General features: G+C 37.7%; 4 protein-coding genes and 2 pseudogenes across 4 annotated transcripts in view; 3 read left to right on the forward strand and 3 right to left on the reverse strand.

The window, feature by feature from the left end:
- Positions 1–192: 192 nt before the first annotated feature.
- LOC139731215 (L-rhamnose-binding lectin ELEL-1-like) lies at positions 193–579 on the reverse strand. Its single transcript, XM_071642102.1, has one exon. It carries the CDS (start codon positions 577–579, stop codon positions 193–195), a length of 387 nt encoding a protein of 128 aa, XP_071498203.1.
- An 8,111-nt stretch (positions 580–8,690) lies between these two features.
- LOC139731225 (uncharacterized) lies at positions 8,691–11,678 on the forward strand. Its single transcript, XM_071642114.1, has 3 exons — positions 8,691–9,911; positions 10,253–11,164; positions 11,634–11,678. The coding sequence occupies exons 1-3, from the start codon at positions 8,691–8,693 to the stop codon at positions 11,676–11,678; spliced, it is 2,178 nt and encodes a 725-aa protein (XP_071498215.1).
- An 8,290-nt stretch (positions 11,679–19,968) lies between these two features.
- On the reverse strand, positions 19,969–45,107 carry LOC139731235 (L-rhamnose-binding lectin CSL3-like; annotated as a pseudogene).
- Positions 45,108–54,513: 9,406 nt separating this feature from the next.
- On the forward strand, positions 54,514–58,475 carry LOC139730560 (transcription initiation factor TFIID subunit 13-like). The gene is made up of 4 exons (XM_071641413.1): positions 54,514–54,552; positions 55,935–56,034; positions 58,000–58,097; positions 58,311–58,475. Exons 1-4 carry the CDS (start codon positions 54,514–54,516, stop codon positions 58,473–58,475), a joined length of 402 nt encoding a protein of 133 aa, XP_071497514.1.
- A 130-nt stretch (positions 58,476–58,605) lies between these two features.
- On the forward strand, positions 58,606–59,871 carry LOC139730569 (ribonuclease P protein subunit p21 pseudogene; annotated as a pseudogene).
- A 9,440-nt stretch (positions 59,872–69,311) lies between these two features.
- LOC139730577 (uncharacterized protein C6orf118-like) overlaps positions 69,312–72,089 on the reverse strand; it is a 7,619-nt gene continuing 4,841 nt past the window's right edge. The window contains exons 5-7 of the mRNA XM_071641434.1: positions 71,561–71,873; positions 70,007–70,068; positions 69,312–69,477 (exon numbers count right to left, since the gene is read on the reverse strand). Coding sequence (XP_071497535.1) covers positions 69,420–69,477; positions 70,007–70,068; positions 71,561–71,873 — 433 coding nt within the window. The 3' untranslated portion in view covers positions 69,312–69,419. The remainder of the gene's footprint in view (positions 69,478–70,006; positions 70,069–71,560; positions 71,874–72,089) is intronic.

Here is a 72,089-nt window from a genome sequence, read left to right on the forward strand (position 1 = left end):
TTTTACAGTGTATCAATGGAGTTAACTTACCGAATGCTATTACACGCAGTCGAACTGCACTTCCAGGTACTTGTAAGTACCTACGCACGGGTCGCCAAACACGTCGTTTGTTGCAGGCACTGAGCAGGAGTTTCGCCCTTCGCACCTGCTCCTCACTGTGGACAATGATGAGGATGCTCTGCAGTTTTGCTCTTACACGTACCTGCTCGAGGCAGGACAGACGCTTGCTCCTGTAGTCCTGCCGTAGAGGGTATCCCCGATGATGATCGTCTGCCCAGTTGGGCAGGACAGCTTGAGAGTGGAGCGCTCGCAAACACGCCTCTGCGCCCATGATGCGCAGACGTACACGACCTGCAAATACTTGAAGGTATGAACGCAGGGGTCGCCAAAGACCGAGTTGGATGCAGCAACACTGCACGATGACTGCCGATCGCAGGCACTCGAGACCCTAGACAGGGAACTCCCGCTGTGGCAGTTGGTGGTGTATATCGATCCAGTTGTACACAAGCGGTTGCTACGACGACCGTAACTTGCACTCATGATGTTAACCTGTTTTCCGGCGCCGCAGCTAAGAGACATAGTGCGATGTTCACAGACCACTTCATCTGAAATGGCAAGCATTAGAGATTAATCGTCAATCGGTCTCATCGTAGGAACAGTGAGAATTTAAATAAACAATATTCAGAGAACAAACACTCTCTTGGTGGGTGTAAGTCTGGATTCCCTGGTCGAAATTCCGATAGGCTATTGGCATGATTGGACCATCGAACCCAACAGACCTGTTGGTTTCAACTGGGAAAGTGAAATATTAGTCAAATAGAATACCAACAGAAAATTTCTTGTTGGTCCAATAGAAATCCAATAGAAATCCAACAAACACCAAAAGGATATCAACAGAAAATTTCTTGTTGGTCCAACATAATGTTTCCTGCTGGTCCAATAGAAAACCAGTAATCATCAACTGAATGTTCTGTTGAATACTATGGAACCAATATTTAATTCAGCGTGCTGTGACATCAGCTAACTTCGTCCACCTCCTTGCTTCCTCTAAAAGCTACAACTTATTCCTAGGGAATAATCACTATTATTACCTACACGAGGTAGTTTTGCGAGGCAATTGCAGTTGGTATTTTGCAGGGTCGGTAGTTCAGCAGGCGACATTAGAGCATATAACGAGGATCGGGGGTTTTGCATATACAGTGGACTCCCGTTTTAACGAAGTCCTCGGGACCGGCAGTTTTCTTTCGATATATCAGAATTTCGTTATAACCGAACAAATAAACAATAGAAATACATAGAGTGGAAGACATTGCAGCCTAAATTTTTACTTCGTTGTAACCGGAATTTCGTTATAACCTACGTGTTTGTTATAACGGGAGTGCACAGTAAACATTCCGTCTCGCCAATCACTTTACATGAAAACGTTTCGGTCAACCGCAAAGCGAAGACATTCAAAGGACGTCCCTGCGTGTTGGTTACACGCACCGCAGAAGAACGCCGATATCAACTCATACCAGGTCGACCACTTCCAGCAGAACTACACGTCAAACAATGACTAGTCCATTTTTGCTCAATAACTGTAGAGTGACAATCAGTTATTACATCTCTCTCAATTGAAACAGAAACAAAAATAAAGAGTAAAAACGTTCAGATGTTTGAAGTTCGCCTGTTACAACTACATAATATTGGAAGTTGGAGTTGAATGGTATACATTGATGAACAATTTTCAATTATTTGACATGTTGGTGATGATCTACAGGTTGTCAAATGTGGCTTTATCTGTATCATAGTGTATCCCCGTATTCACATATTTTCCTAGGGGATAGGCAATAATTATGACATTGACTGGCCTTGAGGAATATACCAGATAAATATTGCCCACACCGAAAGAATATTTTCTGGTATCTCCCTCGAGGCCAGTCAATATCATATAAACATCTAGTTCTTTATACATAGTCGAATACCAGTAGTTGCATACCCTTTAGGAGTGGTTACTAAATAGGTTACTACTTCATTATCAATATAATGAAAATGATACTTATTAATATAAGTTCAAATTATGTACATCAAAACTATAATGTCTAATACAATTTCTAATAAAGTTCACATTTTGATTTTACCATAAATATCTAAGATGTTAATGCTTTTCTGTAATTACACTGCTATTCAAATTTTAGATGAATATTCATGACCAATATAAAAAACAATATATGTATAGAGACCAACAGAAGCCAATGAAAACCAACAGAACCAGTAGAAACCAATAAAAACTAATAGAAATCAAAACCCAACTATCTAGAATCTATTGGTTTCAAGGGGTCCGATAGAAACCAATACTAGGACCAACAGGATCTTATGTCTGTTTCTGTTGGACTTGTTGGATGCAATTTGTTCTCATGGAATTCTATTCGGGTTTCTGTTGGTCCCAACAATACCAACAGAAATCAATATATTAGGAATAGAAACCTATAAAACCATTAGGAACCAACAGAAATGCTTTGTTGGTTTTCTATTGGTTCTATGGGATTTTCGACCTGGGCATATGAGTGCCCCGTTCTAAATATCAGAAAAGTTATCGGAAAAAATTCATAAAATCACAATTTTTGTCCAACTTCCCCCATAATCCACTAATAATGATGATAATGATAGTACTAATAATGATAATAAACGCATACGCACGCACACCCACACGCACATAATCCTACGAACACACTTACACTCACACACCCACCCACCCACACACACACACACACACACACACACACGCACACACAAAATATGATTGAAGGAGGCACTACAGACCAGACGGACAGACAGACAGAGGATCTGCCGAGGTCACACTGGTAAAAGATAGAGATCTTAAAGATCGCGATATCAAAGATCGCGATCTAAAAAGACTTATCTTTTTAGTAGATAGTTCTTTGGAATAGTCCAGTTGTGGGTCGGTCAATGGAGGTGCACACTGGTTTTGATTTTCATTATTTATCGTAATTATACTCTGTATCTATTTTTATTTTCTTTTTGGTATGTTTGTACTTGTATTTTGGTATTTTTGTATTATTCTGGTATAGATATTAATTTTCCGGTAAACTGTGCGCTTAGAAACATCGGTATTAAGCGCCTTATAAATATATTGTATTATTATTATTATTATTATTATTATCTTAAACTTCGCAATCTTTTGCCAGTGTGACCGTGGCTTATACTGTCTCTCTTGGCAATAATGGAAACTTTCACCTACATTGCAGTTCTGCGTTGGCACACACAGCGACGGTGGCTGCCACAAAGCAGAGCAGATAAATTCCTGCCAGACCGGACATGCTGAGATGATGCTTCACTCTGGAACAAGAGAGAGCGTTTTGAAAATACGTGAACACTATACATTATACTAAGGTGTTGTGAGGCATTGTGCTACAGTGGGCTTCTGCACATTGTGACAAGAAGTAATAGAATTAATTACTCCAAAAATTAAAACTCCGTGAGTGATCTTAATCATACTCTGTTAGACAGTATAGAATTACCCACTTGCTAAACGGTTTATGCTGTTCACAGAGCGCTGTAGAACACTTTAGATTAGTGACAGCATATTTTTTTAAATGCAAATCTAAACAGTATCATACCTCTAATCTGCAAATTTCGTCAAGTTCCAAACTGAATCACCTCAATTTTCAACGATTTCTTTATGTCTCACAATTGACAATGTCCTAGATTCAGGAAAAGTGAATTATTATTATTGAGTGAATATCACTGTGAATCAGTTTGTTTCCCGCATTGTGAGATCATCATCAACGTTTAGATATAACTATCTTAAAATGGGGTTTTATCCCTGAGAATATACCTTAAATGTTTTGGGGTTGTTGTTTTTTGTTTGACTACGGGCGTCTTGATCATCATATTTTCAATTCCAGAAATAATTCAGCTGTATACTTTGTACTTATTTAGTAACTTTAAGATATATTCTTTCGATAAACATTATTGTTTCAATATTTGCCAAACAGTATTCACGTGACGCACACAAACACACACACACACACACACAAACATATATGTCATAAGTGCTATGGTCGTTAATAACTATAATTATAGGTGAACTGAAATAGATGAGCGGCCAAACTGACAGAAATTAGCGATTGCCGAGTGTTTCACGCAGGAATATACTCTCTCCCCTATATACACCTTAAAAAGCCTGAACGTTTAAATGCAATTTTACAGAATAAATGTCGACATTTATGGGACTTTGTAAATCTGGGTTTTTTTTTCCTGAAGTTTTCTATGAACACATAAAAGAAACAAATAAATCAGAGTAATTACTCACATGATTATACAGAGCAGCAAAAAAAAAAACCATACATAGCAAGGAACAAAAAAAAAATGAGTTCAAGATGATATCACAGCAGTTGGTAATATATATCAAAGCTCCATCTTATTTAAATGCAAAGGCAATTTACCATTTTTCTTTGATATTATATAAAATTCTGTGCCTTTAATACTCTTCAAACGTGCTCTGAATTGTGTATTTTCTTCCAATCTACATCCATATTGCCAGGAGGTTGACAAGAATCATTTCAAAACGAAATACTTTTGTCGGGATTACATTCTTCAAAAAGTATAGAATATGCACATCTGGTAACTTTCTTACACTCTTATAATTTCTTGATTATCTCAGCATGAATGTCTAAATCCACGGTACCTGAAGTTACCCATCCAGCCATATGGCAGGAATATTCTGTGACAAAAATTTTTATTTCCTTCTTCGTAAAGGTGAAATATCATAGTCAAGAACTAACTCCTCAAATAATTTGCAATCAGGATGGGGTGGATTAAGACCAATCTTCGTAAGAAAAGTATTGCTTAGACTTTGATCGAATGTTTTTGTTGAACCAGATGCATTGCATCGAACCCAAATATAAACAATCATAAACAAACTCGTTTATGCATGCCCTATCCCTAAAAAAAAATACCATGTTCAAATTAAATCTAAAACCCGAGTACATCTTAGCTGGTTAAACACAGTTTCTGGTGCATAAGATTTCCGTAAAATATCTCTAAGGGCATTAACATTATCTAAGAAGGGCATTTCTATCGATTTCCACACACTATCATAGTTTTCATCTGATATTGATTTTACCTATGTTAATTTCTGCGCCAAAAAGATTACAGAAGGGTCAATCATTTTGAGACCACCCTTGTAAAATCGTAACATAAATAAATCTTCTTAACCCTGTCTGTGCCTCCATTCCAAATGAATTTATGAAATAAGGCAGTTATGGAATAGCATATAATATCCCATGTTTCACAAGTGTGTCTTATTATACTCAAGTTGACAAAGATGATATATGTAACCACTCATAATAAAGTGTCGCATTGAACTGTCGTATCGACTTTAGATGTCACTAGTATCCTGTTAAAACAAATCGAATTAAGATATTAGCATTTTTCTGGACTGTATCTTAATATATATATATATATGTTCGGACAGGAGCTACTTCCACCTTAATTTTCATTGATACTATTTGTATTCTGCACAACGCACCTGAGTGACCCTAATATTTTTAATCATCTTTTCTCACTTTCGGAGAATATATGCACCTGCACCTTCTAAATCTCTCTTCTTTCAATCACCTTGGAAGAGGCAAGGATGTCCAAATTTAACAAGTTTATACATCATTTTAGTGCTTAGGGCTTACTCTTTTAAACTATGTAGAAACGTAGAAATTTGCTTTGGCTTTCTTTTTGTAAATTTTGAACCGTGCGGTCGCATATTCAAGTTTGTGTAAAATGATTAAAGAACAGCTTCCTGAACTTACCAACCTATCTCGCGGTAAAGAAAGTATGGTGATCGAGGGCTGGATCAACAGTCTGACAGTCGAGGCCTTTCCAAAGCACTACTGAGGAGTACTATGGGTATATAGATGTGTAGACAACGGTCTGATTTTATTAGCATGATCTATGATCTATCAAACCCTTGTACGACGAATGTTTTTCTTTTATTTCTTTTCAATTTCGATACTTTTTAAGAGCATCAAGTTTCCATCATCATTTTCACCACCGATCTTTCACCTCATTTTCAAGTAGCCCTTTTCAATTCTATGCAGGCAGTTTGTTATTCTGAGATTAATGTGCATTATAAAGAAACATGATCAACTGACGCGTCGAAGTACTTTGTCTACGAGTTTTATACGAGCAAAAAGAGTAAAAAAAAAGAGAGACATTAAACCTAAAAATAATGCTGGTGCATGTAGCCCGATCGTCGACTACATCCCCCTCCCCAGAAAAAAAAAATGACTATTACTAACTCTATAGATACGGCGACATTGACTATAGCATGCTGTATTTCATGCTTGACGAATGATGATGAAGGTCAATCAAATTGATCACAATTTTGATAACTTGATACTATTTGTATTCTGTACAGCACGCCTTAGTGACCCTAGTGTTTAAATCATCTTTTCTCCCTTTCGGAGTATATGAACCTGCACCTTCTAAATCTCTCTTCCCTCAATCACCTTTGAATAGGCAAGGATGTCCAATTCTAAAAAGTACATCATTTTAATGCTTAGAGCTTACTCTTTTAAACTATGTAGAAACGTAGAAATTTGCTTTGGCTTTCTTTTTGCAAATTTTGAACCGTGCGGTCGCATGTTCAAGTTTGTGTAAAATGATTAAAGAACAGCTTCCTGAACTTACCAACCTATCTCGCGGTAAGGAAAGTATGGTGATCGAGGGCTGGATCAACAGTCTAACAGTCGGGACCGTTCCAAAGTACTACTGAGCAGCAGAATGGGTAGATGTGTAGACAACGGTCTGATTTTATTATCATGATCTATGATCTATCAAACCCTTGTATGACGGATCTTTTTTTTTTCTTTCTTTTCAATTTCGATACTTTTTAAGAGCAACAAGTTTCCATCATCATTTTCACCGGCCATCTTCGTCTCATTTTCAAGTAGCCCCTGTCACTTCTATGCAGGCAGTTTGTTATTCTGGGAATAATATGCATTATAAAGAAACATGATTAGCTGGCGCGTCGAAGTACTTTCATAGAAAGTTTCCATTGAGGGAAAAACATGGTATTGATGTACATGAGGGAGCAAAAAAAAAAGAGTAAAAGGAAGAGAGACATTGAACATTGACCTTGAGAATAATGCTGGTGCATGTTGCCCTAACGTCGACTCCTCCCCTACAGAAAAAAATACCCCCCCCCCAAAAAAAAAACAAAACAAAACACCTGACTAATATTACCTGTATAGATACGGCGACATTGACTATAGCATGGTGTATTTCATGCTTGATGAATGATGGCGAAGGTTAATCAAATTGATCACAATTTTAATAACTTAAACAAAAGGAAACAGAACATGTATGATTAAGTTTGACAGACATTTTTCCAAACGCCTTCTCGACAATACTCACGAGCTTTAGATCTGTGACGCGAACGCTAAGACGACGCAGCTTTCCGGGTTGAGCAATGAAAACAGCTGTCTGGAACAGAACAGAAGCAGAACACCATTTTTAGCCTAAAGCTTTAGACCTAAACTCGCTCTTACCAAAGCCAAGACGCACAGCACGCAATTACGCACACATGTACACGTACACACTTAATTTGAACTTGAAAGTGAAGAGCTTTCTGACTAGACAAAAAAATGAGTAGAAGTCTGACTATTCTGTGAGGGTCTCAGGGCATCCGTTTTGATTTTTCTTAACATGTTACTTGGAACTTCTATCCAAAGACTGAACATTTGAAGAAATTTTAATTCGCATGAAAAATATCTGCTGCCTCCCTCTCACTCTTTCTCATCGACAATATTTGACAGCCTAATGTTCTTGATCCCATCCAGATCTACACACATCATGTTAAACTGTTTCTGCACAAAAAAGAGTCACAGGGAGCTGCACAGTAAATAACGTCGACTAGAATCAAGCACTATCACAATCAAGTGAACGCGATTTCTTTCAAGGATTTTTGTTGATTCAACCCCCCCCCACCCACAATTAGGGTACCATACCCTATTACAAATCCCTTGCATTCAAGAAGATCTTGACAATTCAAGATAATAAAAGATAGAGGAACGATTCTACTGCGCAATTAAAACAGTTTCTCACGTTTATTTTGATCATATTTTTCAAATGACATTTATGAAAAGTATGTTATTATCAGGCATTGTGAGGGGTTTATATGGAATACTGAGAAAAAAGAATGTATTTACTGAGGTGCCTTAACATAACACATTGACACATTGTTTAATGATTCATATTTTGCCTGAGGGTAATATTGGGGCAATAAAACTGGATGGGTTCGTTGGAGGATCCGCATTAACCCGAAAGTGTTTCACCTATAGTTAACGACGGGGTAATTGGCTATGCAAGCCTGCATTATTTGTGTTGTTATAGTATTGATATAATTACTATTATCATTGCATTGTTACATTATCATCGTCATCATTGAAAATGATCACATTAGGTCAAAAGTAAAGACAATATGGTACAGGTCGCTTTCATGCGTACATACGTACGTGATGGCGCTATCACATAGACGCCTACACACCTCGTTTGCCTTAATATTTGTTTCAATTTGCATGTTTGTGTTGGAGTGACTGCTCTTATAACCTGTCTCGTGTCTATAGGGAACCACCAAGATCAATCTGGATGCAGTATTGTGAGGTAGGACATTTGTGAATTACAGAGCAATCATGTTGATTCTTCACTGGACTCTCACTGTTGTCTCAGTATATCTATTGCGGACCATCAACGATAGCCAGACCGCTAGTCCTGGCAGCCTACTCTGGCGTCCCACCGTGCATACCGCCAGGCGAGGTAGCCCGCTCGATAAAATGGATGCCAAACTTGAACTTCCCGTGCACAGGTCACATCAAAGACGTCGACTGTCATACCCACTAGACTCTTTGTTCAGGTTACGTAATCACGCCCCTGTGTCTTTATCACACTCAACGTTGGACACCATTCGACAACTTGGAATCGACCGTCAATCTCAGAGGCAAAAACGCAACCAAAGAGGTAAAAGAGGGGGCAGACGACTTCGACGGAAGATACCAACGGTAATCGGACATCGGATGACATCGACCGACTCAGGAAGCGAACTGCCACAAAGAAATAGAACCAATCTGATATGTGTCCCGCTCGTGTCAGCTCAATCGGTAAGAACACTACCCGAGTTTCCTACATTTCTTTTGGCGAACTCGCGGTCGCTCAACAACAAATTTGATGAGTTCTCCGCCTATGTTAGAACTTATGATATTGACGTCACAGCAGTCACCGAAACCTGGTTTCGTTCCGATCTACCCGACATCACGTTGGAGAATTACGATGTGTTTGTGAAATCGAGATCGCACCGCCGGGGAGGGGGAGAAGCTTTGTATGCAAAGCAATCACTGAACTCTCAACCGGTCTCGGACATCATCGTTCCTGATGAATTAGAAGTCGTATGGTTGAAAGTTTGCCCAGAACGACTCCCACGATCCGTTTCCATCATTGTTGTAGCGGCCATTTATCACCCACCCAATGCGCCTACAGCCGACAGCCTGATCGATCATCTTCTTGAATCGATGGACCTCATTTCGTCTAAGCACCCCAATGCTGGCTTTATCCTTTTGGGGGATTTCAATGAACTCGACATCACTCCACTGACTGCCAGTAATGGATTTGCTCAAGTTGTTGACAAACCGACCAGGGGTCATCAAACACTGGACAAAATTGTGAGTAATATAAACCAATTTTATGTGACACCATCCATACTACCCCCACTTGGAGCCAGCGACCATGCCACGGTCATGTGGTCTCCACGGGAATTCACACCTAAGCCGAATCGAGTTCACATACGAACAACTCGACCTATGCCGGTCAGTGCCATGCGTGAATTCGGTCAGAAGCTGAGTGATTGTGACTGGTTTCATGTACATGATGCTACTGATGTTGACGCTAAATGTGAGACATTTTATTCAACCCTTCTGCCGCTGATCGACACATACTTCCCCACACGTACCACAAGAACGCATGACAATGACAAACCTTGGATCACGCCTAAAATCAAATCTCTAATCAAGCAACGTCAGAGGGCATTTGCCGCTGGTAAAACAGCACGCTGGAAGCAGATAAAAAACAAGTTAATCAGATGTATAGCCTCTGCAGAGTCTTCATTTTATGTGGAACGTGTACAAAAAATGAAGAAGATAAACCCCTCCCAGTGGCATAGAAATATAAAATCTATGACTGTTATGGAACAACGACTAATCAGACTCCTGCAGTGATTGAGGGATTACGTCAGGGTGACTTTGCAGGGAAAGCTGGGCAGATCAACGAGTCTTTCATCGATGTCGCCAAGGACATCGACAAACTCGACCTCACTTCCCTCCCCTCGTTCCTACCGACTGCCCAGCCTATCCCACTCGTTCAACCATGGGAGGTACACAGGGAGCTTCGTTCTATCAACCCGCGGAAAGCCTCTGGCCCAGACGGCATTCCTGCCAAAATCATCACCGAGTTCGCATATGAACTGAGCAACCCGCTTACCCACCTCATCAATGCATCTTTCAATGAAACTACCGTGCCCAAACAATGGAAGCGCGCGATCATTGTGCCAATCCCGAAAAAACCTAAGCCGTCCATTGAAGATCTGAGACCAGTCTCGCTAACGGACCACTTCTCAAAAATAGCTGAAAAGTTCATAACCCGCTGGCTTACGAGCAGCATTAGCTCCTCTATTGACCCTTCTCAGTTTGGAAATAGGAAAGGTCATGCAACGGCGCATTATCTCATCGACATCCTGAACACCATCTTTCGCAATGCTGACAAACTCAAAACCGTGTCAACACTGGTAGCCGTGGATTTCAGCAAAGCGTTTGATCGCATTAACCACAACATCGCGATATCCAAGATGCTCGAGATGAATGCCCCGCCCCCAGTAGTCGCGTGGATATGTAGCTTCCTCTCCAGCCGCGAGCAGTGTGTTAGATACATGTCCACGTACTCTGATTGGCTGGAAGTTTCCGCGGGCGCGCCTCAAGGGACTTTGCTTGGTCCGGTCATATTTTTGTGTATGATCAACGACGCGTGTCGTGATAGCGCCCACCCCAGTTGGAAATATGTCGACGATCTGTCATTACTGGAATGCAGGAAAGTGAACGAGACGTCAACTCTTCAGAACACTGTACATGAACTAGATATTTGGTCAGCAAGTAACAATATGAAATTGAACCCCAAGAAATGTGTTGCAATGAATGTCAGTTTTGTACGTACAGAATTGATTTCGCCAAAAATAACCATTGGAAATCAAGAGGTAAAGGAAGTAACAGTTGTAAAACTACTGGGAGTTTTGATCCAGAATGACCTCAAATGGAATTGTCTTGTTAATGATATTGTCAAGCGGGCAAGCATGAGGCTACACATGCTTCGAATCTTCAAGGGATTCAATCTTCCCCTGCGTGACCTGTTGACAGTCTATTGCTCGTATATACGGCCCGTAGTAGAGTATTGTGCACCAGTTTGGCACTCGGGTATAACCGAAAGTCAGAAGGCTCAAATTGAGCGAATCCAACGAAGGGCTTGCCGCCTCATGCTTGGGCCGCTCTATGGTCACTACAGACATGCTCTGGACACTCTGTGTCTCCCAACTCTAGATAGCAGACGTGATAAGCTGGCTCTCAAATTGGGTAAAGGCTTGACCAAAACACAGTCACCCTTCCACCATTGGCTCCCTCCTACACGAGCCGCCATAACTTCTAGATCTTTACGTAAAGGTCAAGCTTACTCAGAAGTCCGCTGTAAAACGGAACGATACAGGAAAAGTGCTCTTCCATACATCATAAGGATACTCAATACTAACGGTGTGTGAAGCTATCAGGCAAGATATAGAAGGTTGAATTACATCCTTTTGTTTTTCACTGTTTCTAAGAGTGCCCATAATTATATGATCTAATTTATTGATGGTGTTGCTTTTTATATGAATGTTTGTAATGGTGCAATATTAAGAAATTTCACAGTAATTCATTGGTGTGATAATAATTACATTTTAAGTTGAATTCATTTTTACTCCATACAAGTCAAAACTTTTTGTCATACAGTATAAGGCAGTTTCAATACACGTAGTAGCAAGTGATTATTTGCAAATCGATTGTTATCCCGGGGAACTCGTATACTTTTCACTGGTATAATTTTATGGTGCAAATGTCAATCGTTTGTCTCGTTATTGAGCCTATACTGTCTCAGCTCTTAGGCAGCAATTTCATTCATACATAAACACAACACACACACACACACACATACACACACAACGCATGCATGCACACACATACACACACACACTCACGCACACACAGACACACAGACACACAATCATACGTGTACAAGTATCCCATGCTTTTGCACGCACTTCAACAGAGCGTTTGTAACAACACCGAGAGGTAATTTCCTCGTGGTAAGAAATAGATTAATTTTCTGGCAATTCCATTTTATACTTTCAAAGAATTGTTGTTGTTGTTGGTGTGGTTGTTGAACATTTTCGTTTTTACTGTTTCCAATCACACCCACATCACATGATTTAATCTAGTGATCATGTTGTTGTTTTTTATATGAATATTTGTAGGTGCAATATTAAGATATTTCACAGTGATTATTTGTTGTGGCAATAATACATATATATTGAAAGTTGAATTTACTAATTTATCTTTTACACTATGTATTTTTAAAGCAACGAGTGATTATGTATTATTAGTGAATCGATTGCTATCCCGGGAACTCGTACATTTTCACTGATATAATTTCATGGAGTATGATTATAGAGGTCAATTTTTTGTCTCGTTATTCAAACCTTCTGTATCAGCTCTCATAGCAGCAATTTTATTCATATAAGAACACAACACACACAACACACACACACAACTTACGCACACACAAACATACTCACACACATACACACACACATACACACGCCCACAAGCACATGATCATTGTATACGTGTATAAGTATTCTACGCCTTTGCAAGCACATTAACAGAACGCTCGTAATACACCTACATGTAACTTTTTCGTCGTAAGAATTTGAATTTTGTATATTTTCTGACAATTTCGTTTTATATGTGCAATGAACTGTTGCTGTTTTCAGGTGATATATTCGTGGTGGAATAATGGACGATTTTGTTATGTTTTTATGACTGCATGTCCGTCATGTATAATTAGAAAAGTTGCAGCGATTTTATCACTGTTAAACATGTAATACCATACATTTGAATACACACACACTTATGCACATTACACATAATTATATAGAGTACATTATACACATACACATTATACACACACGCGCATCAATACACATCATACACACACATGTTTACAGACACTCCCCTCAAGCGCATGTTTTGACATACAGCAAGAGGTTATTTCCTTGTGGTAATAAGAATCTGAATTTTATATATGTAAGGTTGTGTTTTTTGTGATAGCATTTGTTGTATAGTAAAAGACGGTTTTGTTAGGTTCTGTGTAGGTCTATGCATGTTCGTCGAGTACAAATGGGAGCAATTCAGTACTGAACAAACAAATCATAATACACTGTACGCTTGAATACACGCACGCTAAATGCACACACGTTAAATGCACACACACATAACCGTATACACTTTAGTATTATGTGATGTTTAAAGACACATCCTTTAGGCACCTCAGCAGCTGTTCGAAATGCACCAAGAGGCATTTTACTCGTAGCAAATTATCGGAATTACATTTTATGCATTTTACCGTGTATGTATATAAAGAATTGCAATTCCATGTTTATATATGTAGTACAAATAGGTTTGTTATATTCATATGTATACATCATGTCTTTTATGTACAATTGTGAGCAATTCAGCAATCCATATTGCTGCGAGTCACGATTTCAATAAACCATGAATAATAATAATACACACACAACACACGCACATGTGTGTTTATATATATATATATATATATATATAAACACTCAGCCCCCCCCCAAAAAAAAAAAATAGTAATAAATAAATAAACACTTTTTCGAGTTCAAAATTTTCATAGAAGATTTGGATGAAAGTCAATGTATCATAATATACCATATTAAAGGTAATTTAATCGGGTATCAACATAGTAAGTCAATATAAAGGGAAACTTTACGCAATAGCGAACACATTTGTTTTTTGAATTGAATTGAATAACTGAAACTGCACTGGTCTTGCACTCGAGACACAGTGAACAGTTCCAGCACGTTTATTTTCATATTTCACTTGACATCAAAATACATCCAAAAAAAGAATACAAACCAAGTAAGATACAAAATATGTCATACGTCGGGACATGAACAGAAAAAGTGTGTCAGCATACATAATGTACATAAGACTATTCTCTATAACTTGTGAAATATGATGGAACCGCAAAAGCAAAGCTTGTAAACGCAGGTTCCATGAAAAAAACTTAATCTGATAATCCCTTCATTGTTGTTACTCCAGTGGTTTACATCCTGCTTTTTGTCCCATTCATGACACAGCGAGCACGGTTTGGTTAAGATTAAACGCTTGAACAGATAGATAGACTCTGCACTTTAAAGCCTCTTTTCTTGGTTCACACTTTTCCAGAGTGTGTGTTTTCTTTCCAATATTTAGAAAGGTTAGGAGAGTCCATTTCAATTGAGCTATATATCATTTTAAAGCTTAGAGGCTGTTCTTTCAGAATCTGCCCTTAACTAAAAATCCATGTGTGGCGACTTTTTGTTGGTTTTGTGATTCAGGGTCACATATGTATCATGTCCAAAGATGACAGATCTAATGTATCATTGTGATTTTTCGACCGTGACGTCACTATGACGTCATTATATGAAATCACATTTTAATTCATATCTCATTAATCTTCTCTTAAAGATAGTACTATCCCAATCTCTCAGTCCGTCAGAGATCTCTGAGATATTGTAGATAAGCAGTTGAACTGTCAACAACACATTAAGAATTCATATCGTTTTGCTGCTTGGGGTATAATTTGTAAAATTGGTAAAATAAAGTTATTGGATCAGTCTTCCACGTCCACTGAACGTCTAATTCACGCGTTTGTTTCTTCTCATCTTGATTACTGCAATTCCCTTCTCGTTGGTCTCTCTGCTTCGAGTATTGCACCACTTCAAAGAATTCAAAATGCAGCTGCTAGGCTTGTGACCCTTACCAAAAGTTCTGACAACATTACTCTAGTTTTCCAATCCCTCCACTGGTTCCGCTTACATCAACATTTCACCTTTAAACTCCTTATTATTGTTTACAAGATATGCAATAATCTTGCCCCATCTTATCTTACAGATTTGATTTCCTTCCGCATCTCCACTTCAACCCGTTCTCTCCGTTCTTCCTCCACTCTCCAATATTAGCATATAGTCCCCGCAACTGTACCCATTATGGTGATAGGGCTTTTTTCTGTCATTTTACCCATCTCTTTGGAATAAACTCCCTCTCTATATTCGTAATGCTGAAAGTGTTGATAAGTTGAAACTTTGTCACGATTGTTATAAACAAATCTGTTTACTATATCATAATTTTGTTAATGTTGTTGTTGTTGTTGTTGTTGTTGTTATATTATATGTACATAATGCTGTTACCTCAATATTTCTTTTCCCGGAGTAATGCGTTTAGAAACATCAAGCGCTATATAAGTATTATTCATAATCATTACCATGATCATTTTGTTTCCTAGCTCGGAATCTCTTCGATGAGTGGTGACTGGATTATCTTTGATTTTGCAGTGCACTCCCGTTATAAAGAACACGGTTCTAATTCCGGTGAAAACGAAGTAAAAATTCAGGCCGGGAAATCTCCCGCTCTTTGTTTTTTATTGTTTATTTGTTCGGTTATAACGAAATTTCAACATAATGAAAGAAAACTGCCTGTACCGAGGACTTCATTCGAACGGAAGTCCACTGTATTGCATTACGTGTAAGGCTATTGTCCATATCAAACATGTGCTTCCGATAATGGTTTCCTCTTTAATTTGTCTTCTGAAAAGCAGGTAGGTGTAATCTTATTTTCATTTAGTGCGTAAAACACACCTATTCGTAATTATTTAGCATTATTAAAGAAAAGCAATGTTGTTTATTGATGCTTACCATGAACATGTATCCATTAATTCACTGTTAAAATATTACTCAATAACTATGTTTAATTGATTTTCTGTTATATTTTAGGTGAAAAAATGCAAAAATAAGATCAAATCAACCAAATGAAAAATTACAAAGATGGAAAATTTTCGTCAAGATCCTACACCACAATCTGACAATGTCGTTTATACTCTTCGTCTATAATCTCGTTTTATGACATGAAATGAAAAATAGTACAATGTAATAATAGTACCTACCGTTGACATCATATCACTTCAAGTCCGAAGTGAAATTCTAAAGATCATCTACAGGGGAACACACGGGAAGGTGTTTTGATGTACTAACCACTGTACTCACATAACCTAAAACATTGAAAGAACGAATTCACTCATACATAAACAATCGGAGCCGTTTTTAGTATGTGTTGACAGACTTGAAAGTTTTATTTTCATGCATGTTATATGGAAGAGAAATCGCAGACAGCGCACACAATCATGATGATTTCTTCTTTTTTCAGAAACGAAGTACAATAATTGAAGTAAAACCAGGATGTCAAACCCTTCGATATTTTTAGCTTTTTATCGGAATCTATGCTGGACAACTGCTTTCATCATTCAATACCATTTCATACGGTAATCAGTCAAAGTTTGAATAACATGGATAAAAATCATCTGGTCTCGTTTGTCAGAGTCTTGATAATCCTGTGTTCTGGTCTATGTTGCTCAAACGATTTCGTGTAAAAAAAAATAATGAAAAAATAATGATACGCATCTGTACTACAAGCACTTGCGTTTGAATTTTCAGATCTACATGTAGTTGTTATGTCGACGGAAGTACGGATACTTTTGTCAAAATGTCCGTTGAGTTCTTGTATGAAATGACGTCAGAGCAAGAGCCGGGAATAACTGTAAATTAATTGTGGTCCCAAACTCTACAAAGTTCACCAATTTCCCAGGATGTAGAAGTAAAGAATGGCATTACACAATATCTGACTAGAACCAGAAAAATGGCGGGAAGTAACATTCCTCCATAAAGTTCAAGATTATTTTGTTGTTCAAGTCCTCTATCATTTGGTATAGACATCAACTGGAAGCCTGCAGAAAGACAAAGGAGAAAATTTGAATAGTGTTGGTATGGTCATGGTTTCAAGGGATCGTGCAGTCTTGTTCGAGAAATAACTTTCTCTTTTCATATTCGGTGAAATAATGAAAAACTTCTTATGAGATATGAGAGAGCAAGCAATTCCAAAAGGAATTCATTGTTTATTTGATGAAAGTTGATTTTGAAATGGCTGAGATATCCAAAAATGAGCGATTCTGATAAAAGGTGGGGAGCTTTGTTTTATTTTGTATTTTGGATGTCTCGCCATTCCAAAAACAAATTTCATCAAAAAAACTTTGAATTCCTCTAGAATTGTATGCCCTTTAACATTTCGTACAGTAGTTAATGGGTATCTCGCAAAATGTTAAAAACTATACATCCTCACCTTTTACTGTCCCATTGGGCTTTTTGGTAAGATTTTGATTGAAAGGCACACGCCAGGGAAAGAAATTGATTACTATCTGGCAAATACGTCTCTCATGAACACGGTCTCAACTATCTTCATGGAATATCTACCAACTCCTCTAAGGACGACACTTGTGCGATGTCTTGCCGATTTTGGCGCCATACTTCACACAGCTAGACATACCTCACTCGGTGCAATCGAAGTAATAAACAGTGACACATAATAGCCGGCCTCTGGATGCTCATGGTCGCAATCATCGCGCGATGGTCTGGCACATATAAGAGTATTGTAGATATTGGTTTATATTGACACCCCATCAGAGTTATTTGCCCCGCTCGCAACTAAAAGAAGAATTTACCCGCAAAACGGGTAAAGCGTTATTTTTCAACATTTTAAAGTACGTCCGTCATCAGTTAGAACAAAATCAAACCTTTCTATTGGGAGATCACTTGCTACATAACAATAAATGAGGAATACCCTTGACGTTGATTTTATGATATACAAATGTATATCATCATTTTCTTTGTTTTTGTTTTGTTTTGTTTTCCTTTCTTTCTTTTTTTTTTTTTTTGGGGGGGGGGTGGGGGGCCTTTAATCGCAAATATCTCAGATGAAACATGATGCCAGGTAACTCGTTTTAAAATCAAACCGCTCAAATATTGTCTCTAGGGGAAAATACTATTAAAAATGGATCCTGTATACGTTTCTAAATTAATAATTGTCCATGCAGCATATTTTTTTTTGTACACACTTGCAGACACAACAATTGAGTATGTCAAGACGTAAGGCAGTTGTATGACACTCACCAGTGCTCGCAATGTCACAATACCAAGTTTATAGGCCTACTCTAGAATGTCTGTTTTCATCCCTACTGCATAATTTGACAATTGACACTCAGCAAAAAAAAAGTAAATACTTTCATCACGTTCATCTTTCTCATAGACTATTTGGCTAATAGTGGTGTTTTATATACCATGTTAAAGGTAATTCAGGCGGATATAAAGTCAGTAGGTCAATGAAAAGGAAAACTTTATGCATGAGTGAACACATTCGTTTTACTCTTCCAAGGCACAAAAGTAAAAATTGCAAAAATTGACAAGTTGTTATTCAGGCGTGTATGCTCTTACATATGATAATGAGAACAAAAGACAAATTCAACACAATAGAAATGCAAATAAATTTGCAAAAATCAACCTATGATCTCTATGTCTTTGTAACATTCAAAATATTAAGAAAGACGAAAAATAATGGAAGAAATTGAAGAATCATATGTCAAATCTATAGTCAAAAGACATAAGAAAAAAAGTTATGGTAACAAAGAAGGTTTGATATGAAGCGTTATTCCAAATTAAGATAATTTGAAATAATATTTGGTTCCTAAATTTGTCTCATGCATGATTAAATTCCCTAATTAAAAGGTGAATAATGAAGAAATTCCGTCGATTTTATCACCTTTTCGGCTTTGTAATACTCCCCAAGTCATTTAAAGTTAGAATTGACAGAAATTTTCATGTTCCACCTTTAGTATTCCAACTATGACTTTGTTTTAGAATATGAAGAAAAACAAGGGGACGAAAACTTATTTCTCCTATTTCATGCATGTCTCTCATTGGGTTGAGTTGGTATTTTGTTATCATTTCTATCTTGGAGGGCATTTGCGAATGACTTTCAATATGTCAATTTTTGCAATTTTTACTTTTCTGCCTTGGAGGACAAAAAATGAATGTGTTCACTCATGCGTAAACTTTCCCTTTGTATAAAACTACCAGGTTAATAGGCAATGAAATGATAATATTTTATATGATATATGACACAATGATTTTCATCCAAATCTTCTATGAAAAATATTAACTGGAAAAAGTGTTTACTTCCTTTTTTGGCCGAGTGTACATTACCAGGCACAGCAAGAAAATATCGACACTCCCTATATACCTCGTTATAAAGGGGTTTTAGTAGTCCCGACCAACAACACCGGTCTAATTCCTTGATAAGATTTTCTCAATGATGATTCATGCATTCTTTTTTTTTTGGGGGGGGGGGGGGGCTGCGAGTCTTTTGAACTTGATCCATTATGTTTGTTAACAAGCGTACATACTGCAGATGCGTTGCTCGAAATCAGTGTCGGATCTTCTTCTTTCTTAAAGCGCAGGGAGAGAGTGAATAACCCTCTGCAGTGCTTTCAAGAATCAAAATAACAAGATTTGTAATCGACTTCAACTGACGCTCTCCCTTTTCTCAGTAGGCAAATACACACACTTTACTACCGAAATTGATGCTGACGTGTTACAAGTTCAAATAGGATGAACAGTATAGATGCCCAGGTAAATTTTACAGTGTATCAATGAAGTTAACTTACCGAATGCTATTACACGCAGTCGAAGTGCACTTCCAGGTACTTGTAAGTACCTACGCACGGGTCGCCAAACACGTCGTTTGTTGCAGGCACTGAGCAGGAGTTTCGCCCTTCGCACCTGCTCCTCACTGTGGACAATGATGAGGATGCTCTGCAGTTTTGCTCTTACACGTACCTGCTCGAGGCAGGACAGACGCTTGCTCCTGTAGTCCTGCCGTAGAGGGTATCCCCGATGATGATCGTCTGCCCAGTTGGGCAGGACAGGTTGAGAGTGGAGCGCTCGCAAACACGCCTCTGCGCCCATGATGCGCAGACGTACACGACCTGCAAATACTTGAAGGTATGAACGCAGGGGTCGCCAAAGACCGAGTTGGATGCAGCAACACTGCACGATGACTGCCGATCGCAGGCACTCGAGACCCTAGACAGGGAACTCCCGCTGTGGCAGTTGGGGTGTTTATCGATCCAGTTGTACACAAGCGGTTGCTACGACGACCGTAACTTGCACTCATGATGTTAACCTGTTTTCCGGCGCCGCAGCTAAGAGACATAGTGCGATGTTCACAGACCACTTCATCTGAAATGGCAAGCATTAGAGATTAATCGTCAATCGGTCTCATCGTAGGAACAGTGAGAATTTAAAATAAACAATATTCAGAGAACAAACACTCTCTTGGTGGGTGTAAGTCTGGATTCCCTGGTCGAAATTCCGATAGGGCTATTGGCATGATTGGACCATCGAACCCAACAGACCTGTTGGTTTCAACTGGGAAAGTGAAATATTAGTCAAATAGAATACCAACAGAAAATTTCTTGTTGGTCCAATAGAAATCCAATAAAAATCCAACAAACACCAAAAGGATATCAATAGAAAATTTCTTGTTGGTCCAACATAATGTTTCCTGCTGGTCCAATAGAAAACCAGTAATCATCAACTGAATGTTCTGTTGAATACTATGGAACCAATATTTAATTCAGCGTGCTGTGACATCAGCTAACTTCGTCCACCTCCTTGCTTCCTCTAAAAGCTACAACTTATTCCTAGGGAATAATCACTATTATTACCTACACGAGGTAGTTTTGCGAGGCAATTGCAGTTGGTATTTTGCAGGGTCGGTAGTTCAGCAGGCGACATTAGAGCATATAACGAGGATCGGGGGTTTTGCATATACAGTGGACTCCCGTTTTAACGAAGTCCTCGGGACCGGCAGTTTTCTTTCGATATATCAGAATTTCATTATAACCGAACAAATAAACAATAGAAATACATAGAGTGGAAGACATTGCAGCCTAAATTTTTACTTCGTTGTAACCGGAATTTCGTTATAACCTACGTGTTTGTTATAACGGGAGTGCACAGTAAACATTCCGTCTCGCCAATCACTTTACATGAAAACGTTTCGGTCAACCGCAAAGCGAAGACATTCAAAGGACGTCCCTGCGTGTCGGTTACACGCACCGCAGAAGAACGCCGATATCAACTCATACAAGGTCGACCACTTCCAGCAGAACTACACGTCAAACAATGACTAGTCCATTTGTGCTCAATAACTGTAGAGTGACAATCAGTTATTACATCTCTCTCAATTGAAACAGAAACAAAAATAAAGAGTAAAAACGTTCAGATGTTTGAAGTTCGCCTGTTACAACTACATATATATTGGAAGTTGGAGTTGAATGGTATACATTGATGAACAATTTTCAATTATTTGACATGTTGGTGATGATCTACAGGTTGTCAAATGTGGCTTTATCTGTATCATAGTGTATCCCCGTATTCACATATTTTCCTAGGGGATAGGCAATAATTATTATGACATTGACTGGCCTTGAGGAATATACCAGATAAATATTGCGCACACCGAAAGAATATTTTCTGGTATCTCCCTCGAGGCCAGTCAATATCATATAAACATCTAGTTCTTTATACATAGTCGAATACCAGTAGTTGCATACCCTTTAGGAGTGGTTACTAAATAGGTTACTACTTCATTATCAATATAATGAAAATGATACTTAGTAATATAAGTTCAAATTATGTACATCAAAACTATAATGTCTAATACAATTTCTAATAAAGTTCACATTTTGATTTTACCATAAATATCTAAGATGTTAATGCTTTTCTGTAATTACACTGCTATTCAAATTTTAGATGAATATTCATGACCAATATAAAAAACAATATATGTATAGAGACCAACAGAAGCCAATGAAAACCAACAGAACCAGTAGAAACCAATAAAAACTAATAGAAATCAAAACCCAACTATCTAGAATCTATTGGTTTCAAGGGGTCCGATAGAAACCAATACTAGGACCAACAGGATCTTATGTCTGTTTCTGTTGGACTTGTTGGATGCAATTTGTTCTAATGGAATTCTATTCGGGTTTCTGTTGGTCCCAACAATACCAACAGAAATCAATATATTAGGAATAGAAACCTATAAAACCATTAGGAACCAACAGAAATGCTTTGCTGGTTTTTTATTGGTTCTATGGGATTTTCGACCTGGGCATATGAGTGCCCTGTTCTAAATATCAGAAAAGTTATCGGAAAAAATTCATAAAATCACAATTTTTGTCCAACTTCCCCCATAATCCACTAATAATGATGATAATGATAGTACTAATAATGATAATAAACGCATACGCACGCACACCCACACGCACATAATCCTACGAACACACTTACACTCACACACCCACCCACCCACACACACACACACACACACACACACACGCACACACAAAATATGATTGAAGGAGGCACTACAGACCAGACGGACAGACAGACAGAGGATCTGCCGAGGTCACACTGGTAAAAGATAGAGATCTTAAAGATCGCGATATCAAAGATCGCGATCTTAAACTTCGCAATCTTTTGCCAGTGTGACCGTGGCTTATACTGTCTCTCTTGGCAATAATGGAAACTTTCACCTACATTGCAGTTCTGCGTTGGCACACACAGCGACGGTGGCTGCCACAAAGCAGAGCAGATAAATTCCTGCCAGACCGGACATGCTGAGATGATGCTTCACTCTGGAACAAGAGAGAGCGTTTTGAAAATACGTGAACACTATACATTATACTAAGGTGTTGTGAGGCATTGTGCTACAGTGGGCTTCTGCACATTGTGACAACAAGTAATATAATTAATTACTCCAAAAATTAAAACTCCGTGAGTGATCTTAATCATACTCTGTTAGACAGTATAGAATTACCCACTTGCTAAACGGTTTATGCTGTTCACAGAGCGCTGTAGAACACTTTAGATTAGTGACAGCATATTTTTTTAAATGCAAATCTAAACAGTATCATACCTCTAATCTGCAAATTTCGTCAAGTTCCAAACTGAATCACTTCAATTTTCAACGATTTCTTTATGTCTTACAATTGACAATGTCCAAGATTCAGGAAAAGTGAATTATTATTATTGAGTGAATATCACTGTGAATCAGTTTGTTTCCCGCATTGTGAGATCATCATCAACGTTTAGATATAACTATCTTAAAATGGGGTTTTATCCCTGAGAATATACCTTAAATGTTTTGGGGTTGTTGTTTTTTGTTTGACTACGGGCGTCTTGATCATTATATTTTCAATTCCAGAAATAATTCAGCTGTATACTTTGTACTTATTTAGTAACTTTAAGATATATTCTTTCGATAAACATTGTTGTTTCAATATTTGCCAAACAGTATTCACGTGACGCACACAAACACACACACACACACACAAACATATATGTCATAAGTGCTATGGTCGTTAATAACTATAATTATAGGTGAACTGAAATAGATGAGCGGCCAAACTGACAGAAATTAGCGATTGCCGAGTGTTTCACGCAGGAATATACTCTCTCCCCTATATACACCTTAAAAAGCCTGAACGTTTAAATGCAATTTTACAGAATAAATGTCGACATTTATGGGACTTTGTAAATCTGTTTTTTTTTTCCTGAAGTTTTCTATGAACACATAAAAGAAACAAATAAATCAGAGTAATTACTCACATGATTATACAGAGCAGCAAAAAAAAAACAAACATACATAGCAAGGAACAAAAAAAAATGAGTTCAAGATGATATCACAGCAGTTGGTAATATATATCAAAGCTCCATCTTATTTAAATGCAAAGGCAATTTACCATTTTTCTTTGATATTATATAAAATTCTATGCCTTTAATACTCTTCAAACGTGCTCTGAATTGTGTATTTTCTTCCAATCTACATCCATATTGCCAGGAGGTTGACAAGAATCATTTCAAAACGAAATACTTTTGTCGGGATTACATTCTTCAAAAAGTATAGAATATGCATATCTGGTAACTTTCTTACACTCTTATAATTTCTTGATTATCTCAGCATGAATGTCTAAATCCACGGTACCTGAAGTTACCCATCCAGCCATATGGCAGGAATATTCTGTGACAAAAATTTTTATTTCCTTCTTCGTAAAGGTGAAATATCATAGTCAAGAACTAACTCCTCAAATAATTTGCAATCAGGATGGGGTGGATTAAGACCAATCTTCGTAAGAAAAGTATTGCTTAGACTTTGATCGAATGTTTTTGTTGAACCAGATGCATTGCATCGAACCCAAATATAAACAATCATAAACAAACTCGTTTATGCATGCCCTATCCCTAAAAAAAAAATACCATGTTCAAATTGAATCTAAAACCCGAGTACATCTTAGCTGGTTAAACACAGTTTCTGGTGCATAAGATTTCCGTAAAATATCTCTAAGGGCATTAACATTATCTAAGAAGGGCATTTCTATCGATTTCCACACACTATCATAGTTTTCATCTGATATTGATTTTACCTATGTTAATTTCTGCGCCAAAAAGATTACAGAAGGGTCAATCATTTTGAGACCACCCTTGTAAAATCGTAACATAAATAAATCTTCTTAACCCTGTCTGTCCCTCCATTCCAAATGAATTTATGAAATAAGGCAGTTATGGAATAGCATATAATATCCCATGTTTCACAAGTGTGTCTTATTATACTCAAGTTGACAAAGATGATATATGTAACCACTCATAATAAAGTGTCGCATTGAACTGTCGTATCGACTTTAGATGTCACTAGTATCCTGTTAAAACAAATCGAATTAAGATATTAGCATTTTTCTGGACTGTATCTTAATATATATATATATGTTCGGACAGGAGCTACTTCCACCTTAATTTTCATTGATACTATTTGTATTCTGCACAACGCACCTGAGTGACCCTAATATTTTTAATCATCTTTTCTCACTTTCGGAGAATATATGCACCTGCACCTTCTAAATCTCTCTTCTTTCAATCACCTTGGAATAGGCAAGGATGTCCAATTTTAACAAGTTTATACATCATTTTAGTGCTTAGGGCTTACTCTTTTAAACTATGTAGAAACGTAGAAATTTGCTTTGGCTTTCTTTTTGTAAATTTTGAACCGTGCGGTCGCATATTCAAGTTTGTGTAAAATGATGAAAGAACAGCTTCCTGAACTTACCAACCTATCTCGTGGTAAAGAAAGTATGGTGATCGAGGGCTGGATCAACAGTCTGACAGTCGAGGCCTTTCCAAAGCACTACTGAGGAGCACTATGGGTATATAGATGTGTAGACAACGGTCTGATTTTATTAGCATGATCTATGATCTATCAAACCCTTGTACGACGAATGTTTTTCTTTTATTTCTTTTCAATTTCGATACTTTTTAAGAGCATCAAGTTTCCATCATCATTTTCACCACCGATCTTCACCTCATTTTCAAGTAGCCCTTTTCAATTCTATGCAGGCAGTTTGTTATTCTGAGATTAATGTGCATTATAAAGAAACATGATCAACTGACGCGTCGAAGTACTTTGTCTACGAGTTTTATACGAGCAAAAAGAGTAAAAAGAAGAGAGACATTAAACCTAAAAATAATGCTGGTGCATGTAGCCCGATCGTCGACTACATCCCCCTCCCCAGAAAAAAAAAAATGACTATTACTAACTCTATAGATACGGCGACATTGACTATAGCATGCTGTATTTCATGCTTGACGAATGATGATGAAGGTCAATCAAATTGATCACAATTTTGATAACTTGATACTATTTGTATTCTGTACAGCACGCCTTAGTGACCCTAGTGTTTAAATCATCTTTTCTCCCTTTCGGAGTATATGAACCTGCACCTTCTAAATCTCTCTTCCCTCAATCACCTTTGAATAGGCAAGGATGTCCAATTCTAAAAAGTACATCATTTTAATGCTTAGAGCTTACTCTTTTAAACTATGTAGAAACGTAGAAAGTTGCTTTGGCTTTCTTTTTGCAAATTTTGAACCGTGCGGTCGCATGTTCAAGTTTGTGTAAAATGCAGCTTCCTGAACTTACAAAAACTGGAAGGATTCGTTGGAGGATCAGCATTAACCAGACAGTATTTCTCAACGAAGAGGATATGATTGACTATGCAAGCCTGTATTGTGACTTTTGTTATTATTGTTATGATAACTATTATCATTACATTATTCATTGTAATCATCATCATTCAAAATAATCACATAAATATAAGTAATTATATGTGTATATAATCAAAAAAAAAATATATATATATAGTGATGGATTGACTAAGGATAGACATGGTTCGGGTAAACAGGATGTTTGTACCCGTTAATGTACAGCGGAGACCACTTCTATAGCACTGTAAAAAATTTGTTTAGTTTCTAAACACCTAACTAAACACTTTTCTGTGACAGTTTAAAAACACTGCGACGCGTTTATTTATTAAACATGTTTAGGAACTAAACACATGCTGTGTTTATTTTCAGCACACCCGAGGTGTTTATCACACACACATGTTTATGTTTTAAACGGTTCTGATGTTTAAAAACTAAACACCTGCTGTGTTTACAGCCTAAACACCAAACGTTTACACCATAATCACTCACAGTGTTTAAATACTAAACACCACACAGTCACATAATCACCCACAATGTTTAAGATCTAAACACTGAACCAAAAAATAAACATGACGCACTGTTTACAATGTAAACACTGCGACATGTTTTTTCGCTGTGACAGATTAAAAACACTGCGACATGTTTATTTGCCATTTTAGTGTTTATTCTCAGAACACATGTCTGATTTTTAGATCGATCACAAAATTGCATACACTAAACATGTGACATGTTTACATATTAAACATCGCAATTTCTCAGTGTTTATATGATACATGTTTACACCTTATACATGCTGAGTGTTTACTAGTATATGAGACATGTTTACACATCATACATGGTAATTTCCAATTGTTTATATGAGACATGTTTACACATCATACATTCATACATGCTGATTTCTACGTGTTTAAATGAGACATATCATCATGCATGTTAATTCCCATGTATTTATTAATGTAAAGTGGATTGTTTCCATTTTTTTTTTGCATGGAATGAGATAAACGCATAACATTCATAGAATTAAATTTACCCAGTATGTACCAAATCATCAGCACACTTACATCGCATAATACCAGGGAAGACCTGGGTTAGCTTTCACAAACATTTTGGCTACAAGAGTCAAAGGCAATTCTCTGAATGCAAGTTATCAAAACATCAGTCAAAGCTTGGGCAATATCTGATGAATAAAAAGTTAAAATCCTTTAAAGGGGAAATCGAGTCCAATAAATAAGATAATCTGATAAAAAAAGTAAAATCTTACAAGTTTAACAGTAACAATTTTAATGAAATTGGATGAAAAATAAGGAAGTTATAAAATTTTGAAGTTTTGCTAATCTCTGCAAAGCAGTTTAAAGTGGATATGAATATGCAAATGAGTGAGTTGACCATATGCCATAACCTCACAATTTTCCTTTGATCGTGTACAAAAAAAAAAAAAATCAATTCAATGTTTATGTTAATGAAATGTGAAACATTATGGTATTGCTGGTTGAATAACTTCAGAAAAGTGATCAGTTAGATATATCAGGACTTGAGCCTCGGGAATAATTGCGTTTGAATGAAAAACTTGAAATTAAGTAAGTTGTGAGGGAATGACATGCCCACGTTGCCATTTGCATATTCATATCAGCCATTCAAGAACTGTTTCCTCAAAAATTAGCGAAACTTCAAAATGTCATAACTTCCTTATTTTACATCCGATTTCGATCAAAACTTTACCAATGAACTCTTAATATTTTACTCTTTCTTATCAGACTAACTTGTATTTGGACTGGATTTCCCCTTTAAATATCGCCATGTTTTGCTATACGACACAATACTGAGTTAAATGCAAGATACCTGGGAGTCACTGACCTGTACACGAAGACGTAAATGAAATTCTCTCCTATACACACAGTAAAGTTTGTATATGCAGGAAATGGCACACAACTCATTTTGGAGAAAAAAAATATTGCATTTAACAATTACTTTTCAGTCACATGTAATTCTTGGCCTACTTTCAAGAATTGCCGTCTTTCTACTATATTCAAAACTAATTCTTAGTATTGTAAAACAAACTAATAAACTTGTTGATTGTGAATTGCAACTCAACGCTTCGGAAGCTTGACATGTATGTAACAACATAACTGCAGTCTGTGAACCAAGTCCATGCCGACCTTGAAGATTGCATCAATTATTGGCAAAGTGCTTTGGGGTGTACCCGAACCAGATTAGCTCACGGCAAATTATACCATGCACAACACTATGGTCGTATTGGTACTGATCAGGGAGTGTAGATGATGCACTCCATCATAAGGAGACCCCCCCCCCCCCCCCCCAAAAAAAAAAAATAAAAATAAAAATGTTTTCACTGTACATGTATTTAGCCTGTGGTGAACATCTGCACTCCCTGATCAGTACCAATAATGGAACTTAAATACATACATGATATTGTTCTTTTCGCTGCGACGATCACTGAAAGTACATGTAGGCTAACAGTACTGTATGGATTTTTCACTTTTGCTATTTTGAGAGAAATATTAGAATGTTAGTGGATTTCAAGGGGTGAGTGAGAAAAAACTTCTACCTTGCTAGAACCTTGGAGAAAGAAGTCAAACTCAATGGGTATGTACATGAATAGTCTATTAGAGTCTAATCAGTCTCATCATACTCCACATAATCATGGTATAGAGGGCTGCTTTCAATCTCGACACAGCAGAGTTTTTGGTAAAGACAAGAGGATATGAACAAAGAAAAAATAATGCATTGAAACTGGAGGCGGGAGGGTATGCAAGGCTGTCATGAACACGCGATGTGATCAGCAAGACTCCTCCCTTGTCAATTTGTCAGTCAGTTGCAAGACTCCTCCCTATTCTCCATACATGTTGTACTACATTTCTAATACCTCTCTCCATGTGACCGATTTCAAGAATATCTCAGAAAGAAAATATTAACTACCGTATACTGCATTTCCTATCAGGTCTACAAGAAAATTGCAAAGAATTCCAAACAAATGCAACTACTGGCCTCTTATTTGCGTCCAATATCTGCTGATTGTATTGGAAGCACCTGAGGGAAAAAGAAATGAAATGGCTGATATTTTGATTTGATTTGTTTTGATTTCTATATTCCTTTTTGCACTAGAATATAACAGAAAGCCAATCGAACAAAGTTCTTGAGTAATACCTTAACAGTGAATTACAAGGGCATTGGTTGATGAATGAAATGAAGTGAATAAAATTGTTTTTCTTAATAGTGCAAAACGATTTCGAGCAAGTGTCTTTACATGTTAGATAAAATTACAATTTTACGTACCAGCTGTTAAAAAAGACAATTACACATATCTATGAGCAATAAGAATGCAGGTGACCATTATCGTAAGCACAGAGGACAATAGAATCGCTTTGTTTTGGATATCCCTGCCATTTCAAAACCAATTTTCATCAAATAAGCATTGAATTCCTCTTCGAATTATATCCAGGCCCCCTACCTTCATATTTCTTTAGAGGTTCGTCATTATGTAATACACACACGCATACACACACACGGAGAACTGAAGCCCCATCGCATACAAAACCCTATCATCCCCCATATGATTTACTTTATTCTAGTATACAGGTTTAGATGCACACTGTCAGTGAAGACAAAAAAAAACAATAGAAAGGTTGCTCTAACAGGTGGGATGCCTCCTAATAGATCTGTAGTGCATCATGACGATGTGAGACATCACATGGCTAGCGGGAAAAAGATTAGTAACATTCAAAATTATTATCCATGGTTCATTTCCTTCATATGGCATGTAGGCCTATAGATATAGTGTATATCAGTATACCGGTGTATCTTGCGATGTCCTTGTAATCCTCAGATTGTATAGAAGTAAGCGCATGCATCTTTCATTCTAATCCAGACAGGTTTGGCAGGATCCCTGATCAATTCTTCCATGACGTACTGGTGCTGGTAAAAAGAAATGATTACACAAGGAAAATAAATCAGTTGGCTTTACAATACAATGGACTTAACTGCTCCCATAGATTCTGAAAATGAATGGATAGCAAAGAAGTTGACTGAATCCATAAGCAAGTTCAAATTAAAAGGAATGACAGAATCCCTTCATCACATTAGCACTTAGTGTCTTGCGTCAGTTTTTACTTACTTTGATGAATTTTCTGGAAATAATTCAAGTCTTTGTTGTTGTTGTTGCTTCTTTCTTATTCATCATAATTATCAAGCAGAATTACGACCATTACTGTATCCTTTGTCTCTTGGGTGAAGATTTTCACATCTGTAATTTACACTTTCAACAATATTTGCAATAAATCAATTTTTCATATTTATTTTAGCTAATGGATTGGATTCGGGAGTCGGGAGTAGGTAATCCTCCCCCCCCCCCCCCCCCAAAAAAAAAAAACAAACAAACAACAACCACAACAAACAAACAAACAAACAAACAGAAGAACTTAAAGCATTTAAAATCTGCATTTTATAGAAACTCATTTACGTGCCCTTTAAGTACATAATATTCATTGATTTGGCTCTGCAATTTTGAGTACATGTACTTACTTGATTTCCACTTTCCACATGGGTAGTATACAGTGATGTACTATCCCCAGTTGATTTACTCTGCTGACTGCACCATTCCTCGTTCTCTGCCAGCAGAGGTAATGTCTTGCAGAATAAAACAGTCGTCAGGACATCATCGTCACCCACTTTGGTGCCATCGGCATCCCTTTCCAAGACATCCTAATGGGCTTTACATTCAATTTTCACCACCTGTTGAGTTATGAAGAATTTACAGGGAATAAAACGGAATTTCACTCAAAATGTAGTCACTAACCCATCGTCATTCACATGAAAGATACTTCATAACTTCGTGAAATTAAAGATACAGTGAGTTTACCCGCTAGGCCGAGTTTATCCATAACTACGGTACCGGTAATCTGTAGAGTGTAGGAATATTGTAACGTTAACAACACTAACACGTTACAGTTAACGTTAGAGCGTTCCCCGTTCTAACGTTAGATTTAGAAATAGAAAACTAAAACAAACGAGCAAAATCTTTCAGGGCGTAGCCTATTTCTACGCCTACTACAGTTTTACATTAAACGAGGGCAATTTTGCAATAAATCTTGTTATTCATCGACTTAGCAGACTTAGCAGACTTACCGCTTTCATGCAGGCCGGCCAGGCTAGAACTTTATCGCTTCGACGCCATAGATCCGCTCTAGTGCAGTAGGCCTATAGTACGACAGTACAGTCAGTGTGCAGCGCAGTCGATCGATAAGGGCAGTGAAGTGGACGCGACGATACCATACCAAGCCTCGCGAACGAATGCGCACATACTGTAGGCCTACGCACATCACGCTCCTTATGGAGGGCAGCGCCAGCCAGCCAATCAGACAGATCCATCCGTACGCGCACATCTCCTTTCCCGCCAATTGTGCATTGATTATGGTCATAATTATGCATAGCACGAGTGTGCGCTAGAAGCGCACGTACAGGGCATGGTGCTGCTTGCGTTGTGGCCGCGGCCGTCATGTCACATGCGCGGCTGACTTGTAGAGTACGAGTAGCACAGTGTTTATGTTAAACACGTGCGGTGTTTAGAACGTGTTTACGAGGCGTTCTAAATGTAAACGCCTCTGTTTACCCAGGGGCCGTATTCTGAGAGCTAATTAAGTGTCTGATTAGCACTTAATTACCGAATTGGTATTCTGAGAGCATGATTAAGTAGGGAGTTTATTAACTACCATGACAACAAGCGTTTTGGCGGGAAGGACCTACGCGTTTGCGCGTATCAATGCGCGTGCCCCTCTGAGAGGACTTAATCACAGAGTTAATTACGAATCGGTATTCTGAGGGTGTAATTAAGTATGAAAGTTAATGGAAAACTTAATGATACCAAAGAGTGTCATTAACTACTCCGATATCACGCATTACATCGTGTTTTCTCTGCCACAACGATGCTTATCGGTCTTCGGTAACCGAGGAGCAGTTGAAACTTGTTATCATGGTATCCGTAGAATTCAGAGAAAAAAAGAAATATAGCGGATCTTCGAGGAATTTTGTCATTTTATGTGAGCAAAGAGGTTGAGATCTTCGCGTGCGTAGGTGAGGGGTTGTAATCAAATACCGGAGTGTGCGCACGGAGCTCTTGGGTTGTAATTACAGGGGGCGTGCAGGAGCGCGCATTGAGGGCATATTTGCGCGTGTAGTCATCATTTTGGCTTCTAACAACGCGTCTGATTGGATGGAATAACAATTAGATGGGAGGGGCCTAAGATAATTACAGGGGACTTAATCATACCTTAATTACGTCCTCAGAATACCGATTTTGCCCATGATTAAGGGCCTATTAACTTCACGACTTAATCACGAAGTTAATTACAGACTTAATTACGACCTCAGAATACCACCCCTGACAGTAGAAGTGTTTAGGCCTAACCAACAAACATTTGGGTAATGCCCTAAACCATGAACGAAATTATTAACAAAGGCAACTCCCATTTTTTTCTAGCAGTTAAAATATAGAACGGTACATGCGAAACCAAAATATAAATTTATTACAGTTGTATTACATATTTTTAGGTTATCCTTTTTCCTTACTGATTAGGCATTTCCATGAAAGGCCTAAAACATGAATTATTTCATAGTGCATCTTGATGTCGTAACAGTTTCCACTTTCTCGTGATAAAAAGAAACTAGAAATTGCAATTTACACACCATTTCCAACACTTCATGGACATAGCCAGAATAAACACTCCAACTAAACACTCCAAGCTAAACACTTTAACTCTCAATACTTTACACGTGCTATACACACCGGGTGTTTAGATGTTAAACAAAGTGTTTAGATTTTTAACACTGTGTTTGGTTCATAAACATGTCGCATGTCGCATTTTTTACAGTGTATTAGCGATCCTGCATTGTCGCTTCTACTTGATGGCTACTTGACACAGTCAAATTGGCGTTAGATTGGCGTGACGCCAATCTAACTCCTTCAACCCCTCAAATATGGGCGGGGCGACCAGAAACAGGGACGGATGGAAATTAACTGGTCTGTAAGCTATACTCCATGCCCTGGTCGAGGGTTAGTTAACACTTTACATACACCAGCCCATCAAGCTTACAGCTTCAGCAGGACAAATAAGACAATACCAAACTAATTTGGAAACATTGGATCTTGAAATTCGAGCACTAGAGCTACTAGGTGTTACAAAAAAAAAAATCCCACTTTAAATCTTTAATCATTCAAAAACTATACATATGCGATGACAGTAGCATTGATATGAGCAAAAGCTTAGTAGTGTACAATATTGTTGCAGGTAATTTAGAAATGAAATCATAAATCAGTTTCATTAAATTCAGGATTTAACCCTCAGTACAAAATCTTCATTTTGCACAGGGGGTAATTGGTGTGTATGGGAGTGTGTGGTTAACACCCAGGCAATGATCTTTACAATGGCCAGGGTTTGAATGCTCTATTACGTATTCATGATAAATTCCACTATCTAGTCTTTATTCATCCTAAAATGTAATGTTTGCAAGAACATGTGAACGTGTGCTTCTTTTTTCCATGTGCATGCGTTTTACCCTTTACTTTGAATTCAGGCTAGTAGTGCCCTGGGGAATCCATCATGAATTATTAATAAGGCATTCGTGTGCCTTGGAGCAAGAGTCCAGAAGCCTAGTCAGCAGATCTCTGAAAAGGTGGTATTCGTGTATATTGTTCAGGGTTATTGTAAGCACACACATCATTGGCATTTGTGCAAAGTTCAATTTTGTGCAGAGGGCTCAAATTTGACCAAAGTCTGGAACTTGACTTTATTTCAATCATTGATTTAACGGTACTCATTCGCACTCTCGTAACGAAATCACCTCCAGCTGAATTGTACACTATTTAGTTACACAGTCAGTCGACAGTGTTTTCTGATGTATAGTTTTTTAACTATTCAGGATCAAAAGTGGGAAATGTTTTTATAACACCAGCGGCGGTATTATACAGTGCAGCTATGATAGGGCACGATTATGCATCGGTTTGCCTTCCCGCAGCCAGTTTCCTCGTACAATCATCTTTCCTTTGACTCGACAGAACACTGTTAAGAGATTACGATTTTTTTTTCATATATCGTTACTCAGTCTATTACATATTTATTCTTCTCTCAGCTCTGCTTTAAACTCAGTATTCCTGCCTAAGTAGTACATGTCATTTTCTCGTATAAACATTACTAAAACGACGTTAGAGAGAGACCACATCATGCTTAACGCACTCCAGTATCTTAATAACGAGGAAGGGAGGGAAAAATAAGTTAGGAGGGAGATGAAGTTAGTAGGGGTGGCCACCTAGCTATCTTTCGCGGTCGTCATCGCGGATCTCGGCGAGCTGCGTGCACGTCTGGATTGCTCGACCACGGGACGACGAAAAGGTGAGCATTGCCACTTGGAGGGGTCTCTCGTTGGAGCTGAATGCTGGGAAGGAAGTTCGCGCACTGCGCTGGAAGAAGAATTCACGTCACATGAGAAGACGGACTCACGCTCGCTCTGGAAGCTGTATTCACGCCGCAGTGGAAGAAGAAATTGAATGCCTCGAAGATTCAACAACCGGACGCGCGACATCGACTGTCATTTAGCAAATCCGACGATTTAAGATATCGTAGACCTGACGTGTGGTGCTCCTTAACTGATGACATTAAATGATGCAAATCTATTCATACACGTATGTTTAAAAAGCAGTTTAGGGATATAATGTCAAATCAATATTATGCTTTAATGATTAGAGTATGTTGTTATCTATTTGATTGCCTTTTTAATTCTTTCTCATAAACCAAGAAAGGGTTTCGAGTTTTGCGTATCAAGAACAATCATAAAACTTACATTCTCTTTACAAACATATATATATATATATATATATATATATATATATATAAATGAAGATATAAACTGGTAATGCATTTTCTTTTTTGCCATTAAAAAATGAGTTTATTCGACTCAAATTTTCAGCGGCCTCCGCCTTCTTCAGCCTGCTGAAGATTTGAGTCGAATTAACTAATTCTTTATTGGCCAAAAAAAAGTGCATTACCGGTTTATTTCTTCATTTCTTCGTGGAGCCCATACGTGTATTCTTAACGTGTTTGGATATGTATGTATATATATATATATATATATATATATATATATATATATGTATATATATATATATATATATATACATATGATATATATATATATTTGCAGTGTGTATATATAATATATGTATATATATATATATATATATATATATACATATGCATATGTTTTTTGTGTGTGTACACACACACATGCACATAACACTTAGCCAGTTACTCAAACTCTGTACACTTTCAGACTTTTGCACCATGCTGCACCATTCCGCATTTTATGTATGCTGACGATACTCAAATTGACATAATCCTACAACCAAATTCCCCAAGTCTAACCACTCTGCAAACTTAGTAGTTGTGTTGATGATATTAGGCAATGGTCTCGCAACAGTTATTCAAAGTTGAATTGTGTCAAATCAAAATGTTAATACATTCATTATCAGTTCAGGCGAGGTAGTTCTCTCACAGAATTTTCTCTAAAAGATAGTACTATCCCAATCTCTCAGTCCGTCAGAGATCCCTGAGATATTGTAGATAAGCAGTTGAACTGTCAATAACACATTAAGAATTCATGTCGTTTCGCTGTTTGGGGAATGATTTGTAAAATTAGCAAAATCCGCAAGTTATTGGATCAGTCTTCCACTGAACGTCTAATTCACGCATTTGGTTTTTTTTTTCTCATCTTGATTACTGCAATTCCCTTCTCGTTGGTCTCTCTGCTTCGAGTATTGCACCACTTCAAAGAATTCAAAAATGCAGCTGCTAGTCTTGTGACCCTTACCAAAAGTGCCGACAACATTACTCTAGTTTTCCAATCCCTCCACTGGTTCCGCTTACATCAACATTTCACCTTTAAACTCCTTATTATTGTTTACAAGATATGCAATAATCTTGCCCCATCTTATCTTACAGATTTGATTTCCTTCCGCATCTCCACGTCAACCCGTTCTCTCCGTTCTTCCTCCACTCTCCAATGTTATCATATAGTCCCCGCAACTGTACCCATTATGGTGATAGGGCTTTTTTCTGTTATTTCACCCATCTCTTTGGAATAAATTCCCTCTCTATTCGTAATGCTGAAAGTGTTGATAAGTTCAAACCTTTGTCATGATTGTTATAAACAAATCTGTTTACTATATCATAAGTTTGTTAATGTTGTTGTTGTTGTTGTTGTTATATTATATGAACATAATGCTGTTACCTCAATATTTCTTTTCCCGGATTAATGCGCTTAGAAACATCAAGCGCTATATAAGTGTTATTCATTATCATTACCATAATCATTTTGTTTCCTAGCTCGGAATCTCCTTAATGAGTGGTGACTGGATTATCTTTGATTGTGCAGTGTACTCCCGTTATAACGAACAGGGTTGTAATTTCGGTGAAAACGAAGTAAAAATGCAGGATGGGAAATTTCCATTCTTTGTTCTTTATTGCTTATTTGTTCGGTTATAACGAAATTTTGAAACAAATGATTAAGAAAACTGCCGGTACCGAGGAATTCGTTATAACGGGAGTCCACTGTATTATATTACGTGTGAGGCTATTATCCTCATCACTTATGTGCTTCCGATAATGGTCTCCTGCATTTCTATTACTCTTAGATTTGTTTGATATTTGTTTTGAAAAGCATGTAGGTGAACTCTTATTTTCATTTAGTGCGTAGAAGACACATGCTCGTAATTATTTTGTATCATTTTAGAAAAGGATTCATATATCGCATATAAGTATATTCCCGTTAATTTTTTAATTACAAAGACGGAAGATTTTCATTAAGATCCTACATCAGCACCACAATGTCGTTATTGGAAAAACAGATTCAGTCATCAAGACACAATGTAATTCCTATAAATCTTCTAAATCTGCAGTCGAAAAGAGTAAAGTTGCAAAATTTTAAAAAATTAAAAATCTGATATTTTAAATGTCTCCTGTCAAATTCACAGTTTATGTAATTTCAGATATGAAGCAAAATCGGATGAACAGAATAGTATAAGAGAAACTCTAGCCTGGAATAGAAACATTAGGAATTTTAAAGTTTTGAATGATTGCGTTGCAACCACTCTGCACTCGACTGCATATCCTCACAATATTCTACCAATGACCTGAACATGTTGAACTCTTCATCTAGTATCGTCTTATGTCATGGAATGAAAAATGATAATAATAACACGTATTCTTGTCATCAAATCACTTGAGTTCGGAAGTAAAATTGTGAAGTTCATCTAAAGGGGAAAGTGATTTGATTTGCTAACGATAACTCATAACCTAAAACCGTATGTCCAAAAAAAAAATACAACGGGACCCTCCGTAATGATAACTTTAAAAACAGTGAATCAATCCAAATACAACTTCAGGGTACGGAACTATTATAACTCATTTCCCACATCTTACAGACAACCCCATTTGCTTCAGTGGTCAAAGAGAAATGAGGAATTTTGTAGAGCATGTCAGGAATCTCTTCCTTCCAAGTCCTGTCTATTGTGTTCACACACAAGAGCATCGAAGTACTAAACTTGAAAGAATCAGACTCATGACATACTTTACTACAATCCACATTTCTCTGTGACCGCTTAACTGAATCGGATTTTCTGCAAAATAGAGCTAAGGTGTTACAGTTTAAGACCCTGAAGTAGCCTTTAGACAATTTAATCATATTGGGTGTTTTCAATGCGAAAATCTGATTGTATCTTTTTTTTGGGGGGGGGGGCATACTATCCATTGAAACAAAGAAGTCACTCATACATAAAAATCAGAGCCGTTTTTAGCATATGCTGACAGCCTTGAAAGTTTTATTATTTCATGCATGCTAAATAGAAGAGAAATCGCAGACAGTGCACACGATCATGATGATTTCATTTTGCTCGGAAAAGAAGTATACAATAATTGAAGTAAAACCAGGATGTCGAACCCTTCGATATTTCTAGCTTTTTTATTTCTATGCTTGGAAACTGCTTTCATCATTCAATACTACTTCAATAAGTCAAAGTTTGAATAACATGGATGAAAATTATCTCATCTCGTTTGTCAGAATTTGATAGGCCTGTATTCTTGTCTATGTTACTCAAACGATTTCGCCTTAATAAAAATACATCTGTACTACAAGCGATTTTTCATATCTTATTGAAGATGTTGTTATGTTGATGAAAGCATGTACACTTTCGTCAATTTTTTCTTGAATTCTTATAGCAAATGACGTCAGAGCAAGTGCCTGGATAGCTGTCAATCTACTGCGTCGCCAGCTTAAGAAAGTTCACCCATTCTTCTGGATAGAATTAAATGGCATATAAGATATCCCAGTAGAACCAGAAAAAAAAAAACGTGTAGAGTAACAACCCTCCATAAAATCCAACATTTTTTGTTCAAGCCCATTGTCTCCATGTGGTATAGTCATCGACTGGAAACCTGCAGAAAAACAAAGGAGAAATGTGAATATTGTTTGTAAGGTCATGATTAAAATGTACCGCAGGGGAAAAGGACCTATTTTTTTTTCTCTCTCTGGCAAAATACCTCTCTCATAAATATTATCACAGCGATTTTTAAGGAACTTCTACCGACTCCACAAAAGGACACCATTATCTTACCTAGATGGCGTTATGATGAAACGATATACATCACACGATGCAATTGAAGTAATGTACAGCAATACATAAAGCTGGCTCCTGGCAGCCTGGATGCACTCAGTCGAAACTACCACACGACGGTCGCGCATGCACGAGAGTATAAAGATATTGCTTTATATTGACATCCCCTCCGAGTTACATTTGCCCCGCTCGTAAGTTAATGGAGAGTTTGCTTGCAAAACAGGTTAAGCACCATTTCCATCATCAGATAGAGCAAAATAAAACCTTTCCAGTGGGAGCTCGCCTGTTACATCACAAGGACTATTCTTGATGTTATGATTTAAATATATACCATTTGCTTTGTTTGTTAGATGCTTAAATCTAAAATAACTCAATTGAAAATGATGGGAGTTAACTCGCTTTGATATCAGACTCTTCAAATATTGCCTCGAGGGAATAATACTATTCCAATCGGATTCATATATGCTTTGTAACAAAAAAAAAAAAAATGACGGTGCATATGCAGTACAAATCTTGCATACACTTGCAGACCCAACAATTGAGTAGGGCCTATGTCATTTATGACGTAAGGTATTTGTATAACACTCACCTGTGCTCACAATGTCAAAATGGCAAGTACATATACTCTACAATGTCTTCTTTCATCCCTTCTGCATGCTATATTATTTTGATAATTTACACGACCTGTCACAGCAAGAAAATATCCACACTCCTACCTCGTTATATAAAGGGGTTTTAGTAATCCCAACCAACTGGTTTAATTTCTTGGGCAGATTTTTGTAGATGATGGTTCTGGCAATGTTTTTTTGCGGTGAGTCGTGTAAACCTGAAGCGTTGCTTGGAATCAGTATCAGATCTTCTTTTTTCTTAAAGCTCAGGGAGAGGGTAAATAACCCTCTGCAATGCTTACAAAAATCAACATACCAAGATTTTGTAATGATGCTCTTCTTCTCTCAATAGGCAAATTATATAGACCTACACTTTTATACCGAAATTGAGGCTAATGTGTTGCAAATTCAAATAGGACGAACAATACAGTGTATTGATGGAGTTAACTTACCGAATGCTATCACACACAGTCGAACTGCACTTCCAGGTACTTGTAAGTACCTACGCAAGGGTCATCGAACACGCCGTTTGTGGCAGCCACTGAGCAGGAGTTTCGCCCTTCGCAGCTGCTCTTCACTCGAGACAATGATGAGGCTGCTCTGCAGTTTTGCGTTCGGATGCTTGAGTGAGGACAGACGCTTGCTCCTGTAGTCCTACCGTACAGGGCGTCCCCGATGATGATCGTCTGTCCAGAGGGGCAGGACAGGCTGAGAGTGGAATGCTCGCACACACGCCTCTGCGTCCATGAGGCGCAGACGTACACGACCTCCAAATACTTGAAGGTACCACGGCAGGGGTCGCCGAAGACCGTGTTGGTTGCAGCAACACTGCACGATGACTGCCGATCGCAGGCACTCGAGACCCTAGACAGGGAACTCCCGCTGTGGCAGTTGGTGGTTTGTATCGGTCCAGTCGTACACAAGCGGTTGCTGCGACGACCGTAACTTGCACTCATGGTGTAAACCTGTTCACCAGCGGGGCAGCTGAGAGACATAGTGCGATGCTCGCACACCACTTCATCTGAAATGATATGATACAACATGAGAGAGCGTAATGGCCAATTGGTCTAATTGTAGGAATAAACAGTGAGAACCCAGTAGACACTTAACGTTTTGAGAGCGTTTCCTGAAGGTTTTTTGTTTTGTTTTGTTTTGTTTTTTTAGGTTCCGTGGGTCTTCTTATAAAATGGACAATTTTACTTAACGTATACTTTAAGGATGTGTATCAGAATTTACCGCAAAGGACAGTTTTTGTTTTTGTTTTTGAAAACGTTTTTAAAAAGGTAATGGACGTTACAAAACGTTTTATTATGTCCCATCTGCTACGTCTTCGACATTTATAAACGTCCACTAAACGTTTTTATTAGGTCCGCTACATCGACTTCGTCTTCAATGAACGTTTTAAAAAGTTATTATTTGATTCGCTACGCCTTCGTCATTAGTTTCTTTATCATGAATGTTCATGCATATTTGTGAATATTCAAATAAAAACGTCTAAAATTTGAGAACCAGAAAAAATAAAAAATATTGAAATCTAAAGTATAATGGATTTGAACTTTCTATGTTAAAAATTGTGCCCACGTTATTTTTAAGTTATTCACTATTTCAAATTGTGTTACGAAGAGGTATGATTAACATATAAGTGGTTTAATTTTAGTAATCATGTCTTCATGCATTTCAACATTTTTGCCGTTATATAAAAGAATTTGATGTAGATTTATCAACTGGAAATAAGATATAGTAGGTATAGGCGGAAGGAGATTAGGAACAGGTAAGGATAGGATTAGGAATAGGGTACATAATTCCCAGATTGTGCCTGCATAATCTCATAACTATAATTTTCATTTAATGCCTCGTAAAAAAAAAGATTAGACGTTCTTAAAAGGTTTTCTGGACGTTTTAGACGGATATGAAAGGTTCTCTAGACGCTCTGGAAATGGTCAACGGACCTTTTTAGACGTTTTATAATGTTTTTGAACTTTCTAGACTGTTTTCAGAGGTTTTCTGGACTTCCAAAGAACGTCAACAGAATGTTTTGAATAATTCTTTAAAGCTTTTTTTTTTTTACATCTACAACGTCCAAAAGGTTTTGCAAGTCCTTAAAATTCAGAAAGGCTTTTTATGTTTTCTTAACATTTAAGAAACGTTTTTATAAAGACGTTCTTAAAACTTTTGAAACCATTTGAATACGTCAAAAACCTTCCACAAAAAGTCATTCTGAAAACGTTTTGACAAAACGTCCAAATAATGAATTTTAAAGTTTCAAGAACGTTCAGAAAACTTACAAAATAAATGTTTGCTGGGATCTACAATATTCAAAACACAAGCTATCTCTTGGTCAAAAGGTGGGTGTGGATGCTTGTCACTCATCTCAAGTACTCATCTCTCTTAGGATCGTTGAGAGACCCATGGTCGCGAGGAAAATATACCTGTTAAGCCAGTATACAATATGAAGATTCATACTCCGTTTTGTTATATATGCTTGTTTAAGATTGTTTAGCTTGGAGGGTGAGTAAGAAAAACTACTTTCTTATTAAAGGGGAGGGCCAAAGCAATTGAGAGCAATGTTAATGACCGGTGTTGACTTTCTGATTTCGATGGTGTTGTCTTAATACGTGATTAGACAATCACGTCTCAGTTAATACCAATATTCAATGAGGGTTATTTGTTTTCTTTTAGTCTCTTATCATGTATTAGGCTTACCTTATGTGTTGTTGTTTTTTTCAAATATTCCTCTACACTGATTTTTATTTGTGCGTTTGGTTGTTAATGTTTGTTTGGCGTGATAAATGGATAGTTTGTCTTTTTTTTTTTTGTTCAACCGTTGGAGAGAGCCTTGTAAGGGCTATTCCATCGGTATGGGTATAGGCTTTTAAAACGTTTCTGTATCGACACCAATTAAGGTATACATTAATTATGAATCATGGATAATTAAACGACTGTCTAATTCCCAATATAGATAGATATAAATATAGGTTTTTCCGTTGCATGGCAAACTATTCAATTTTCGCAGCTGCAGGCCCTACCCATATTTCGTCTTTTGAACACAGAATATAACATCTTACAATTTGACCCAAACCAAAATGAAATTACTCAAACATAATTTTGTGGATGTATATAATGAAACAATTGTCATCTTTCATATAATTTCTGTCACTGTGTTGAAGTTTCAATCTATCATTCATGCTTTTATATACTATTGGACTATAAAAAAGAGGTATGAGCTTTTGTCTCCCCTCTGGGAAGAAATCGTGAGAGAAAGTTGTGTTGTGTTTTAAAGAAAGAAAAGAGAGGGGAATGGGACCCTATACAACAAATAATTTGCCCTAGACAATATTACTGATATAAATAAAATAGAATAAATCTTGAAAGCGTATCAAACAAGAATAGTGGATATTCCATAATGAAGTCCAAACGAGAGAGCTCATAAAGTCCCCGCAAGGGAGCTCATAAAGCCAAGTCTCAACGAGGGAGCTCATAATGGAAGTCTCCGCAGTACATAGATCTCATACAAAATGACTCTACCATGTCTAGAAAGGAGTTTAATCATTACGCAACTATCAGTTATTATTAGAGTTATATTATTCGGTACCAAAAGAGAGAAAGAGAGATACAAAATGTGAGAGATTTTTTTTCCTGGTATATGTGTACTAATATATCTTTTCAGGATATTCCTCATGGAAGAAGAAAATTCGAAATCCACGGCACATATTTATATAGTTGAACACACGCCCCACATTAAAGTTGAAGAATTTTCCAACTTCATAATATTCTACGAATCATATATCACGTGTCTCATATGATTGGGTCAACACATTCATAGTCAGAAAACGGTCACATCAAGAGAAAAAGCATAATCTGAATAAAGATATCAACTTTTTTCCTTATAGTGTGGTTAAAAGAGCATAGTACATCACACATTAGCCAATCATACATTTGATTTTAACAAACGGGCACTCAGGAATGATGGAAATTTGTTTCTATTTTTGAAAGATTGTAAACGTAGGGTCTATTATTATTATAAGAATATCGGGCCTCGACACGACCTTTTTTTTCTCTCTGGCAGCAGGAGTTTCGGGCCACTAAAATCTTCGAAAATTTCAAAAGTGATATTTTGCCGACACAGAAATGAAAATGGAAGGAAAATAAAAGAAAATCTAATAGGCATCCTTATTTATCTTAAATCTTTATTGCCCAATCGGCAAACATCAAATCATACATTTTTGGGAATGTCGGCACAATGATATATGATTTTCATTTGAAGATTTCTTTCAAATAGGGTGAGGTTTTTTCTTGGTCTCTCTTCTCTGCATTTGGTCGTGCATGAAATATGCCAAAACTCACTTTGTCCCATTCGTGTGTTTTTTTTTTTTCTCCCTTACTTTATTGCTGAATGGGAGCTTAGGCCTCGTATTCGGTGCATTTGGCCATATTCGTCCCGATTCGGATCGTCATTCGGCTGTATAATTCGGCTGTAATCGGGGCATTCGGGTCACAATTCTGGCCACTATTCGGGTTGGCATTCGGATTTATTCGGGATGCCCAAAATTGATTCGGTTCAATTCTTGGCGATTTTGCTCTGATTCGGGACCTTTTCGGAACCTATTCGTCTCTGATTCGGGGAGCTCCCGAATGAGAGACGAATGGGTTCCGAATCCACTGAATCCATCAAATTCAGGCCATATTCGGGCAGAATTGGTCTACATTTATTCGGAAGAATTCGGCCTTAGTGGCTTTATACATACAGCACCGCTACATCTGCATGCATCCAAACACACACGTGCACCCGAAACTTATCACACCACACGTGTAGGGGCGTTCCCTGCTCCCATGCATTCCTAACTTCGGAAATATGAACCTCATGATCATCATAATAATGATAAAATGATAATAAAAATAATGAAACTCACGCATAGGCATGCACATTCACACGCACAATCCTGCACGCACACTCACACACTCAAATACACACACAGAAAGTTTGATTGAAGGGGGCAGACACCAGACGCAGTGGCGGATCCATTAATTCCGTAAAGGGGGTGCAAACAATATTTCTGGTGCTACTTCCGGTTTAATCTCATTTTTATCTTTTTATTTCTTTTGTTTTAACAACAAATAAAGAGGGAGGCGATCCCAGTGCGCCCCCTCTGGATCCGCCATTGAGACGTACAGACAGACAGAGGAACAAAGAAACATTAGCCTCCTTGGTCACACTGGTAAAAGATTGAGATCTTGATAAAAAGATCGCGATCTTAAAAATGGCGATCTTTAAGATCGCGATCTATTGCCAGCGTGACCGCAGCTTGTATTGTCTCTCTCTTGGCCAAAAAGGAAACTCTCACTTACATTGCAGCTCTGCGTTGGCACACACAGTGACGGTGGCTGCCACAAAGCAGATCAAGGAAATTCTTGCCAGACCGGACATGTTGAGATGATGCTTTCACTCTGGAACAAGAGAGAACATTATTTTTGAAAATGCGTGAACACTACACCAAGGTGTTGTATAAGGCACTGTGACAGTGGGTTTCAGTATATCTTTTCCCCTTTTATGTAATACTTGTCTATCAATTCAGCGTGATATAATCTTATATCGACGAAATATATTGGACAGCGTTAACATGGCCAAGGCGCCGCAATGGATGCAAGGTCCGCTTCCCAGGCGCATTACATGTACTATTTACCATTGGGAGCAGTGATTTCAAAATGTTCAAAATATGCACATTTGGTGCATATTATATGTACAGGTTATGGTTGTATCACAAAACATCCCATCATAAAAAGAAACGCGATTTTAAGTCACAAAACTAAGGAGATATTACTCATTTTCTTACTAAACAATGCTGTAGACGGTTTAGTCTACAAACAATGAGATTTTGTTATAGCCATTGTTCACATTCGGTACATTATTTAACAAGACTTAACATTGACTATACTAATTCAATTTTTTACATTGGTTGTTTCTATTCCTAACACACATTTTGGAACTGTTTTAAAGCACTGAAGCTAGATTTTTGTTTCATCTGCAAATGGTAAATAATGCCTTCAAATGACTGCGTTTAAATGGAGACACTAGTCTTGCGCCTTGCAGACCATCAACATGCAGGGTTATTGGTCAACAAGAAGACGCACATCTTGCAAAGTAGGCGCTATATAACCAAAGAATATAGAAGCGCTCGCTTCTATACGCTTTGCTACCAAATCCTATAATGGGGAGTCGGTGGTTTGATGACGAGACCTCTTTTGAAGACTTGGTGCGGATACAACGTGATACAAATATTCTTTTTATATGTAGATTGCATATAAAAAGAATAATACTTTATGAATCTTAGAGTAATTTGAAAAATTTGTGTGATGCATTGAATATACACACCAGAATGATGTTAATGCACTTTGACCAGTGCTTCCATGATATTGATGATGAAATGGTAGCCATGCTTCATGCTTAGAATGAGACCCACATGTAAATACCCGCTAAATGAATGGAGCACCACGGTGTACAAAGTCATCAAAGAAAACACTGGAAAATGATACTTAGTATTCTGCACTTACCTATCCTTAAGCAATGTGCGCACGAACACAAACGTACACAAACAAACAATAGTATAATTAAAGATGGTCGAAATGTTATCTAAGAAAGAGTAAAATGAGAGGTCGAATGTCCAACTTTTCTCGCCTTTGTGGAATTAAATTGCATTTCCTTTTCTAAATGATGCCACCCCATGCGCAGTATTTCTATCTCTTTCTGATGCAAAAACGCCTCCAGTCGGTTGTGAAAAAACAAAAACAAAAAATGTTTAACTGACTTATATAGAAAGATAACTTCCCGATCAGAGAAAAATGCTTCCCCAAACCAAAAAATAAAAAATAAAAGCAGCATAAAACAGAGGGAGAGAGAGAGAGAAAGAAAGAAAGAAAAAAAAAGAGGCGGAGAGACAGCATGATAAAACACGAATTTATTATGACTATTCATAGTCGGGCATGAAAATTTGTCACGCCATTATAATGAAATAAGTTCTTTAACTCACCAATCTTTTTCACGGGTAGCAAATTAAGGAGAAGTCTCAATCGACACTCTTGCAGCTGTACTGATGAGAACAGTGAGTACAAGTTTCACCAGCAGCCTGAATTTATAATGTTGCAAGCGGTTGCAAACTTATGGGGTTTTCCGACTTTTCGTTTTAGGAGTGTTTACTTCGATATAGTTGATTTCGATATTTTCACCCCTCTCGCGCCGTTTGGAGTGACCTTTACACAATTGCTGGCGGTTTGCTTTCATCGGAATAAAGGATCATCATGGAAACATGATTCCCTGACGCGTTGAAGTAGTTTGTTTATTTATTTGCCTGTTTAGTTAATTATTTGTTTATATGTTTGTTTGTTTATTTGTTCGTGTTTTTAACAATCATTTTCGAGTGGGGGAAAGGGAGAGAGAAGAGATTGGGGATTGAAGAAAAGGGATCGTTATAACCTTGCGAAAAACTGATGCAGGCAGCAAAGTCGTTGAAAGAATTTTGCTCCTCCCTAGAAATGTAAAATATGCAACAAAGAAAAAAGAAACAAATAATCTGAAAAAAAAAAACCAAGCCTGATACTCAAACTGTATAGATCTATTTTGTGACGGCATTAGCACGGAACACGTATAGATTGATATTGAATAAATTATGTATTATTTGCTTATTGTTATTTTTTTCGAGCAGTCTACATTGGACAAGCAGCTGCTTTACTTTGAAATAAATCGCTCTTGTATTTTTTCCCAAATAAATTAACAAAATGCATATTTTGTATTGTGCATTAATTCTTGTTGATGGAAATATGAAATGAATTGAATGGAATTGAAAAAAAAAATGTTCGAAAATAAATTTTGAGTGTGCAGACGTGATTATTGTAAACAACATAAACAAAAATAGAATAGAGAAAATATTCTTGCTGTTAATTATCAAGACATTGTCCTATTAATATTGTTTGGCCTTTGTCTTTCTCCTTTGTCTTTGTATTTTTTTTTTTACCGTGAGCGTCTTGTGCCTGTGCATGTGTTTTTATTCTTAAATATATATATATTTTTTTCTATTGCAAGTTTCATTTATTGAATGTCTCACATTTCTACAAGCTTGTCTTTTTACGTGGGCATCTGATCTCTTTTCCAATAACAATTATTTTGAACAATAATATACAGTAGTTTCACATGTATATGTATATCATCCATTGTTGCAATACATTATACTCCTTGAACTTGTATCAATTAAAATGACCTATCGGAAATAGAATTTCATTTGAATTGAATTGAATTTAATATAATTTAATGATCTTAGGTGTTTTCAAGAATGTTGTTTAGTGGTTAAAAATCATGCTTGCAAGATGGCAATGATAAGAGGGCTGAAAGTGGAAAACCTACAGTATGTCCCCCCCCAAAAAAAAAAAATACAATCAGATTTTCGCACTGATAACACCCAATATGATTAAACTGTTTAAGTGATACTTAAGAGTCTTAAAACATAACATCGTAGCTCTATTGTGCAGAAAACCCCATTCATTTCGGTAAAGCTGTCACAGAGAAATGTGGATAGCTGTAAAGCATGTCATGAGTGTATCTTCCAAGTTTCGCACTTCGATGCTCTTGTGTGTTAAAGGGGGTGGCTAGTAACTGATCAATGGGAATCAGTGGGAATGCTGGGGGATGGTTGTTCCAATTCTTGTGGATTCATTTAAGAGTACATTATATATCAATTGTTGTGTGAAAATTATTTGCTTCAGAGTGGTCTCATATTCAAGTAATGTGCAGTTTAATGCCCCGTCACTGTACAGGCATGCTAACCTGGAAACATTAAACTGCACATTACTTGAATATGAGACCATTCTGAATCAAATAATTTTAACACAACAATAGCTATATAATGTACTCTTAAATGAATCCCACAATGATTGGAACAATAATCCCCCAGCATTCCAACTGATTCCCACTGATCAGTTACTAGTCATCCCCTTTAATATAATAGACAGGACTTGGAGGGAAGAGATTTCTGACATCCTCTACAAAACTCCTCATTTCTCTTTGACGACTGAAGCAAATTAAATTGAGTTTTCTATAAGATGTTGCCAATGAAAGATACTTTCATACCCTGAATTTGTATTTAGATTGATTCACTATTTTTAAAGATATCATTGCGGAGGGTCCCGTTGTATCTTTTTTTTTTTTTGGGGGGGGGGGGGTGGGGGACATACGGTTTAGTCGGCAGATCAGTGCCAACCCTGATACGGTTAGCCTGGCATATGATGCTTTAGTTGACAAAGGTCTAGCATCGTTGTTATTATGATTATTATTGGGTCTATCATTGTCATTTTTTATGTCATAACTGTTATCATACTGCAGCTATACTGCCCTAATTTTGCAAAAGGAAGCAAGTGACATCGAGTACAAATGCTACAAATGAAGAAAATATGTTTTTGGGTAGTCCCTTCAACATGGAAATTTGTGATGAGAAATAGTGTCGTGGAAGTCATATGGTGGTGCATTTATATATATTCCCATAGAAACTCATTATTATGAAACTTATTTCCTTTTGCCAAAGTATTTTAGATTTGTAGCAAACATGAAAAATCGGGCAAAAGGAAGCATGTGACAAACATATCATGAGTACGTTACTTGCTTCCTTTTGCCAAAGTATTATAGATTTGTAGCAAACATAAAAAATTGGCAAAAGGAAGCAAGTGACAATCACATCATCTAAGCAGGTTACGGATGTCACTTGCTTCCTTTTGTCGAAGTATTTTAGATTGTGTGCAAATATAAATAATTTGGCAAAAGGAAACAAGTGACAATCATATCATGAGGTGGTAACTTGCTTCCTTTTGCCAAAGTATTTCAGATTTTTAGCAAACATGAAAAATCTGGCAAAAGGAAACAAGTATGACAATCACATCATGAGAATGTTACTTGCTTCCTTTTGCCAATTTTTTTTTCATGCAATGTTGTGCACTTGCTTCCTTTTACCACCCGAATATCGCAGAAATGGGCCAAAATTGTAACTTTTGGATTTTTCAGTTAAATAGAGCATGCCTCATATATGCCAAATCAATAAAAACGTCAATATCCATAAAAATATCACTTGCTTCATTTTGCCAAAGTAGGGCAGTATGCTCCATATTATTCATGACCATCGTTGTTATCAGCATACCGTACTATACTCACACAAGGTCAAAGGGAACCCAGCAGAATATAGAATCGATACAATACACTTTTTTTTCCGAAGAGCACACATGATATTCCACTTCATCATAGGTAAAAATTAGGACGATCAGGACGTGGGACCCGTTACTACCTAGTTTCTTGAGATCCTATACGACACTCTCCCCTTGATGGGTATACTTCAGGATAGAATGATTGGCGTGTCAAGGTCACTCAGACCTGGCCAGACAAAGAATGGGTCATTTAAAACATCTTGTCTGGGATTAGAGCTCTTAATATAAAATAAAATAGAGCCAAACAAAAAACAAAACAAAACAAAACAGTGTTGGCTGACCGAGTACTTGACAAGACTCCTCACGCGACATAGTGCAAGTTCGTTGCTCTTTTGTATCAAGGCCGGTGTTTGTTTGTTTGTTTGTTTGTTTAATTGCAATTTAACATCATGGCAGAAATGAATTATATTTCTGGCGAGCAGACTGGCTGCGTGAAAGTTTTTTTTTGTTTTTTTTAATGAACTTACACGAGAAGATTATGATAATCTTAAGTTTGAAATAATTTTTCAACTAACAACTCTCTAAAAAAATTGAGTGAAAATATTCACTCTTAAAAGAGTGAATACAAAAAAGAGTGAATTTCAAGTGAAATTGGAGTGAATTTTGAGTGAAAATGAGCATTTTCACTCAAAATTCCCTCCAATTTCACTCGAAATTCACTCTTTTTTGTATTCACTCTTTTTAGAGTGAAAATTTTCACTCGATTTTTTTTAGAGAGAACGAAGTCTTGTTTCAAGAATGCACAACCACATGGAAATTGATATTGAGATGAATTGTTGTTAGTACCATCATTTCACAATTTTCCCATCAGTAGAAAATGATAAAACTTGGGGGATTTTGTCAATACTCCAGCATCAACACCCTTCCCACTTCTCAAAGTTTCTAAGGAATAATAAATATATTGCTTCAAAAGGTACAGCTTTTTTCTTTTCATTTTGAATATAGTGAAGGTATATGTGTGTTGATCCGTCAGTGTGTCAGTGGGAGAGTGCATATTACTTGGTGTGTGCAACTATATTATGCTCTTATCCAATTAACATTTTATTTACTAGATTGTATTAAATTCTACTAAAATACTTCACTTCGCGAAAGATGTGTAAAAAAACTTTCCAACACCATAGGCTCTATACTGGCGTTTTTCACTTTCAGACCAATTCTGTTGAAGACTCTCATACAATTCCCTTGACAAGATGCTGTTGATCTGGTTGTAATTGCTGTTCTTGCTGCTGCTGCTGCTGCTGCTATTGTTTTTATTGTTGTTCTTGTTGCTGTTCTTGTTGTTGCTGCTGCTGCTGCTGTTGTTGTTGTTGTTGTTGTTGTTTAAGCCGCTCACTTATAATTGCCTTGTATGAAGGTGATCCCACTAATCAGGGCGCCGCAGTATACCCCCATTCAAAATGAGTCTGCGCTGGTTCCTGTAAGCAACTGACGTAAATGTAGACCACACTAAACCCTTCGCTCTGTAGTAAGGAGATTAAACATCGGACTTTGAGGAAGTCACTCTGACAAAACTTTTGGCTCGCAAAATGTAACTCATCTAACATTGACAATAAACTGATAATGCTCAATCCATAGGAATGGTGAAATTTAGTAACGATTTTTGGATCAAGTCTATCTGCTTATGTTCGAAAATTAGTGTGAATGAAGAATATCCTGCCTGAAGTCACATTTTGCTTTCCCGCAATCCTATATAATTTTTTAATTCTTAAATTCTTTATTCTTGACTTATTCAATATTGATTAAGTTGATAGATAGGGTTTGACTAGGGATAATTTGATGATGAGGTTGATGAGAAGGTATGGATTTTTTGCATAGATTATGATATATTTTTTTAAAGCATGTAGGCAAAACACAAAATTGTGATTACGATAATGACTGGATTTGAGGTGGAGGTTGTACCGAAGGTTTTGAATTAGTGTTGCTGATAATGTTTATTTGTTTTAAGATTAATACAATATGTTGAAAAGTTGGAGGAGATTGAATTTGATCAGAGTAAGAATATTTGTTTATATCATATTTCATTATCCGGTGAATACAAATGAATAATTTGCAGGATTTTGTATGTTGTACCCCCAAGACACGGAAATAAATCACCCATATTATTTTTTTTCTGTATTAATAGTGAAAGATAAAGATATATATTGATAGCTTGATTGTTTGAAAACTGATGTTATGTCTCTACTATGTCTTATATGTCATTTGAATGCTGTTAATGCAATTGTATGTTGTATATTTTTTGTTTTGTAAAAATTATGGGAACAAAACAAGTGTCCATGATATCAACAATACCAGACTGAAATGAAATGAATGAAATCAAATCAAATCAACTTTCAGCCTTTTACTCCGCCATAATCCCCCACCTCACTGCTTCCATCTCGCTCTCTCTCCCTCTCTCTCTCCATCTCTCTCTCTCTCTCTCTCTCTCTCTCATACACACACAAACACATACACACACAATATGCATAATATGACGCACAATACACAACACATGCCGGTATATATATACCTTGTATGGATGTAATCAACGCTTCAAAACCATCATGCGGAAAACACAAACTATACTATATATGTAATTAAAGTATATCTGTAGTGTACATGTTTAATTTGCTTTTCATATTTGTCAATTTCTGTGGGATATTTCGTATCACCACACGAATTCGCACATAGGGACATTATCACTTTGTGTTATGCGCTATATAATCACTGTCAATTATTAATCATCATTATTATTCCATACAACAAACCACTCACATGTGAGATATCCTATCGTAACCCAAATCGGAAGTGCAGTTGCCGGTTCCAAGTTAGCAGTCGCTATTTATAGGCAAAACTTGAGAGATCTACTCATTTTTTTTGAAAAGGTATTGCATTAAAAGTCATGCACGGTACATTTTTAGTGCATCTACTCGGCGATATCAGATACATGGATTTTAAAGAAAAACAAGATCGTTGCACTTTAAAAACAAAATGTATTAATATGCCAAATAATTTCACATTATTTCTTATCTAAGGTTATACAAAATGATTTTTGATATACACATTTTTTTCTCTATGTGTAAATAAGTTTTATACTTCAGTGTAAATATGTTTTATCATATTACTGTGTAAATAAGTTTCAAACTGGATTAAGTGTAACTATGTGTGATAGTGTCAAAGTGTTTTAAAAACATCTGCATCAAAGTGTAAATATGTTTCATGTTAATATGTTGAAATTGCGTTCTCCAATACCCTAATGGGGTGACATGAGAATAAATTACTACAGTACTGTCATTACTGTCAAATACGCGCAGCGTGAACTCCCAAGTTCATTGACCCTATCTAAAAAAAAAGTCTTCAAAATTTACAACGATTCCGGGATCACTACAAAATTTGAATCATCTGTCCTTGTGATTGTGTCATTATCAAGTTTGCCTGCAAATCTCATTTATATGCTTTAACTACTTTTTGAGTTATCAAAAACAGATTTGAACCAATGCCGATGATCGCTTCACCTTGTGGGAGGTACGTCTAAGGAAGCAGACCTCCGCCGAGCCGCTCGTTTACAGTGAATTCCACGTCAATAATCTTGTTCTCCACGCAAATGCATTTGCGTGGAGAGCAAGATTGGCGTGGAACGACACATTATGATCTCATGAGATCATAATGTGTCGTTCCATAATGCTGAAGTTGCCCAATTCTGTTACGTCATCAGCTTCCATCTACGCGGCGCGCTTCATCGCCCTTACAGAAACTAGAGCACGCATTTTAGTGGGTATAATGCAAACCTAAAAAAAATGCGCAGCGTAAGCTTCTACATTTATTGGCTCTTTCCTGCCAAAATATCGAAAAACCTTCATAAACTTCGGATCTCTACCAAAGATCATATATAATGTTTATTGTGCCATTCTCAACCTTTTCTGTACATCCAAATCCGTTAACAACTTTTGGGGGTATTTTGCACCTAGACAGAGAAACAAATAAACGAACAAAAGTCGATGAAATCAAAATGAAACGAACAAAAAAACAACAACAACAACAACAGCATCCTACCAAAGACACCTGCCAAAACACAACAAAACACTTAGTTTGTAGGCAATACCCGCGCTTGTACCTGGTAGCTCAGGCACCACTTGACAGGGCTGAGGGGGCCCGTTGCATAAAAATTACAGTTATGGTAACTTTGCCATCCAGTGAGGCCCGTTGCATAAAAGTTACAATTATGGTAACTTTGCATCCAATAGTAACTACCATGGCAACAATAATCAACAGCCAATCACAATCAAGAATTCCATGGAAGTTACCATTGGATGGCAAAGTTACCATAATAGTAACTTTTATGCAACGGACCCCAGCAGTGGTAACTTCCATGAAATTCTTCATTTTTATTGGCTGTTGAGTATTGTTACCATGGTAGTTACCATTGGATGGTAAAGTTACCATAATTGTAATTTTTATGCATCGGGCCCCTCAGGAACGCATTGCCAAGGAAGGCAACAATACTTTACCAGTAAATAACTTCATCATTCATCGTACACAGTGCGGGTTGCCGGCCCTCTGATCGTACAATTGTACCGCCCTCAACGTTCGTGGCAAAAACTTCTACAAATGCCGTAGAAATGGCAGAATACTCCGGATCTGCAGCCACAGCAACGGAGGTAAATGTGTCTCTTGACAGTTAAAGATCACTGTTTATACTTATTGCTTTATGTACAATTGCAAGCTAACTGAAATGTTATGGGATTATCGATGTACCACAGTAACGTTCACATGCAAACAGTCTTAAAGTCTAACAAGTATTGTAGTAGGTAGGCAACACTGTAGTCCCATAAGTTGTCTTTGATGTGGCATTTGCCTTGAGAGTTAAAACTCTGCTAACCCCGGGACGCTCCGTATACACAGTTACAAACTGTGGGAGCGTGTTGGGGCTGGTCGCAGTTAAAACTCTGCCTGTACTAACCCCGTCGCGGGGCGCTGTAACATGGTACGTATTGGGGTCGCTGCTGCGGTTATGCCTGTACACTGTACCTGCTGTGGCTGTGCTGTGGGTGTCTGGTTGTAACGCGTTAGACTAGGCCTCTATAAGTTAGTGAGGTGCTCGCACCTCGCCAGGGGCCCGAATACCACCACCCTGCGCACTTAGAACAAAAAAAAAAAAAAAAAAAAAATGTCCGGGACTGTCTTCAGTAAAGTTTAAATTCATCCCTGGTGTAATATAAACATATAGACCTAACGTTAGTTTAAATGATAGAAGTTAGAACTTGGCAGCGTTACCACAAACAAGCAAACTATGATGAGAAACGAGCAGTTTTTTGCGAAAATTTGAAATCTAAATATTACATCTAGAAATATGTGTAAAACTGTAATAATAAATATCATCAAGCACGGTCACCTGCACGCATCTGTTATGCGCTTGTCTATGGGAGCATCCATCACAGTCACCCCCACCACACGTCTATTAGTATTACGTGCTTTGTCTATTTCTGTATGGGAGTGCAGATGCATGAGATGGCAGCTACGGGCCCCTTCCTTAATTTAGCTCACAACTATTCTATTCAGCATCGTTCACGTTGAAGGATGGTAGCTGCAAATATCTGGTATCGTTAGAAGTTAGAATTAAAATATGTTGTGTTTTTTTGAGGTTTGTAAGTACAATAGATCCCCAAAATCTATTTTGAATGGAAAATTGTAGCAAAAAAAGGGGGGGATGAATGAGATGAGAAAGTAGCTGTGAGCCTGTGCTACGTGACATAACATTACGTTAGACGCGATGTTGTGGAGGGATTCTACCTGGATACAAAAGCTCCAGATTTTGATTTACAAGTGTTGGTAGCTTTGGCACCATTTCAGAGGTGCCCATATGCTTTATATTTTTTCAGTACAATGATGTATATGTGTACATGCATCTAGACAGTTCCTGTTTTGTCAATTCATTGTTCAGTGTAGTATTGGTGGTATTAAGTAATGAATTTTAAGTTTACTCACACTATGGTACCTTATCTATTTCGTGACGTCATCATTATGTCTCCCATGGAAACAGGATTCTGAAGAACCACAAGACTTTGACCCCTCGGAGGTGGACCAGGATGTACATGTGACCGAGAGTACTGACAAGAAGAAAAGGCTCTTCACCAAAGAGTGTGAGTCAGATATCTGATGTGTTTCTTCTTTGGCAGAATGCATTCATATTTAGGAATTGTGAGATGGCCTGTGATCAAAATACTCTCAGTTAAATCAATTATTTCTTGAAACTGAATGGAAACCCACTCTAAGTATCAATCACAATGAGTTCTCCATAAATGTATCTCTTCTTCCACCCCCCATAAAAAAAAAAAAAACCGAAACAAAACAGCAATGTGCAAATTAACATTTCAGCTAGGTGTGAAGTACAGTTTAGAAATTTTCACTTAAAACAATCAAACTCAAAGGCAAATAACATGCGATTGAAATGCAAACAATGTGGCAATGTCTCAGCTTTTAGTAGTCATTAGTTGGCGTTCAATTAATTTTCCCACAGATGTGGCTTTAATGATAGTCACACACCCTTATCTGGATGAAACAATGCAATAATCTTGTTGATACATTGTGAAATATTAGGGATGAAAAGAATCAGTAAATCTTTTTTTTTTCTTTTTTCTTTTTCATGGAGAGTTCCAGGACACCCTTGTGGAGCTATGAACAAAGTAACCTTAAAGGGATTGTATAGTTTTGGTTGAGACCTAATTTCAGGTTTCTAACATTTTTGTCCCCGCCGAACGAGTTCGAGCAGGGGACTATGAAACGGGCTCCGTACGTGTGTGTGTCTGTGCGTCCGTCCGTGCGTCCGTCCGTGTGTGCGTCCGTGTGATCAAAATGTTCAATTTGCTACTTCTCTGTCATTTATGAGCCAATTTTGATTCTGTTTGCTTTATATGATAGCACTACATGGGAGCTTTAAAACTTCTACACAGAATTTCAGTTGTGACCTTTGACCTTGACCTTTGACCTATATTGTACATTTTGCAACAAAATGCTACTCCTTCGCCATTTCTAACCCGATTTCGATTCCGTTTGCTTTATGTGATGGCACTAGGTGAGGGCTTCAAAACTTCTACACAGAATTTTGACCTTTGACTTCTTTGACCTTTGACCTTGATTTTTGACCTATATTGTACATTTTGCTACAAAATGCTACTCCTTCGCCATTTCTAACCCGATTTCGATTCCGTTTGCTTTATATGATGGCACTAGTTGAGGGCTTCAAAACTTCTACACAGAATTTTGACCTTAGACTTCTTTGACCTTTGACCTTGATTTTTGACCTATATTGTACATTTTGCTACAAAATGCTACTCCTTCGCCATTTCTAACCCGATTTCGATTCCGTTTGCTTTATGTGATAGCACTAGGTGAGGGCTTCAAAACTTCTTCACAGAATTTTTACCTTTGTCTTCTTCGACCTTTGACCTTGATTTTTGACCTATATTGTACATTGGCTACAAAATGCTACTCCTTCGCCATTTCTAACCCAATTTCGATTCCATTTGCTTTATGTGATGGCACTAGGTGAGGGCTTCAAAACTTCTACACAGAATTTTGACCTTTGACTTCTTTGACCTTTGACCTTGATTTTTTACCTATATTGCACATTTTGTTACAAAATGCTACTTCCGGCGGGGACATATATTACGCACCGCGTAATTTCTACTTTTCCTTGTTTGGTGAGAAAATGAGAAACCTCTTATGAAATATGACAGAGCATTTAATTCCACGAGGAACTCAACATTTATTTGATGAAAATTGGTTTTGAAATGGCTGAGATATCCAAAACAGAGTGATTCTAATAAAGTGTGGGACCCATCTTTATTACGATCGCTTTGTTTTACTTTATTTTTGGATGTTTCAGTCATTCCAAACCCGATTTTGATCAAATCAAGTTTGAATTCCTCTTAAAATGGTATGCTCTGTACTATTTCATAAGTGTTTTCTTGGTATCTCACAAAAAGTTAGAAGCCTAATTCTCATCTCCACCAACACTGTACCATCCCTTTAAGGATGCAGCAATCAGCATCTATATGAAAAAGACTATTTTACATTAAATGTCTCTTTCTTCCTTCCCTTGACAGTAAGGTGTATGATGTATGGCTTCGGAGACGACCAGAATCCATATGCTGAAACAGTTGACTTACTGGAGGATCTGGTGCTGGAGTTTATCACTGAAATGGTAAGTGCAGAAAAAACAGCTTCTTGGTAGTTAATTCGAATAGTTGGAAGGAGAGAGAATCTACTGTGCTAATGTTGTTATTGTCTAGAATGACAAAAGAAAAATAAGACTGTTTGATAGACTGCATGTACTTTATATTAACAGGTTTGACAGTAAGCTGGTTTATAGCTGTAACTCTCTCCTGAATATCTCCGTTTCCCTCCTTCTCCACAGACCTTGAAGGCAACGGAGGTTGGCAGACAGGGCAGGGTTCAAGTTGAGGACATCATCTTCCTGATCAGGAAGGACCCCCGAAAGTACTCCCGCATCAAGCAGCTCCTCCTCATGAATGAGGAGTTGAAGAAGGCAAGGAAAGCCTTTGACGAAGCCAACTACTAGCCCCCCCAGGAGTGGGAGCAGGAGCCCTCTCTTGACTGGTAGGCAGGGTTCCTTGACCGATGGGGACATTTGGCAGGAACCTGTGATTCTGAAGACAAAGAGGAGTGGAGAGACAACAAATGGACATAATCCCTGTTTGGACCTTTTTCCAAATGACAGACTCACTATTTACTCTCAACTTTGCAACACGTGTTAAGTTTCGTGGAATTCTGAAATAAGTTTTGGATGTTCATTTTATGTGAAAGAGCTTCAAGTTATTCTGGTCTTCATGAGCAAGGACTCTGAAATTGCTGCACTGGTCATTATCACTACACAAGGTTGATGAAAACTTTGGAGCACAATTTAATTTGTGTGTTTGGATAGAAAAGAAAACAGTTATTGAAGGGTGGAACTCTCTGAATTTGAGGAGTTAGGGCTCAATTGAGAGTGCTGTGTTGTTGATTGCTCAGCTGTTAACCTTTCGACCTCCAAACCATCACCATGGGGGTTGGGAGGAAAGGGAAAACCCTCAGTGAAGGGCACCAGAGAATGAACTATCTGTACCAGGCCGCACACTGCGTGCTGGCACAGAACCCCGAGAACTCGCAACTGGCGCGATTCTACATTGAAACCATGAGGAGGGTGTCCGCCAAACTCGTCATGCGCCTGCAGCCAGACATCAAGCGTACCGTGTGCAAAAAGTGCAGCGCCCTCCTAGTACCAGGTGTCACGGCCACTGTGAGGGTCAGAGGTCGCAGGCAGAGGCATGTGGTTGTACGCTGCCTGGATTGTGGAACGATCAAGCGGTTCAATGCCAATGACAAGCATGTGTTATGGGTAGAGAAACCTGAGGCTGCTGTCCAAGAAGGGAAACAAAGCACTTCGTCATAGTGTTTACCCTTAGAGCATTGTTTTTAGGTGCTGTATAATTTTCTAGGAAACATTTGTAGGAATTTGAATGTACTACAGTTGTAGTTTATATCTAGAGCTGTTTTCAGAGAGCAATACAATTTGATTCCAAGTTGTAGTTTTATGGCAAGTATTTTGCCATCATTGCCTCGTTACATGAAAATGTGGTGATGTCGCAATGATTCTGCAGTCAGTGATTTCTTGATTCTGATATGGTGTTGAATAGTGTTGCTATGGTATGTAGTTCCCAAGAATAGGAGGGTTCACACGTACACCAATTAGGGGGATACAAATCTCGAGATTTGCATTGCGATCGCAATCTCGAGATTTTTGCACGTGTGGACATGAAAAACCCTAAAATCAGCGCGACCAGCATCGCGATGCTAATCCCAAGAAATTTTGCGCTTATAAATCTAATTTGCCCCCGCTGGTATGTGTGAACGGTCGGGTTTTTTATATCCCATCATTCAATGCGCACATCACAACAGCGAGGCCTCTGCAAAGAGGTCCTTAACCTCTTTGGCGAACCACAACAACAGCGCGTGTACCGCACCACTTAAATGCGCAAAAAACAATGGGCAGAGAGAAGCGCAGGCAGTGAAGCGCACTGTGTGACCCAGTTTGCAGGTGTGGCTGTTGTCTCGATCGGCAGTTAGCGGGCTATTTCTCCGTACATGTGAATGGTTGCAGAAAACTCGAGATTCCGAGCACAATCGCTATCTAGCTAATTTGGAGCGTCTGAATGGTTGCAAAAAATCTAGAGATTTGGAACGCGATCGTCATCCCTCTATTTTGTATGTGTGAATCTGGCTAATGACAGAGTTACCATTAATTGGAAAGTTCTTTTTGCAAAAAGTGCTAAATCCTTTTTTCATCAAATTGGACTTTTTGACAGAAATATAATAATTTCTGTTATTCATTTTTAGTACATGTAGTCCCATATAGTAAACTCTATTGGAGTATTGGAATTCTTGTAAGAAAATGGAGAAATCTGGCAATGAAAAATGAGTTTGGTTCCAAAAGGTGCTAAATCCTTTTCTGTTTTGCTCCAAAAGGTGCTAGACCCAGCAGAATCCAATCAGAAACCTGTGTGCATGCTTGCCACTCTTTCACCCAAGAGTAAGGCCAGGCTAGCCAGTTTTCCAACCTGTGTAATGTACACTGTAGCTGTCCAGCTAAACCACATTATTTCCCAAATTATTAACTGTGAATTTTTTCATTTCTTTGTAAATAAATTCTTTGCAATGTAGATGTAGGAAACAGAAGGAGAATGTGTAAAGATATTAAATCATGTCAGAAAAATGCATTAAGTCACAGAGACTATTCATTAATACAGTATTTTTGTTTTGTACATCACTGTGTTATTTTTATTTTTTATTTTTTATGTTCCAATCAGTGTAGACACATAGATTTTTCTGAGGTGCATTTTCTTTATTCCAGCTTGGGACAAAAAGATATTGCATGAAAACACTTAAAAGCAAGTGAAATTATTTTTTTTCCCCTTTGTACCATCAAAAGTGGATTTAGCACCTTTGGGAAAAGAACTCTTCAATTGAATCCCATAGTTTTATGCAGCAGGGCCAATGTTGGCAGTGATCATTTTGATTGTGCCAGTACCAGTGTGTATAAATATCGGATGAACCCGATGTACTGTCTTAGCAGGGAGGTGGTCTTAGGTGCCAACACTTGTGATTTTTCAACTTATGAAGTCTGTAGGATCTCTGTCCATTTCTATGTTGTTGTAATTTGTCAAATACAGTATGTTGTTTTGTTTTGTTTTTTTTTTTTCTCTGAGTTGACTGTCCATTCATCAAGTAGTAATTGTCCCTAACATGACATGACCAGGGCATTATGTCCTTTATCTACTCGTTACATCAATTTATCTTCATAAAATGATATATTTTTCTCTATTACACAGTGGAACAGTCGGGTTGGATATACCAGGTGTCAAAAAAAAAAAACGGAACTGTGGATTTTCAATACCTTGTATTCTAAAAGTGATATATTTGTTGACATCATTAGAAAGAGCATCTTCTGCAGAAGACAATGATACCAAAATCATTAAATTTGTGACCGTGCACCTCAAAACGAACATAAAGTCGTACACACTGATTTTGCGTGAGGACTGAAAATAAATGAAATGGGTCAACCTAGCTGAACTTGAATTTTTCATATTTTCTGAAAGAGCAGGTCTTCTTTTACATTATGCTAAAATTTGGTATCATAAAACGGGCAGGAAAGTGTGTTTTTTTAGCAGTTTATCTCGAACATTTTTGGTAGAATAGTGTGATTAGGTGTGTCTTTAGAATCCCTTTTTCATTTCTGAAAAACCTTGTCCACACTCTTCACTTTCAAGTCTAATAACTTTTGAAAGGATAGTGCTACTGCTTTGAAAGTTGGGATTGATTATGGACAAAATGTGTTAATGAGGCATGCTTAATTTCAGTTTAATCTGAATATCCCTTCATTGTTGTTACTCTGGTGGTTTACTGCCTGTTTTTTGTCCCATTCATCGCACAGCCAGCACGGTTTTGTAAAGATTAAGTGCTTGAATAGACACTGTACTTCAGAGCCTCTTTTCTCAGTTCACACTTTTCCTGAGTTTGTGCTTTCTTTCCAATATTGAGATAGGTTAGGAGAGTCCATTTGATTTGGGTTATACATCATTTTAAAGCTTAAAGTCTGCTCTTTCAGAATATGGTCTTAACTAAAAATTCGTGTCTGGCGACTTTTTGTTTGTTTTGAAGTGCAGGGTCACATTTGGTTTAGAACTATTTATTCTACGCTCAATTCTGTGTAAAAATGCAGTCATTTTCAAATTTTGCTGAATTTTTGTGACGTATGAGCGAAGAATTTGGGTGCGACATGCTTTCCATGTACGGTGTATTAAAGCCTGTTGATCCATGTCAACAAACGATGCAGCTTTCACATTGGGCGCGGGCCAGTAAAAAACAATGTGTGTGTGTGTGTGTGTGTGCGGCCAATGTGAAAACTATATCTTTTGTTGACATGGATCAACAGGCTTACACAATACACCGTATTATTATCAGTCCTAATCATTTTGTACGCACTTGACATTTCGTCGAGGAATGTGAGTTTTAAAGGTCTGAAATTGTATGTGTGTAGGTGCGTACAATTATACTGGGTTCAAATTGGGTACATGATACGAATGCGGTGAAGGTGACTTGGCTTGACCAGTGTGCGTCAAATGAGTTAATGTTGTCAGTGGTTGTCACAGCTTTCTCGCTTATTTTACACTCTTTTATCATTCTTGATGTCATTTGAATAAAAATGATGTGATGTTATTTTCTGGTTATTTCTCCTTATGAACATTGTGTCCTCTTTATGTGTAGAATGCATAAAGGAAAGTTTAAGAGTTGATATCCATAAGAGTATCATTCATCCGTTAACCTATTTTATACTGGAAATGGGTAAGCCCTGTACAAAGTCTATGGAGATCTCAGAGTCTTGTAGGGAACAAGTTAAACCAACATTTTGGTGCAGGGTGAATTTTTGGCAGTGATTTAGAACCCTGTGTGGTATTTCTGAATGACTTGGTGGGTGACAAATTACTGTAAAGTGGAAATTTTCGCGGTGTAGAAATTTTTGTGCATTTCGCGCAACCATAAACTCGCACAAAAAGAAAAGCGCGCAAATAATTTTGCATGCCTTATGTTCCAGTAGCTTATGTCCCAATTCTGCAGAATTAAAAACAGGCAAAATTTATCTTACCTGGCTGAGTGCGAAAATAACTTGCACAAAAATATCCACTTTAATAGTACATCCATTCATTATGTTCTTGTCTTGACCTTAAATATGACCTGCATCAATGACATTATATGAAGTTTAGAGGGTACACCCCGAGTAATGTCTGCAATTGAAGATTTTTTAAGTTGTTGTCAATCAAACACAAATTGGCAATGATATGATGTTACAAGTTCACACACCATTATTGCTCTGTAATATACATGTACATAATAAAAATAATTGTCCCATGAAGTAAATTTCCAATTGTACTTGCACCCTCTACAATCATTGTGAATGTTTTTCAATACAACCCCTGCATTGCCCCCCCCCCCCCCCCCAAAAAAAAAAACAACAACATATACATGTACAGTGCACTCCCGTTACAACGAACACGATTATAACGACATTTCGTTATAACGAAGTAAATCTTCTGGTCCCAAAATTATCACCACTAAAGTCTATGGTACAAAATTCGCTTATAACAAACATATAGCGAAATTTCCATTATAACGCAGTCTTTTCCGAGCACCACAGACAAAGAAAAAGAAAGGAAATGTGCTCCATTATAACGAAATGCGAATTGCTTTCGAAAATACGTAGCGGAACAAGCATTTATAGCGTCTCTGCATGGGTGAACGCTTGACACCACTGTGTGTTCGCTCCTTGTGTCACGCACAGTTTCTGAGGAGAATTTGCGTTTATTATTGTAATACAGTTATCCCATCACATTTCACATACCTTTCTAGTGTATAGTGAGTATTCAGCAAACAGAATATGATATATATATATGAGGTATTCTTTTTTTTTTCGTTATATGTATTTGTTCGGTTATAACGAAATTTCGCTATAACGAAAGAAAACTGCCGGTCCCGAGCATTTCGTTATAACAGGAGTGCACTGTGCTGTGAAAGTGGATATTTGTGTGTGACTAATTTTTCAAGCACGGCCGGTTAAGAATAGTTTTGCATGTTTGTAATTCTGTGGAATCAAGACATCAACTACTGGAACATACGGCAAGCAAAGATATTTGCGTGCTTTTATTTTCGTGATAGTTTCTCGTTGCGTGAAATGCGCAAAAATTTCAACACCGCAAAAATTCCCACTTCTACAGTATTCCATCGTCAATATGAAAGAAAAAAAAAAGCACTTTGTTCTTTTTTTTTTTTGCTCAGGGCAAATGGAAGGCGAGTGCACACAATACAAACAAAGAGTTGCTAATTTGTGCTTGATTGATCACTACTTTCAAAAAAAAAAAATCACAACTTCCTTCAGTTTCATCAGAATTTGCACATCTGAATTACTTCCTCTCATTTCTCTGTTTCTACTCACACAAACTAATCTTCAGAGTGGACTTTCCCAGCAAGTGTAAGTATTGCCAAATCAGGGACACAAAAACAAAACAATATGTGTGCAAGGAATGCATGATACATCAACCATATCAGATTTTGATTGCAGCAGTGACTGTACTACAGACAGGGAGATGTATGTAAGGAATGCATGATGATATATCGACCATATCAGATTTTGATTGCAGTAGTGACTGTACTACAGACAGGGAGATGTAATGCATGATACATCAACCATATCGGATTTTGATTGCACCAGTGACTGTACTACAGACAGGGAGATGTAATGCATGATACATCAACCATATCGGATTTTGATTGCACCAGTGACTGTACTACAGACAGGGAGATGAAGATGACAGGCACACTGGTGGATAAAGATAAAGGTTGCTTTTATTGATATACACAGAATAAACAGGGCTTTATACAACATGTACACTGTACAATATCGTCTGTTCTCTTGTTAATTGGCCTCTTTTATTCAGAAAGCATGTTTTCTGAATTGTTACTTTTGTATGCCACTGCCTTTTTAGTACTGATGTACCAAGAGATAAGCTAAGATTGCAAAGGAAAAATAACCAAAAGAAAAATTACAGTCAAACTCGGATACCTCGAAGTCGTCGGGACTGAAGAAATTGGTTCGAGGTACGCGTACGTCGAATTTTCTTCGACTTATCCGATTTTTGTCGATGTTCAACATGGTATCTGTTACAGTGCCTACCGATTGTTTGTATGCTTGTCAATTGGATTTGAATCAACTTTAATATGAATGAATTGAATGAAAATCGATGTTCTTCTTTCATCAGTGTTTTCTGGTGAACAATTAAATGACTTAAATCACCATAAAAACAAAAAGAAAATACCGGTACGTAATCGAGCGCAAGACAGGGTTGCAGAACATGCGTGCTGAATGTACATTGTCGCGTCGGCGTAGGTACCCCCCTCGATCACTATTCGTTTTTCCTCCTTTTCTCTCTCTAAGTCATCATCTCGTACACAATATCCAACACAAGAATCAGTCTTAGCTTTGCAAACTATTAAAATTTCGCACAACAGTGGGTGTACATGTAGCTCACCAAGACTGTGTAGAGCTACAGGGAGCGACGGCAATGTCGCACCGCTACGCACCGGTCTTCCATGTGTCTACCAGCAGCACTCACAGTCAGCAGGCGATACCGTTAATCATTTCCAAATGTAAAAGCAACGATCAGTTATTTATTTTAGTATCATACGGAGCAGAACATTACTGTTATTCATTTCTAAATTTCCAAGCAAACATCCGACATTCGTTTTACTACCATACGGAGCCCAATATTACTGCTGTCCACTTCCAAAAGTGAAATGAATTATCTGACAATCATTTTATCATCGAATGGAGCTGAATGTTACTGTTATTAATTTCGAAATGTATAATAGCAAATATCCGACATTTATTTTAGCATCGTATGGAGCAGAATGTTACTGCTATTCACTTCCAAATGTAAAAGCAATCATGACTGTGATATTTATTTTGGAATCTTCCGCAGCCGAATGTTCTTGCTATTTACTTTCGAAAGTAAAAGCAAACATCCGACATTTATTTAATCATCGTACGGAGTTGAATGTTATTGTTATTCATTTCCGAACATAAAAGGGATCATTCGACATTCATTTTAGCCTATCCCGGAGCCCAATGTTATCGCTATGTACTTTCGAACGTAAAAGCAAACATCCGGCATTCATATATTATCATCGTATGGAGTTGAATATTATTATTTATTTCCGAACGTCAAAGCAAACATTCGAAATTTATTTTACCATCTTCCGGAGCCGAATGTCATTGCTATTTATTTTCGAATATAAAAGCAAACATCATACGGAGTTGAATACTATTGTTATTCATTTCCGAACGTCTAAGGGATCGTTCGACATTTATTTTTGTATCTTTCGGAGCCGAATGTTATCCTTGTTTATTTCCAAACGCAAAATCAAATATCTGACATTAATTTAAGCACCGTACAGAGCTGAATCTTACCGTTATTCATTTCCAAAAGTATCAGCAAACATCCGACATTTATTTTAGTATCGTATGGAGTCGAATATTACTGTTATTCATTTCCAAAATCAAAAGCAATCATCCGACATTCATTGTAGCAACTTTCGGGGCCGATTGTTACCGCTGTTCATCTCCAAACGTAAAGGCAAACATCCGACTTTTTTTTTGGTGGCCCGACGTGCGTTTTGGTGGCCTCGGGCCACTGTAAGTGTCGAGCCCTGAATAAGTGCAGCACAGTACATTAAGGATGGGCTACTAGTGAGTGATATCGCTAGATCAGATTCCGGCTATGGCTTCTGAGGACAGTGCTATTGCTGTAATCATAAACATTTACTGAAGAGGATTGTTCGCATTAAAAAAAAAAAAAAAGAAGCGAAACAATCTTAGGGGGCCTTGACGATTGTGCTAGAAAAGAAAAGAAAAAAAATACCGAAAACTCGAAAAAGATTCAATTCAAAACAGGGCTAAAATACATGATGATTTCTTTCTTTCTCTTTTTTGTCTGAAAATCGTAAAGCGTATTATTCCGTTACTTCGAAATTTATCAAAATAAACTGTTGTTTAATCATATCTATACTATTCTTTATTATGCTAGGCCTATACTTCCAGATCATATACCACACTTATGCTTCATAATCGCATTGCTGGAAAAAAAATATTCAGAGCTTGCGTTCTCGGGGAGAATTAATGAAACAAACTTCGTGAAAGGAAAAAAAAAAACTAGCGGGAGATTGATGTTTGGACAGTGGACCTTGATTAATGCCAAAGATATAACTGTTAACACCTAAGCAAGTGCGCCACGACGGTTAAGAAATGTACGCGCTCGGCATGACTATCACGATCGCAAATCAAAACAGAGCGTAGTGCTATTGTAAGCTCTCCATTTGCACGGCTGCTACAAGTATATGCATTCCGGGTACGTGTGTAGGTACAGTAGGTGTTGGGGATTTTCCTTGTCAGCTGTGTATCGGGTATTTGAGCGCACGATCGTTCTGGGGCTCAGAATATTTACAATCGAGTGTGAAAAGATTTGTGACATGTCTTCGCTGTCCACGCGCGCTTCATCGGAAATGCTGAGTGATGTTTGCAATTTCAATTCGAGCAACATGCTGGGAAAAACAATAAGTTAATTAAGATCGGGACATGAGATTTCCCTTCGAGGTAACCGAACTTCGAGTTAGTTTTTTTCGAGCTACGCGAATTTTAACACACGAAAACTCCATAGGAACAATCGGGACTTTCATTTTGCCTTCGAGGTAAGCGATATTCGGCTTATCCGAGTTCGAGGTATCCGAGTTTGACTGTATAAGGTAATATCTGTGGCAAATATTCTGTTAATTTTTCAGCTGATGTGTTGGCCCACAATGAATATTTCCACACTGGAAGTGTGACAGGTACTCATCTGTATTTAGTTTGTATTTTGGCAGTGCATTTAATATAATACTGATACAGTACATATGAGAATTCTTGTAGTTAGAAGGTCCTAACTGGCCACATTGTTACCTAATCTTCTTGGTCAAAATAACTGACTTGCCACAAATTTATGGGAAAAGATTAATACAGTAATACGTGTATGTAATTTGACCAAAATTGGCATGGTTAAATTTTTGTTTTGTTTTTTCCTCAGTTTACAGCCTAATTAGCAAATTCAGGCCACCCGGTTATACATGTACCAAAGTCCTTGGGACTGGCACTTTTCTTTCGTTGTAAAAAAAAAATTCTGTCATATCCAAAGAAATAAAGTGTATAAATATGGTTATACAAATAATTTAGGGACCTGAAGTTTTCGCTTTATTGTAACAAATTTTTGTTATAACAGTATTTGTTATAACAGGAGTGCACTGAAGCCATTTTTCACCTGTGTTTATCTTGCACTATTCATACTAAAATAATAAAAGCCAATATAAACATGTAAAAAATAAGGTGTATGGCATTTATGTACAAGTTACATGTCACATGAAGTTGGAGTGCACTGGACGGTAATTATGCTGTGGTGGAAGCAAACCTGACAGCAAAGAATACAGTAATATGGTGATACAAAGCTGAATCTGACTGTGAATCAACTCTGAATCTGACGTTGTGGATTTGCATCCTTCAGGCAAAGGTCTTGTATCAACTCATTACTTTTAAACACACTGACACTGAAGACTGCGCATAAATTTACCAGAATGGGAAAATACAGCATTCTCGTCAAGTCCAATCCAAAAGGACATGAAAAAATATTTTGACTTTCCTGAATTGTAATTTACACAATAGAACATAAAAAACATGTTTATATCCATCAAGGATAAACTTTTTCTTCAACTTAGCAAATGTTTTGACTTGTACGAGGTGGACTTGCGATCTTGACAAGCTGCAACTGAAGTAACAAAGGTGAAGTTATGTCACCCTAGACAACAGTTTATAGTGATATCTCACTTGCTACACTCAAGCTAAGGGTAGAGCCATGTGGTTCCTCTACAGACTAGCAGGCATGGTTTCTACATGGGATAACCATCAGCAACAGCTCACACAGAAATGAATACTGCACATCTTTGGTGTGCTCTTGGCACAGCATGGTTAGACTTGTGTAAAGAAGAAGTGGGTTCTTCTCAGTACCCCACAGGTGCCCCGAGGGTTCCCAGTGTGAACAAAGTCACTGCCTCAGCATTTTATGGAGGAAAGAGAATAGGAAAAGGCTGGAGGAGTATCAGATGCTACACTTGGGTTAACATACGTAGGTATGATTGCATCTGTGATTTCATATCTTATCAGATATCTCTCAAGATGCAGCAATCTTCAGCACAAGCAAACTGTACTATCCACAGCCTTCCTCCTATCACATCCTCCAGCTTCTGACGTCTTCTTGTATCCGTAGCCAACTCTTGGATGCAGGCGATACCCAATTTGGGATTGTGATGGCGATGCCAGCCTGAGGCAATGCACACTTTAATCCATGCCAGGGAAAGACACAGCGCTGAGGGTGTTGATGCTTTTCCAAATGGCTCTGTCATGCACAGGAGAACATAGAGAGAAAGAAATCTTATACATTCTCCATAGACTTGCCGGGTATACCCGGTATCAGACATTCTAAAAACAAATTTCATTGCTAGTCGAAGTCCCTTTTATGGTGTTTAGATATCGGACATTTGATTAACGGAACTGGCTCAATTCTGCTTAAATTGGCTGGTTATTGAAGTCAGTCTAATTACTTGACAGAGATAAGTTGACATATTAACTAATTATAAATCAACAACATAGAGCAGTGGGCACCATGGTTCATTTACAACAAACAAGGCTACTCTTGAATTCAGATCTTGTGATAGGTGGAGAGTGCACCACAGATAAGTATTGTGTGAGAATTCACAAATGACTTCTAACTCTACAGAGTCATGTACTGCATTTTAAAAATTACTGAGACATGTAGAGCTTCTTAATTTGTCATGTACATATGTGAAGAACACACCCATATGGACAAATTGCCAACTTCATAAACATGGAAGAGAGTAGTTTAAAGAAATTGTTCCCAGTCTTACCTGATGTCGCTCTCTGGTGCATCATATTTCTCCAGAAGCTTGTCGACGTCTGCTTCTAAGCCCTGTTCAACAACGCACAAAACAAACATACACAATGATAACACATGGACAAATTTCTCTTCATGACTTATGGTTCCACGATTACCCCTTAAAATAGCAGTGGACGGTTAATTCATGTTCTACACATGTCTGCATATAATGAGTTGTGAGTTTCATTGACTTAACACGGCTGTTGCACATAACATTATTTCTGCTGAGCAGTGCCTGGGATGACTCATTTCTGTGTCTGGACACCCTGTACCTCTAAACATGCTAAGAAGCACATTTCAGAAAATCATAACATCAAGTTTGTTTGAAAGTCTGAATCCTCTCACATGTTGCCTGATGCAACTCATGAGAATTCAAAGTGCACGACAACATGATGGTCATTTACAGTCACCGCAAAGTTCTGCAAGTTTGGTGAGCAGTGCCTATGAGTACAACACTGGCACAAATCTCAATTCTGCAGTGTACAAATAGCTGGTGTCCAAAAATAGTGTACATCTCCTTGCTTTGATATAAGAGCCATCAAACTTCAATTGAGACACATTCACAGGCCACTTTGATCACTTTTAATAATGGCAATTTTTTTTTGCCTGAAATCCACTACCTCAGAATTATCCTTATCACTGTCTCCCCTTCCCCTCTTTTTTTTCCTTTTTGCTTTTTGTTTTGTCTTGTTTTGTTTTGTTTTGTTTGTTTTGGTGGGTTTTTTTTTTTTTTGGGGGGGGGGTTACAACAGTATCAGCAACATAACTTGGCCAATCAAGTCACAACTATGCAAACTGGTACATAACGGTGCGAGTTCACGATGGTGGTTTATATTCAGACCACTGCTTATGCAAATTTCTTTTGCGTAAATACACAAAAATTCACTTTTCTAGCATAATGAAAGAGCACTTGACTAACTGCTTTCAGAAAGCAGGGGGAATAATTGCAACCCATAACATATGTCAGTATCAAGTTGATGGGAGGTGTAATTTTCATGAAAAATTAATTTTTGTGGAACTCCCTTTATATTTTCTTTACATTTGCTGTCCTCACATACCTCATAACCTCTAGTAGTATCCTCATCCAGTGGTTCCAACACCAAAACTGTAACATTTCAACTTTTGTATCGATTGTCTGATATTCCTCCAACTTCACTGATATGTTCTACTAATGTTGCTGCTTCCACTCAATCCACACTTCTCTTGAGGTTTGGGTTCCCTTTAAGTGTCGTTAGACACACAAAATGTGAACAATAATCATAATAACATTGTTTTTAGAATAAACCTTTATGGTTTATTGAGAAAGAAGTGATATCTCTTTACATTTTAGGCACTGTTATGAAATTTTTATGTGGCAGGAGGTTTTGTGATACAACGCACATACACATATGCATCAAATGTGAAAACTTGAACATCTTTTAGATCACTGCTCCCAACTTGGTAAAGAATACCTTTCGAAAGCCCTGTATGGCCTACAAATGGAAGAACTGGAGGGCTGTCTGCCTACTGGTCTACTGATACCCACCTGTATGGTCTTCTCCAGGTATTCGTTAGTAGAGAGCAGTTTCAGGACCTCTGCCTCCGTGTCCCTCAAGCAGCCCTCCATGTGCTCACAGATGGACTTTGGTACATGGTGGGCGTGGAGCTCCTCTGTCAGCTCCTCGATGGTCCGCTGCAGGTCCAGGATCTTGTTGTGCAGTTCCAGGACCTGATCGCCATGGCCCAGAACCAGCTCTTCCTCCTTGGCCTTGCGCTGTGTCGGGACCGGGTCAGGGATCTCCACCTGGGGAGGGAGAGCAGCCACTGCTGCCTGCTCCTTGCGTAGCCGCTCTCTCAACCTTTAATAGGCAAGAGGATGAAGGACAGATTCAAGGCTAAACCTTTTCTGTGCAGGAGCCTTTTGACAGTATGTACACCACTATGGGGTTTTTTCTGTGCCAATTGACACCCAAAGCACTTAAAGGGTTATAGAAAGCCACCATTACATCTTGTATCAAACAAAAGGTACTCTCTTTAATTGTATCCCCTGAACAGAGTTCGGACAATACTATGGA

The sequence above is a fragment of the Diadema antillarum genome, unplaced genomic scaffold (genome assembly GCF_040938485.1).
Source record: "Diadema antillarum isolate AM-2024a unplaced genomic scaffold, OU_Dant_1.0 scf00000022, whole genome shotgun sequence".
NCBI classification, from domain to species: domain Eukaryota; kingdom Metazoa; phylum Echinodermata; class Echinoidea; order Diadematoida; family Diadematidae; genus Diadema; species Diadema antillarum.

What these genes read in the sequence shown, in the direction of transcription:
- LOC139731215 (XM_071642102.1), bottom strand. Translation starts at nt 579, where the DNA reads ATGTCTCTTAGCTGCGGCGCCGGAAAACAGGTTAACATCATGAGTGCA.
- LOC139730560 (XM_071641413.1), top strand. Translation starts at nt 54,514, where the DNA reads ATGGCAGAATACTCCGGATCTGCAGCCACAGCAACGGAG. An exon ending in CTGCAGCCACAGCAACGGAG is followed by an intron (nt 54,553 to 55,934) that starts GTAAATGTGTCT and finishes CCATGGAAACAG; the next exon opens with GATTCTGAAGAACCACAAGA. An exon ending in TGGAGTTTATCACTGAAATG is followed by an intron (nt 58,098 to 58,310) that starts GTAAGTGCAGAA and finishes CCTTCTCCACAG; the next exon opens with ACCTTGAAGGCAACGGAGGT.
- LOC139731225 (XM_071642114.1), top strand. Translation starts at nt 8,691, where the DNA reads ATGTTGATTCTTCACTGGACTCTCACTGTTGTCTCAGTATATCTATTG. An exon ending in GTGATTGTGACTGGTTTCAT is followed by an intron (nt 9,912 to 10,252) that starts GTACATGATGCT and finishes ACGACTAATCAG; the next exon opens with ACTCCTGCAGTGATTGAGGG. An exon ending in CGTCAACTCTTCAGAACACT is followed by an intron (nt 11,165 to 11,633) that starts GTACATGAACTA and finishes TCCCAACTCTAG; the next exon opens with ATAGCAGACGTGATAAGCTG.